The following is a 52,319-nucleotide window of genomic DNA, read 5'->3' on the forward strand; positions in this document are numbered from 1 at the left end:
TTGCACTCCTTTAAAATAAGGTTGAGAGAGGCTCTGACAACTTTGTTTGTGTTTCCAAACAGTGTTATGTATTAAGTCTCCTCTGATCGGAATCAATCCCCCATATCTCTCCCCTAAACATTCAGCCCCTCACACATACTCATAGCATACACTCACCCCGCCCCCCTCTCAAAGTAACCAAACATATCACTTAGGTGTGTAGATCGTTTTGTTGTTTTATTTCTTTTGTTTGCCCATGAGATTTTAATTGTGTTTGTCAAGTGAGCTGTGGTTGGTGTGTTCTTCTGGGGAACAAAACACAGATATGTGGTTAGGCAGGAAATGTTCTTGGATTTTTAACTATGTGATTACTCTGCACTTTTTTCTTGGCATAGCAGGCTACTCGTAGACTACCTGCCTAGAAGTTATCTAGTTGTAAGGGTATGATGTAGCCAGATATAAAGTAGGTATGTTGTGATGTTTTTATGGTGTGAACTGAGAGTCAATGGCAGTAGAGGAATGGGTTCTACAATGCTATTTATGAAGGTTATGGAATGATCACCGACACAGGATGTTGAACATGTTGTCAAAAAAATTAAAGCTTCATCAAATCTGTCCTTAAAATCTTTACATCCTTGTCAGAGCTGAATGCCAGCCGGAGAGGAGGAGATTGTTGAGAGACCTTCAGTTTTTCTTTGTTTTACATTAGGCAGTAGAGAACCTTCTCACAAGGTTCATTATGGTTGAAACAGTGAAGCAAACGTCAAGGCAAATAGTGTGCCTTGATGTTACCATTTTTAAGAATATTGTAACATGTTTAAAGCTTTGTAACTTTTTTATTAAGTTTTCTAGCAGTGTTTGGGCACCTCTGTGATAGTCTAGGACTTTGTCCCAGCCACTCAACTTTCAGTGACTTCATTAGTGATGATTAGGATTTAGCATGTTACGTTTTGAGACTTTGACCAAAAGATAAACCTGGACCAGCATGGATGCATGCTTGTCAAATAACTCTTCTACTAACCTGATGAAAACATTCATTAAGACATTTTCACATGCAAGATACCCCACTGGCAGGATTATAATGGGTCTGGACTTTTCTTATAGGTCAGATTTAACTCTCTTGAGGATTGGGGATTGCCCGTTTCAGATGCTATGCTAATCTGATGCTAATGTTAACGTTTGTATGGTAATTAGGCGAATAGGTGATCACTGACGAAAAGCCAATAGATAGTTACTGTAACAGAATAGAAGATAATTAGCTAGCTTCCAATCATATTAACTCCCTGTTGTTAAATTTATAAACCTCTTCAGAAGTTTTTGTATTTATTTTTGGTAATACCAATTACCCCACTGAAGACACATAGTATACTTGGTCATAAAATACTTTATGTGGTCAAATAAAATTCATAGTATAAAAAGGAAAGTTTTACATCTTCCTAAGTCTGAGGGTGGTTTAACCTTCCAGACTTGGAATTGTATCAACTCACTACCCAAGGATTTTACTTGCGACATATAGTTAAAGCTGCAATATGTCACTTTTTGAGCGACCTGACCAAATTCACATAGAAATGTGTGTTATAGAGCTGCCATTCTCATTGGAAGCAAGACTATGAAGGGGTATATCTGTTTTATGTGCGCTATTTCTCTGCTTCCCGTTAGTTTTTGCTCTTTTACCTTTCGGTTTTGTACACCAGCTTCAAACATATGAAAATTCAATATTTTTGGTTATGGAAAGCGGTTTAGATGGTACAGTGATTCTCTACACTATACTTGCTTGTTTAGTCACATAAACTGAAATTAGGCAAACTATTAGAATTATAGCAACCAGGAAATGGTGGAGCGATTTCTGCATAGGGCATCTTTAAATGCACTAAAGAAGAACAATAGGAACATATTGAAGATGCGGATGCTCATCCCCAAAATATTTTTGTGTCTATTTTCAAAGGATAAAGCTAAGAACATTAACAACTTCGTAGTTACGAACACTGTAACAACATGGCAGGAAATGAAACGTTTTCTACAAAAACCAATGCGACTTCCTAAAAACACAACCCTATGGAACATTCCTTGAATAGCTTTTTCGGAATTCACTGATAAATTGGTCCACATGGAAAACTAAAGGCATAGCAATTGTAAATGACATGGTAACGGGAAATACATTTATTTCCATGTCAGAATTAAAAAGTAATTTTGGACTGACCAATGTAGATAGTATCAAATACATGCAACATAAAAGTTACATATCACAAAATTTGGATTCGAAATGTTTTGGACATCAGAGCAACCTTGAGGGAATCTTATTTGAGTCAGAAACTGATGTTAATTTGATAAGGAAGATAGACAAAACCTTGCAGAGAGCCTATCCAACTGACAATCTCTTAGAAAAAAATATTAACTACTGGAACCAAGACTTCGGGAGAACTGATGTTGGCACAAGATGGAGGGAGAGTTGGAGCTTAGCATAACTAACAAAATTACATTTAACAACAATGTACGCTTAATCCAGTATAAACTAATGTTTATTATACAAGAGACAAAATGCACAAATGCTACAGCACAACGTCAGAGTTATGTCTTAAGTGTAAAACTATTAATGACTCAATAATCCATGCTCTCTGGGAATGCTATAGTGTCCGGAAGTTGTGGGCGGAGCTAGAAAGTTGGTATTACAATGTAAACTTACTTTTAATCCGTCTGTCTGCATATTTCAAGACATGACATATGGAAGTGTAATGAGATACCCAATGGGTTGGATGATGCTCTTCTCATCACTCATCTTGAAACAACGTATACTAAAAACTTGGAAATCAATCCGCCATGAATTAACACATGGGAAAATCGAATTATTTATTATTGAAATATTGAAAGTACGTGGGCTACGGAGAGAAACAAAATGGTGCCGTTTCAGGCCATGTGGCAGCTGGAGATAAGGGAAAGGGGTATACCTAGTCAGTTGTACAACTGAAATGTGTCTTCCGCATTTAACCCAACCCCTCTGAATCAGAGAGGTGCGGGGGGCTGCCTTAATCGACATCCATGTCTTTGCCGCCCGGGGGAACAGTGGGTTAACTGCCTTGCTCAGGGGCAGAATGACAGATTTTTACCTTGTCAGCTCAGGGATTTGAGCCAGCAACCTTTCGGTTACTGGCCCACCGCTCTAACCACTAGGTTATATATAGATTGGGGTGGGTGTGCTAGTGGGTCTGGGCAGGTGTGATGTAATTTATATTGGTTTGATGTTGTTGTTTGTATGTGTATGTTTTGTATTGTCTATAAAAGATTAAATAACATTTTACAAAAAATTAAAAGGATAACTTTAGTATCATCTCTATGGAAAAACAGCTGCTACTTATCATTTCACTCCTCACGAGTTGAATCACAGACTTACACTCTCACTCTGAGGAAACTTTTAAAGCCAGTGTTGAAGAGAAAGGAGAATTTTTGTTTCGTAATTCCAACCGAAACTCTTCTTGCATGCTTGTCAAATAACTCTTCTACTAACCTGATGAAAACATTCATTAAGACATTTTCACATGCAAGATATCCCACTGGCAGGATTAAAATGGGTCTTTGTCTGCTCTGTTTCTTATAGGTCAGATTCAACTGTTTTGAGGGTTGGGGATTGACTGTTTCAGATGTTAATCTGATGCTAATGCTAACCACTTGTATGGTAAGTAGGTGAATAGGTGATCACTGACGAAAGCCAATAGCTGGTTAGTATAACAGAATAGAAAATCATTAGCTAGCTTCTACTCCCATTAACTCCCTGATGCTAACTTCATTGGGTCGTCATTTTAGCATTGTAGTGGTAGAGGGCCACCATCAGCCCCCCATAGTTTACATAGAACTAAGGGGCTTTCCACCCTCGACTAGCGGGACTAAACTGCAGACCATGTTAGGAGCTAGTAACATGAGCATTTCGCTGCACCCGCTATAACATCAGCTAAACTGTGTACGCAACCTTTGATTTGATTTAGTCAGATGGTAGAGGCTAATTGAAATGACTCGGTACCATTAATAAGTTTGGTACAGATGCTAACCTCAGAAGGGGCTTCCCACCCATTTGATATCTTTCTCTTTCGTCTTAGCTTCCTCCTGACTCTGATGTCTAACCCCCGGTAGATTTCCAGAACACCTTGATAGTCTTTCCTTGTTCTTTTTAAGTTACACAACATTTCAGTGGATGAACCTGTGAGTGAACTCAGGTTTTTGCTGACCTGATTGCTTGCTTGGCATTATCAAAACTAACTGCATCGTATCAGATTTCAATCTATTGAAATCTCTCGGAAAAAGGCTTTAATGTAAATAAGGGAGATTTCAGTGCCAAATGCTGACCCCTAATGAAACGTCTCTGTTTACTGTGCAGTTTTTGATAGAAAATCATTCCTGACAGCTGATCTGTTGAGGAGGTATACTGTTGTGTAATGATGAGTCTTGTGATTGAACAATGAAGATAGTGTGGTACAATGGATTAAGTTGGGTTTCAGTGTCAATAGTCAAAATTCACATCTTTTTCCATATTTGCCATATTCAGTGGTTCACTAGTTGGCCTCAACACTACAGTATTAAAAAATAGTTCACTTCCTTCCCAACATGGCTGTGGACTATCAAGTGTGAGGCATGACCTTACAAGTTTTTAACAACCTGCTAACTGAAACCTACTGACCCGTTAGTTAATACAGATTCAAGTCCAAGGTTTTAGGGATAGAGAGTTAGAGAGTTAGAGATCAGTGCCTGGTCTTTCCCCCTGCCTGCTGGTGTCATTTCTAGTATACTGATGTATCTTGCTCCAACCGTATCACTCTCATGGCACGTTCTAGAACACTGTTTCTGGTCCTGGGCATGCTAAACACCTGGACTGAGGTCACTTCTATCACAATTTCTGCCAATTGAGAAGATTCCAAATCTATCTGTCCAGTGTTATTACTGAATTGACTGAAATGTAAATGGTATTATCTCTCTCCTTCTACCTTTATTCAGATCTGGGTAGTTTATTGTATCATAACGGATGTGCAGTAGTTGTACAACTGACCTGTCATATCAATGCTTTGAAAGTGAAGGCTTCAGTCAGTGGTGTTTGAGCTGGCGCACCTATGCCCGCTTGTACACCCACTCAGTATTAACAGGGAACACCTCCTCATTGCTCTGATGAGAGCTTTTGGTAGGGTGGCTGTTATCTTCTCGTTTTACCTGGATGCTCTGTAACACAAAATGAGAGGCCTGTTATTTTTAGCCTAACACTTATTTAGAGGCAAGCACCTGTTTTCTAGCTCAATCCCAACCCATCCCTTCTGCATTAATTACCCTGTACTGTAGTGTACATTGTGAAAAGCAATAGACTTAATTCCTCAACTGTGCCGTCTATAAAAAAGACCATGCTAAGGAAATGCATTTATTGTAAGCTGCTGTTGGCCACGTCTTTGTCAGAAAACAAATTCCTGATGTCAAGGAACTTCATGGTTAGGTAAAGGCTGATTAAAAATACAGGGGAACGTTCCAGATTTTATCACCTTTTTTTCCAAAGGGAGCTTTTATGACATTTTCAAATATGACATTGTAATGTCATCACAGCCAAAGGAGAGAAGGAAATCAATTTACTCATTGCAGCTTTATTGCCAAGTTTTTTGCAATGAATGCAATGTATTGATTTATGCGTCAACACTCTTGACGCTTATCTCTTTGCATTGAATGCAACGTATTGACTTATGTGTCGATACTGTTGATGCATATCTTTTCAAATCAAATCAAAGTTTATTGGTTGGGTACACAGATTTGAAGGTATTATAGCAGGTGCAGTGAAATGCTTATGTTACTAGCGGCAACAGTGTGTCTCCCCAATACAATACAAATACAGAAATCAAAACAAGAAATCAAGATATGACAGAACGAGTCCAATTAACAAAAGTAGATATGTTAGAGTGAGCATGTCTCAGAATCCAGAATATAAATATGTGGTGTGTATAGATAGGATATGATTTGGAAGGAAAATGGTATGTACATTAGGATGAGGATGAGATATGTCAAGAATACAGTACATACATACACAGTGAGTAAACAACAGAAACAGAATATGAGGTGACCAGCATTCAATGAGTCTTTATATATATATGGGGCATTAGTCTCAAGGTGCAGGGCTGAGTACCGGGCAGGTAGCCCGCTACTGATGGCTGTTCAACAGTCTGATCGCATAAAGATAGAAGTTGTTTCTCAGTTTTTCGGTCCCAGCTTTGATGCACCTGTACAGTCTCCGCCTTCTAGATGGTAGCAGTGTGAACAGGCCCTGGCTCGGGTGCCTGAGGTCCTTCATGATCTTCTTGGCCTTGACACGTGGTGCTGTAGATGTCCTGGAGGGCAGGCAGCATGTCCCCTGCGATGCTTTGGGCTGACCGCACCACCCTCTGGAGAGCCATGTTGTTGAGGGTGGTACAGTTTCCGTACCATGTGGTGACGCAGCCCGACAGAATGCTCTCAATGGTACATCTGTAGAAGTTTGTAAGGGTCTTAGGGGCCTTGCCTGATTTCTTCAGCCGCCTGAGGTTGAAGAGGTGCGGTTGCACCTTCTTCACCGTAATGTATTGACTTATGCGTCATGGTCTTTCTTTGTATTAGCAATGATACCATATTGGGAGACTTAGACGTCAGTTCAACGTCTAGTTTTGATTGACATTTTATTCACTTGTCAAACATGAAACAACGTTGAATCAGCCAGTTTGTGCCCAATGGGAAAGGCCATATGTATTTTTCATCACATTTAAAAAGAACATTGTGGCCTATGGAGGATGGAGTTGTTTTTATGGAAAATCATGATGTATTCCTCATGGCTCTTCATTTGGTCATGGCTGATATCAGGAACAAATGATACATGTGCGTATATGTGGGAAGTACAAATCCCTCTTTTTAATTCAAGTCATTTATAGCTAATCCCTCTTTGGAAACAGACTACTTACTTGTGAATGTGCAGCTTCGTAAGGAAAGACTTGTTCCTTTAGCTGACTGCTTGCTTGCCATGCCCTTCAGTAGCCATGCTCTATACAGCTGCAGTTACAACAGGCCTGGACAGAAAACCCGGAAAACAGAGGACAAAGTGAGGTCTCAGGAAACTGGGGTTAAATGATGGATCCAAAAAAAGAGAAAAGTAAATCTTGAAGACATATACCTCTGTTAAAAGATGGAGGCCATTCAGTGAAAGTGCAAGCATGGTAACCAGCCAAACTCTTTCCATTGCTCTGTGTTTCTTCAACTGTTTTATTCACAGTTGGAAGCTGGTGGTATGCATGCAAACTGCTCTTAATGAGAGAGAGAGAGAGAGAGAGAGAGAGAGAAAGAGAGAGAGAGAAAGAGAGAGAGAGAGAGAGAGAGAGAGAGAGAGAGAGAGAGAGAGAGAGAGAGAGCGAGAGAGAGAGAGCGAGAGATTACTCAGAACTTGCTAACCCACAAACCCTGTATATAATTGACAGAATATACAGGCTACAGTTCCCATAATATACTGTACATAGTATTGGTTAACAAGGATCCCACATCTTTCTCTATAGGCCTAACTAATACACTTAGCTGACTAGGTGATGGTGGAGAGCCCACTACTCTACTCCATCTTACCACTGTCTGTGTTGTTGAGTGTCAATAGCAACCGTGTTGGGTGGTTGAAGCATGCCTCCAGCCTGAGAGAAAATAAGGTGCCGGTTTTCTGACTAATGCCCTCCTCTCCTCCCAAGCACTAGGCCTAATTGTACCTACCTCAGTGTCTGTGTTTAATGACGGTGAAGTCACACAGAGAGCAACTGGTTAGCCTATTTATATTTTAAAGTCCTCAGTGAGTGATAGACTTTTCTGAAGTTTGTGTTTGGCCTGGTCTCTAAAAGGCAATCAAACAGTTGTTGTTGTTGTTATGTTGTGTTGCTACCATGCCTTGTTGTCATGTGTTGCTGCCTTGCTATGTTGTTGTCTTAGGTCTCTCTTTATGTAGTGTTGTCTCTCTTGTTGTGATGTGTGTTTTGTCCTATATTTATATTGTATTAATTTTTTTATTTTTAATCCCAGGCCACTGTCCCCGCAGGAGGTCTTTTGCCTTTTGGTAGGCCGTCATTGTAAATAAGAATTTGTTCTTAACTGACTTGCCTAGATAAAGGTTAAACATTTTTTTTTTTAAACAGGCCTAATACAAATAGAAAATCAGATGTATTATGTGTGTGATTATGATTTTAGTTCTTCATCCTTGTTTCATTTGGATTCACTGTGTTTAGTCTTGTGAAACGTAAGCACAACAAACACCGTCTTACTAACGTGAGTGGAAAAAATCACTCTGGTAATATCTCACTTGTCTGCAATCCTTCTCAGGAGCAGCAGGGAGCAGCACTGATGTCACCATCCGATGAACTGTGCACAAGCTCATAGACAGGATGTAACCCTAGCAAAACTTTATAGTAGCCACATCCTTTTCTAAATTCAGTTAAGAATTGGGTCCTTACAAAAACCTGGACAATACAACATGCAGGAGATCGTTCTATGGTCCTGTGTCAGTTTGACATGTGACTGATATTTTAGAGAGCATGTTCACTTGATCCTTTTTCATGTAAGTGATGTGAAAGACTGTTGCTGTGAGCAACCGAGCGTCTTTGTCTTTCTGGCACCTAGTGTCTGTGAGGGAGGCCTTTGAATGACGCAGCACATCAGAGACAACAGACAGACCTTAAACTGCTTTAAAGTGGTTGTGTTCAGAGTCTGTACTGAGTTTAAGTGATGCTGCTGTAACTTTAGCTAGTCAGTTCACCTTTAAAGCCGTTTCAGGACGCAGCCTATCCAAGTCATAGCAAAGATGCGTTCAAAGATACAAAGTACGTTGAATTGTTCCCTATATTGACATTAGGCAGTATATGCTATGTTTGTCGTTAACAACTTTCAAATATTGCAAACCTTTACAACAGTTCATGAAACATTAAAACACAACTAAGAAACACACTGAGGTAGTACAGCATGATTAACATAGAGCTTTCGCCTCACTGAGTTATACCTGCAACAGAGGGCGTTTTGTGGTCGCAGGGAAGTGGGGGGGAACCCAGCAAAGGAAGGTGACACCGGAGACCAGTGAACCATAAAAGGTCGATAGAATCTAGAGGAACTGGACTGAGTGTTGTTTTGTCTTGCCGGTGTGTGGGTGTCACTCTAGATGTCAAACCCCTCACAGAAAATATAAGAGGGAGGATGGAGTGGAGGATTATGGGGAGGGGAGGTAGCCTTAATGCCTCATAGGATAGGCTTGGAGGGTTGAGCTCTATAACCTTCTTGCATGGTGGTGTGGGATTCAGCTGAGAGAGAAAATAGACCCTGGTTGCCTCTCTCTGAGGACGGCTGCCTGGGGCCGGGCCGGATCCAGGGGCTTATCCATCCGATAAGGGCTCTTGCAGGCCCCAGAAGTTGAATGTATCGGGCTGCAGGGGTGTCCAGTAACCTGGTGGGTATCCACTTCAGTGTAAGACTAAGAGGGGTCTGACCATTATGGGGGAATAGAACAGGTAATGCTGTTGTTGTATTGATGGTTCATAACTCTGATGGTTTAATGTGGGGATTGGAAGTGGGACAATATTTGATGTTGTTGAAAAAAACTTTTACACTAGAAGGGACCTTGAGCAGGGTTACCCTCTGTCTGTGCATTCACACAGGTAATGGGGTTACTAAAGTCAAGTATACACTAAGAGGGTAGTTTGGGAAATGTTATTGTGATGTACACTGAGTGTACAAACTTTAGGAACACCTGCTCTTTCCATGACATAGACTGACCAGGTGAATCCAGGTAAAAGCTATGAACCCTTATTGATGTCACTTGTTAAATCCACTTCAATCAGTGTAGATGAAGGTGAGGAGTCAGTTTGTATGCCTTGAGACAGTTGAGACATGGATTGTGTATGATGTGCGCCATTCAGAGCTTGAATGGGCAAGACAAAATATGTAAGTGCCTTTGAATGGGATATGGTAGTAGGTGCCAGGCGAACTGGTTTGAGTGTGTCAAGAACTGCAACACTGCTGGGTTTTTCACGCTCAACAGTTTTCCGTGTGTATCAAGAATGGTCCTCCACCCAAAGGACATCCAGCCAACTTGACACAACTGTGGGAAGCATTGGAGTACACATGGCCCAGCACCCCTGTGGAAAGCTTTTGACACCTTGTAGAGTCCATGTCCCAACAAATTGAGGCTGTTCTGAGGGCAAAAGGGGGTGCAACTCAATATAAGAAAGGTGTTCCTAATGTTTTGTACACTAAGTGTATATTAGGACATACTGTATGTTCTGTCCTTATCCTCCTGAATGTGATGGTTAATTGATATGTGTAATAATCTCTTTGATTTATGATTATGAGCCTTAACAGTTATAATAATGGATTTCATTTGTATATACAGTCCATTAGATTCAAGGTTGCTGGGTTCACGTCAGGGGAACATAGCAGGAGTGAAACTTAGTTGCAACTCCATACTATATGATACACTACAGACAGTTGAAGTCGGAAATTTACATACACCTTAGCCAAATACATTTAAACTCCGTTTTTCACAATTCCTGACATTTTATCTTAGTAAAAATTCTGTGTCTTAGGTCAGTTAGGATCACCACTTTATTTTAAGAATGTGAAATGTCAGAAGAATAGTAGAGAGAATTATTTATTTCAGCTTTTATTTCATCAAATTCCCAGTGTGCCAGAAGCTTACATACACTCAATTAGTATTTGGTAGCATTACCTTTAAATTGTTTAACTTGGGTCAAACGTTTCGGGTAGCCTTCCACAAGTTTCCCACAATAAGTTGGGTGAATTTTGGCCCATTCCTCCTGACAGAGCTGGTGTTACTGAGTCAGGTTTGTAGGCCTCCTTGCTCGCACACGCTTTTCCAGTTCTGCCCACAAATTGTCTATAGGATTGAGGTCAGGGCTTTGTGATGGCCACTCCAATATTTTGACTTTGTTGTCCTTAAGCCATTTTGCCACAACTTTGGAAGTATGCTTGGGGTCATTGTTCATTTGGAAGACCCATTTACGACCAAGCTTTAACTTCCTGACTGATGTCTTGAAATGTTGCGTCAATATATCCACATCAATTTCCAGCCTCATGATGCCATTTATTTTGTGAAGTGCACCAGCCCTCCTGCAGCAAAGCCCCCCCACAACATGATGCTGCCACCCCCGTGCTTCATGGTTGGGATGGTGTTCTTCGGCTTGCAAGCCTCCCCCCTTTTTCCTTCAAACATAACGATGGTCATTATGGCCAAACAGTTCTATTTTTGTTTCATCAGACCAGAAGACATTTCTCCAAAAAGTACAATCTTTGTCCCCATGTGCAGTTGCAAACCGTAGTCTGGCTTTTTTATGGCGGTTTTGGGGCAGTGGCTTCTTCCTTGCTGAGCAGCCTTTCAGGTTAAGTCAATATAGGACTCGTTTTACTGTGGATATACAGTGGGGCAAAAAAGTATTTAGTCAGCCACCAATTGTGCAAGTTCTCCCACTTAAAAAGATGAGAGAGGCCTGTAATTTTCATCATAGGTACACTTCAACTATGACAAACAAAATGAGATAAAACAATCCAGAAAATCACATTGTAGGATTTTTTATGAATTTATTTGCAAATTATGGTGGAAAATAAGTATTTGGTCACCTTACAAACAAGCAAGATTTCTGGCTCTCACAGACCTGTAACTTCTTCTTTAAGAGGCTCCTCTGTCCTCCACTCGTTACCTGTATTAATGGCACCTGTTTGAACTTGTTATCAGTATAAAAGACACCTGTCCACAACCTCAAACAGTCACACTCCAAACTCCACTATGGCCAAGACCAAAGAGCTGTCAAAGGACACCAGAAACAAAATTGTTGACCTGCACCAGGCTGGGAAGACTGAATCTGCAATAGGTAAGCAGCTTGGTCTGAAGAAATCAACTGTGGGAGCAATTATTAGGAAATGGAAGACATACAAGACCACTGATAATCTCCCTCGATCTGGGGCTCCACGCAAGATCTCACCCCGTGGGGTCAAAATGATCACAAGAACGGTGAGCAAAAATCCCAGAACCACACAGGGGGACCTAGTGAATGACCTGCAGAGAGCTGAGACCAAAGTAACAAAGCCTACCATCAGTAACACACTACGCCGCCAGGGACTCAAATCCTGCAGTGCCAGACGTGTCCCCCTGCTTAAGCCAGTACATGTCCAGGCCCGTCTGAAGTTTGCTAGAGAGCATTTGGATGATCCAGAAGAAGATTGGGAGAATGTCATATGGTCAGATGAAACCAAAATAGAACTTTTTGGAAAAAACTCAACTTCATCGTGTTTGGAGGACAAAGAATGCTGAGTTGCATCCAAAGAACACCATACCTACTGTGAAGCATGGGAGTGTAAACATCATGCTTTGGGGCTGTTTTTCTGCAAAGGGACCAGGACGACTGATCCGTGTAAAGGAAAGAATGAATGGGGCCATGTATCGTGAGATTTTGAGTGAAAACCTCCTTCCATCAGCAAGGGCGTTGAAGATGAAACGTGGCTGGGTCTTTCAGCATGACAATGATCCCAAACACACCGCCCGGGCAACGAAGGAGTGGCTTCGTAAGAAGCATTTCAAGGTCCTGGAGTGGCCTAGCCAGTCTCCAGATCTCAACCCCATAGAAAATCTTTAGAGGGAGTTGAAAGTCCGTGTTGCCCAGCAACAGCCCCAAAACATCACTGCTCTCTCTAGAGGAGATCTGCATGGAGGAATGGGCCAAAATACCAGCAACAGTGTGTGAAAACCTTGTGAAGACTTACAGAAAACGTTTGACCTCTGTCATTGCCAACAAAGGGTATTTAACAAAGTATTGAGATAAACTTTTGTTATTGACCAAATACTTATTTTCCAGCATAATTTGCAAATAAAATCATTAAAAATCCTACAATGTGATTTTCTGGATTTTTTTTCTCATTTTGTCTGTCATAGTTGAAGTGTACCTATGATGAAAATTACAGGCCTCTCTCATCTTTTTAAGTGGGAGAACTTGCACAATTGGTGGCTGACTAAATACTTTTTTGTCCCACTGTAGATACTTTTGTACCTGATTCCTCCAGCATCTTCACAAGGTCCTTTGCTGTTGTTCTGGGATTGATTTGCACTTTTCACGCCAAAATATGTTCATCTCTAGGAGACAGAATGCGTCTCCTTCCTAAGCGGAATGACAGCTGCGGGGTCCCATGGTGTTTATACTTGCGTACTATTGTTTGTACAGATGAACGTGGTACATTCAGGCGTTTGGAAATTGCTTCCAAGGATGAACCAGACTTGTGGAGGTCTACAAATTGTTTTCTAAGGTCTTGGCTGATTTATTTCGATTTTTCCATGATGTCAAGCAAAGAGGCACTGAATTTGAATGTAGGCCTTGAAATACATCCACAGGTACACCTCCAATTTACTCAAATGATGTAAATTAGCCTATCAGATGCTTCTAAAGCCATGACCAAATTTGTTTAAATTTGTTTAAAGGCACAGTCAACTTAGTGTATGTAAACTTCTGACCCACTGGAATTGTGATACAGTGAATTATAAGTGAAATAATCTGTCTGTAAACAATTGTTGGAAAAATGACTCATACACAAAGTAGATGTCCTAACCGACTTGCCAAAACGATATTTTGTTAACAAGAATTTGGTGGATTGGTTGAAAAACTAATTTTAATGACTCCAACCTAAGTGTATGTAAACTTCCGACTTCAACTGTATACAAAAGTATGTGGACACCCCTTCAAATTAGTAGATGTGGCTATTTCATTGCTGACAGGTGTATAAAATCGAGCACACAGCGATGCAATCTCCATAGACAAACATTGGCAGTAGAATGGGCATACTGAAGAGCTCATTGACTTTCATCGTGGCACTGTCGTAGGATGCCACCTTCCAACAAGTCCGTTTGTCAAATTTCTGCCCTACTAGAGCTGCACCGGTCAACTGTAAGTGCTGTTATTGTGAAGTGGAAACGTCTAGGAGCAACAACGGCTCAGCCATGAAGTGGTAGGCCACACAAGCTCACAGAACGGGACCGCCGAGTACTGAAACGCGTAGCGCGTAAAAATGTGTCCTCGGTTGCAACACTCACTACCGAGTTCCAAACTGCCTCTGGAAGCAATGTCAGCACAAGAACTGTTCGTCGGGAGCTTCAGGAAATGGGTTCCATGGCCGAACAGCCGCACACAAGCCTAAGATCACCATGCGCAATACCAAGTGTCGGCTGAAGTGATGTAAAGCTCACTGCCATTGGACTCTGAAGCTGTGCAAACTTGTTCTCTGGAGTGATGAATCACGCTTCACCATCTGGCAGTTCGGTGGACGAATCTGGGTTTGGCGGATGTCAGGATAATGCTACCTGCCCAAATGCATAGTACCAACTGTACAGTCTGGTGTAGGAGGAATAATGATCTGGGACTGTTTTTCATGGTTCAGGCTAGGCCCCTTAGTTCCAGTGAAGGGAAATCTTAATGCTACAGTATAAAATTACATTCTAGACGATTCCTTGCTTCCAACTTTGTTGCAACAGTTTGGGGAAGGCCCTTTCCTGTTTCAGCATGACAGTGCCCCCGTGCACAAAGCGAGGTCCATACATAAATGGTTTGTCAAGATCGGTGTGGAAGAACTTGACTGGCCTGCATATAGCCCTGACCTCAACTCCATCGAACGCCTTTGGGATTAATTGGAATGCCAACTGCGAGCCAGGCCTAATTGCCCAACATCAGTGACCAACCTCACTAATGCTCTTGAGGCTGAACGGAAGCAAGTCCCCGCAGCAATGTTTTAACATGTAGTGGAAAGCCTTCCCAGAAGAATGGTGGCTGTTATAACAGCAAAAGGGGACCAACTCAATATTAATACCCATGATTTTGCAATGAGATGTTCGACGAGCAGGTGTCCACATACTTTTACTCATGTAGTGTATGTGGTTATGTTCACGCCAGCGGAACGGAGCAGGAGTTAAAGACTTCAGTGACACTACACATGATTATTGCATTTCCATTTTCATTGGTGTGTTGCACTTGCATTCAGTAGCATCTATGAATCACATGTTTATGCACAGTATTGACGTCAAACGGAAGAACCAAGGACACGGATGGTTCCTGATGTTGTGAGATTCTTTCTGGTGTTTACAGAACAGCTGGTGCTGTGAGATTAGGATATCAGGACCTGCTTAGACAAAGCAACTGTAACAGCAGAGCAAAGGAATTGCAATATATGGGAAAATGAATGGCTGCAGTATTGCTGTTATAATGAGTACATGATGCATGGAATGCTAAGGCATAAATGTATGAAAGTGTGTATTCTTATTAAACATGTATGTAGTTCTGTCCTTTATGCTGTACTTGTCTATTCATGTTATGCATTATGTCATGTTTTATGTTTTGTGTGAACCCCAGGAAGAGTAGCTGCTGCTTTAGCAGTACCTGATGGGGATCCTAATAAAATACCAAATTGTAAAATGTATTCATTAGTGGTTACCATGAAAAAAGTGTGTGCTAGAGGAATACTACGCTGGAGAGAAGCACAAGGCTCATGTTGGCACCAAGACTCCAGGATTGGTATTCAGAACACAGGGAGCTTCAGGTCAGAAACAGAGAGCAGTGTGCACAGCCCCATTGTAAACACCAAAGTACTACTTATTATATATACTAAGATGTTACATGGAAAATGGTAATAACACTAATAACCTATTATTTTCTTTGTACTTATTTTCTTTGTACTTACATCCTCATATTTGCATGTCTAATTTCCAATTCCAGATAACCTTTCTTGAAACAGTTAGAAATGATTTAAAGTAGAACACAGTTATCTAGGTTTTACAAGTTAACCAGAATAATACATTTTGAAATGCCAGCAAATCAAGGCCCTTCATTATAAACAAAAAATAATTTTTGTTATTTAGGAATGTATTGTCAATTCATTATTATTATTATTATTATTAATTTTTAACAATCCGGCATGGTTCAAGGATGGAAAACAGTCAGAAATATCACTTTGCTCAAAGAGGTTTATTTAGAAAGATATAATATAAGAAACAGGTTTACACTTAAACATGTTTTGAAATTGATATTCATCAAACATGTTTCATACATAATGTGTTGAATACTGTGTGTATAAAAATGATGATTAGAAAAAAGAAACAAACACTTTTGATTGAAACACTGGTTTTGTGTTCGAGAGCAGGGTTGTTTTGAAAGATTATGCACTAAAAGATATGCTGACTGAGGACAGTATAACAGTCTTTGGGTAGGCAGCACCAGTCAAAGGTATCCTCATCAACTCTGAGAGAAATTATGGGATTTCTTTAGCCTTTTTCTGTGAAGAATATCTAGTCTTTTCACTTTAGCTAACAACAGTTTGTATTGCTAGTTCGTAACTCCATATTTCCACCAACTGGCTCATGATCAAAATAGCAAGAGTCTCTCTAAAGGCACTGACACACCGGCAGCGTTTGCCAGCCGAGAGTACTTAGCACCTCTGAACAGAGTGCCAGCTGTAATTTGCAAACCGAGTGCAAACCACGCGAAAATGTTGGCAGTCAGACGCCCACCGGCAAGTGGTCCATAAAACACACCACGCCGAACGAACGGCGATCGACATTTGGTGCGGTGTGTGCGCTCATTTAGAAATGGAGGTATTTTCATGGGAGTGAGGTCCTTGCTATTTTGAAACAGGTTGGTGAATTTAGAGCATTTTCAGTGGCTCTTAAGGTCAAGGTCAGTTATGATATTTGGCCTGGTTTTATGTCATCACAATACATTGTTCATTTAATCCTACATTTTATTCACAGAGAAATGCCCATGAGTTTGTATTGAACATACCACTGAGTTTTTTCCACAGACGTTACAGTAAACAATATGTCATGTCTTGCTGACTGTTCTGCTGCTCAAGATACATCAAAGCAGCTTCATCATGTGAGTACGGTTCTGTACACCTTCATATTATGGCATATACAGTAATAGGATACAATATGTTTCTTCTTCTATGCAATTAACTAAAAGTAAATGTTTGCCTCTGTGTGTCTTTTTGGCATTTCACTGTTGACGGCGGGAGGGTCGTGACCTCCTCTTTTGTTGTGGGGCCTTTCTCCGGTTCCCACCTGCTGGCCCAACTAACTTTCCTGAGTTTTGTTGTGGAGCAGGAGCAGGAGTAGGAGGAGGAGGAGGAGGAGGAGGAGGAGGAGGAGGAGGAACATTTATTTTTTTCAGACCTTCATCTGAGCTTTCATCCTCTGAAAGATAAGGAAATGTTAAACTTAATTGTGGAACATGACACACATTTGATTGGTTCAATATTCATCATTTTTGTCCACTTAAAATATCTGGAATGATTCATGTGAGGTATTTATGATTTGTGTTGAAAAGGTGTGTGTGTGAGTGTGTTTCTCGTCCCCACAAGGATAGTAAAACATGGAAAAAGGCTATTTTAGGCTTAGGGGTTAGGTTTAGGGTTATGGGTTAGGGAAATTAGGATTTTGAATGGGAATCAATTGTTTGAGCCCCACAAGGATAGCAAAACAAACATATGTGTGTGTGTGTGTGTGTGTGTGTGTGTGTGTGTGTGTGTGTGTGTGTGTGTGTGTGTGTGTGTGTACGTGTGTGTGTGCGTGTGTGTGTGTGTGTGTGTGTGTGTGTGTGTGTGTGTGTGTGTGTGTGTGTGTGTGTGTGTGTGTGTGTGTGAGAGAGAGTGTCTGCCACCTCTGGTCTTTTGGCCCTCTCACCTCCTCCTCATGCCCAACCCACTAAGACTCACACTTGACTTCTTCCTCGTTACTAGCTCTGACTTTGCTAATAACTACTTTGTTGAGGAAAACTGTACTTCCTATGCCTGTGATACGTGGTTGTGACCACCTAGCTATCTTAAGATGAATGCACTAACTGTAAGTCGCTCTGGATAAGAGCGTCTGCTAAAATACTTAAAATAAACAATTTAAAAAATGTGTGTGTGTGTGTGTGTGTGTGTGTGTGTGTGTGTGTGTGTGTGTGTGTGTGTGTGTGTGTGTGTGTGTGTGTGTGTGTGTGTGTGTGTGTGTGTGTGTGTGTGTGTGTGCGTCCCTGTTTGAATATGGTCTCTTACCCTCCTGGTCCTCAACACTGTTTGCTGCAACACATACAATAAGGAATGAAAGCACATTCATATAAATGTTATTTTTTTCTCCCCCAGGCATACATTTGTGACTAAATGGAACCCATAGGTCTACGGGTTATATTCCTACACATAAAGGATACCTACCAGGTCCAGTGACCCCATTAGGTTTAGGAGCTGTAGTAGGGAGAGAAATTATGAACATATACTTTAGATATCCACACAATTACTTTTATTTGTTCATTCATAATTGTTATTATACCAGTATTCTTTCAATGGTTTTATTGTGAATACAGAATGACATAAACTCATCATCTTGTCTAACCTCTACACTTGTGCTGCTTACATCTAAGATGAGACATGTTGACATGTTACAGAGCAAGGCATACATTTTCTGTCTAAATAATGTTTTGTTTCTTTTAAAGACATCATATTTTATTGTGTTTAATCTTGTGCTTTTTGACAAACTGTAATTATACTGCATCAGATCATTAAAAAAGCCCCTACCAGCAATCCCTCACTGTAATACTGTGGCATATCTATAAAGAAATTGCAGAAAAACTGCATCATAAAAAACAGTATCACCAGCTATATTGTCTCATTTATGGATTCAACATTTATGGATTGCGTTATTGTCTGCCATCAAGCTTCACTATACAGAGGAAATGTTGCAGGATACAAGAAGTACCACTAGATGGCGATGCAGGACAAAAGGTTCCAGGATCTCTCCTGTTTTGGGCGGTTCTAATGAGTCTGGTTAAATTATGGGTTAAAGGTCAGTTTTTGATTTGGGCTAGTTGGTCTGTTTAGCCCTTCCATAGCTCACTTCCAGTGGGAAAATATATATATATATTTGTTCCTGTGACAGTGACTCCAATCTACACCTAGAGACAGTGAAATCTCTATTTTTTTCTCAGGAACACTCCAGAATGTCCATGCACAGAACAGAACCTCAATTTCTCGCAAGAGCAGGCTGTCACAAAGTTGACAGGCAGTATGTTATAGAACTAGTCATTTAACATCACATCTTTGGCATAGATTTGAAGATTAACATTTTAGTTTTTTCAGCTAATTTTAACTTTCAGTGGGCATGGCTTACCTGTTTATGCTAGACACACTCAAGAGTCGACATAGTTACACCACTATTGTAGCTTCCTCCCGCTTTCTTGAGAAAATGTATTTATTTGACTTTCAAATAACCAGTCTCGACACCTGCCTGGGTTTACGAACAAGTGTGCCCAGTCTCATGTCACATAGTAATGGGGGGGTCTGTGATTCAGCAGACAAACAACCATCTGACCTGGGTTAGTCAAGACTACAAGACCCACCTTTATTTAGAGAGGATCAGAGGCTTCGTCCCAGTAATCCACTCTCTTCCTGAAGTGTGCACTCGCACTCTCCCTTCCAGAGTTTGCCCCATGCCTAGACCTTCCCCTCTCCCATAGGTAGGACATCACCCCCCCCCCCCCCCCCCCCCCCCACACACACACACACACTTTCTGCTGTGCTCACCGTTAGGCTGATCCGAGATGGCATTTATGCTCTCTGTGGAAAAAGCAGAGATTACCATTATGAACGGGTATATAGACCACAGATTGATTACCGTTATGAATCGGTATATAGAACACATATAGACCACAGATTATGGATTAGACTACAGGCATATTGAGCACTGGTTGTAAAGAGTTAGCCAATGAGGTTATGATGCTCTTACCAGTTGGAGCTTCCTCCGAGGTTGAGTCCTTATCTGTTTGTGAGAAAAGGGAGTGTGGTTCAGAATCAATTAGCAATGGGCCTTTCTTTAAATAGTCTATTCATAAAATTTAGATTCAGACAACTTTAATGTCCTTAAAGAGGCAATTCATTTTGCAGCAATCACGATACATACAGACAAAGTCACATTTTAAAAACAACAGATCAAAATAGCAATGGATATTTACAAGCAAGTAGGCTGGGTAAGTGCAGTGCAATTTCAATATACAAATGACTGAATAAAAATGATTTTCAAAGTCACATAAAGGTCAACATAGGAGTTAGGCAAAATCAGAACATTTCTCAGAATACCTGTGGACATGGCTTGGGCAGCATGATCTGAAAGTGTCACACAGAGACACACATAAGCACACATTGTAACCACCATTCACAGATACTGTTAGTAACTCATTAATAACAGTTAATAACTACTTTATGCTAATGTTACTGTACATGCTGTTTGATTCAGCATCTGTTTTTCTGTATTCAATCATAATTGCCAACACTTACCGTTGTTAGTATCGAAGTCAGCTTGTACTAGCAGAACTGCCAGAGAGCAGAAGATGAGAAAATTCCTGGAAACAGAAATTCAAAATTGGAATTTAAAAAACAATGCTAATTGCAGACTAGTTAAAGAAGCAATGGCCTCGACACAGCTGCCTTCTCTGTTTCAGGCTCTTTGACTTTATGCCTGTCTCAGTGATTTTATGACCATCTGTTATTCTGAATTCTAATTTCCAATCACACACCAAATCCTTGTAATCAACAGGCTGCTTTGGGAATATTTTAGTTAAGGTGCCAACCGAAGAATCTCTGAAATTATCCACAATTTATTCCCATTGACCTGAGTGGTTCTTTAACCAGTGTATGGCATGGCCATTGTAAAATACCTAAGCCATCCTAATGTGGCATTTTAAATCCACTTTCTATTGAAAACCCTGGAACCAAAAAAAATCTAAATTGTGAAGGTATAGTGGTATCAAAAAGAGGTAAAGTGTGTAAAAAATAAATATATGTATTTTTTATTTAACTAGGCAAGTCAGTTAAGAACAAATTCTTATTTACAATGACCTTTCAGTTACTGGCCCAACCATCTAACCACTAGGCTACCTGCCGCCCCGGTTATGTGATAATCATTCAAATTAAAGATGTAAACTAAAAAAAACAGCACTTAGTCTGCTCAATTCTGATATTTTGCCCAATTATTGATCTTTTGACCAATCAGAACAAATCTTTTGCCAATAATTGGTGAAAATATCATAATTGGGCTGTCTGTGTAAATGCAGCCTTAGGGTCCATGATGACATGTCACATTCTGCATCATACACTTAACCTTATAAAAAAGAATGTTAACGATAATACACTTACCTGGTCAACATGCCTTGAGGTTAGAGTCTGGATCCTGAATCGTACAGTAGAGGCTTCAATATTGCACTTCAACTGGTCCTGACGCAGAGGATGGTGGTGGCGCTTTTATACCTTTCCCAAAGCCCATTGGAGATGGAAGGAGGAGTGGCCTGCTTATTGTGGAAAACCTGTGAAAGAAGAAAAAAACTGTATCATACCTATTAGATTTCATTAGTTGCGTGGCTTAATGTACAGATTCATATGTCTCCTACCGACATGCATTCTCTCAAAGGAATCTTATTCCCCCAAAAGGCACATCTAAATATCACAGAAAACCTTTTGTTATATGAGGGTGTTTCTAACATCATATTTCCCTCTCTTTTCTGTGTGTGTTTTTTTATCTGAAGGAGACGTTGCACTACAGTCGCTGTAAAGTTCAGCCTCTACGCTACAGTGACTGTCTGAGGGGGTGTTGGGAACCTGTGCCAAGAAGCAAGGTTAAGGTGGAAACCAGAATGGGCTTAGGGCCCATAGGGCTCTGGTCAAAAGTATTGCACTAATAGGTAATAGGGTGCCATTTGGGACGTAGCCCTGATGATGGGAAGCTTTGAACAGCCTCTGTCCAGACCAGACTACCTGGCCAGGATTACACACACTGCTTCTCCTGAGAAATGTGTGTATTTCCTGCATTTTAGGCTAGTGGGCGGCAGCATCTCGATAAGGGGAATTCCCTGGTCCCAAATAGGGATCCTAGACTGAAATTTAAGTAAGTAAGTAAGTAATTAAGTAAGGCAAACCCGGACTAGGTGAAGGTCAGGAGGAACAGTCTGATTTTGGTCCAAAAAGTTGGTGAAATAAGGTTACAAGGGTCTGTTTCATTCAAACATAATCCCAAGGACCTAGTTTCTATAGATGGGCTTGATAGACTTAACCAAGATTGTATCAAACTTAACAACAGTCTTAGCTTGGCACAGGCAGATCTTATCCTGTGGTATTCCTCTTCAACCTCTCTACGTACAGTAGCTTATACTACACTCTTAGAAAAAAAGGTGCTATCTAGAACCGAAAAGGGTTCTTCGGCTGCCCCCATAGGAGAACCCTTTTTGGTTCCAGGTAGAAACCTTTTGGTTCCAAGTAGAACCGTTTTGGTTTCTATGTAGAACCCTTTCCACATATAGGTCTACATGGAACCCAAAAGTGTTCTATCTGGAACCAAAAAGGGTTTTACTTGGAACCAAAAAGGGTTCTCCTATGGGACAGCCGAAGAACCCTTTTGGAACCCTTTTTTCTAAGAGTGCACTTTTTAAGTGCAGTGGACGTGGAAGTAGGATCTCGCCTTACAATGCAGACTTCGTGGTCTCAGGGTAGCCTACAGTATATAGTTACTAATGTATGTAGAGTTATGGAGAAGGCCTCAGGCCCTGACTGACCTAAGGATATACTCTTAGAAAAGAAGGTGCTAAGTAGAACCATACAGGGTTCTTTGGTTTATCCTCATAGGGGAATCCTTTTTGGTGCTGGGTAGAACCCTTTGCAGAGGGATCTAGAACCACTATGAGGGTTCTTTAAAACAACTACAGTATATGATTCTACCTAGAACCCTCTACAAAGGGTTCTGTCTATAACCTTCAATGAAGGGTTCTGTCTAGAATCTTCAATGAAGGGTTCCACTGAGAACCATTTTATCATCTAAAGGTTCTTCCTAGAATCCTCTATGAACGGTTCGACTAGCCTTATTAGCCTTTAAAATGTAATTATTTATGACAATACATTGCATGTATCATAAGGCCTAGTTATACCCTAACACATTGGTGTCAGACAGGCCACATCAGTTTTGTAGTTTTGTAGAAAAACACGTTATGGAACAGCAGGGACTGTGAAGAGACACACACAAAGGTACAGACATACTCATACACATACATTGTAATATTGTTGTATGGTGGTATTATACATTTTGTATTGTAGATATGTAGTGGTGTAATAATGTTATATGATACTGTTTTATCTTTTGTTTTATATGTAATGTAAGTGCTTTAATGTGTTTGGACCCCAGGAAGAGTAGCTGCTGCCTTGGCAACAGCTAATGGGGATCCATAATAAATACAAATACAAAATCAGGCCTGCAAGTCACATTATGCTGGGTTGCAAAGTGATGCGTGATTTCTTTTGGAATCCAGCTAAAGTTAGGATATCCAACATGTAGAATTGTTAATCATCTGCATCCTGCCTTTAGTCAGAATGACTGCCAGGGTAAGGAAGCTGAAATACTGAGACTACCTCAATCATCTAAACTGGAACAACTATCTCAGTCATGGGTGCAATAAATCCAATTACTATCAGATTGGATTAGTTTAGATGGTATGTATCTTTGTGTAGCATAAAATGAATCAACCAACCAATGTGCATGTACAAACACATATATTACAGTAAAACAAACAATCCTGAAATGCCCCTGCAATAGAGCATGCTGGGAAATATTGTATATGATTCTATGTAGAACCCTTCTTGCCTTCCAAAGAATCATCAAAGAACCCTTAATTCCAAAAACAGTTCTTAGGATGTTAAAGGTTCTAGGTAGAACCCTTTGACTTACAAAGAACCCATCTTTTGATCAAAACATTGTATATGATTCTATGTAGAACCCTTCTGCCTTCCAAAGAATCATCAAAGAACCCTTAATTCCAAAAACAGTTCTTAGGATGTTAAAGGTTCTAGGTAGAACCCTTTGACTTACAAAGAACCCATCTTTTGATCAAAACAGCTATTGGTAGAACTCTATCCCTCTTTCAAGAACCCTTTTGGAACCCTTTTTTCTAAGAGTGTAGTATATGCAGGCCTTTAATACACGAATGCCAAATCCAATGTTGTGTGAAAATATTATGGAACTTATTTCAACAAAACCAGCTATTAATGAATGAAAACTGTCTCCAACAGATAGCAATTTCATAAGTATAGAATAAGAGTAATTAGAGTACAGAAGCTGCGTGTGAACTCATTACCCCAGTCTGAATACAATGGCAACACTGACATTGCTCTCTGGAGAATGAAAGGCAAATTTGAGCCCCAGACTGTGGTAAAGTTTGCCCCATGTGCATCCAAAATAACCTGAAAAAGATGAGAAAGAAATCCAGCACTACCTGCGCGGACATGGTCAATTTCACAAGCTCATGCAGCTAAGACTAATGCCCTTGTAAGCCCCCCCCCCCCCCCCCCCATTCGCATCTCGTCCACCGCCGTCATCCGATCTGCGGGGTTATTTGCTTTTTATCAGACGGAACAAATGCCAATGGAAATGAATTGGCCGTCCTCAGACAAGACAGGAAGTCTAACCATCTGGGTTTTACCTTTCCTGGCTTTCTATGGGGGAGCCGACGCAAAAAGGAAGGCTCCTCTCCAGAGCAGAACAGAGGTTAGAGCACTGATAATGGGAGAAAGTAGTCCCCCTGTAGTACAGTTACATCTCACACGTCCCCTTGCTTTGGTATTTAGGCCTGCTCTGGCCCAGGTATCAAAGGAGTCCTCTGTCTGCTCTCACTAAAAGGATTTCTCTCTTTAAGTGTAAAAGGATAATTAGCTGTTTCTCTCTCTCTCTCACATTATGGATCCCCTGATCAGGCCAATGGGAGCTGTCTTTTCAAGGCAAACATTGGCCTGGAAAGCCTTTTGAAAGTTGGTAAGGTCAGATTTACATGTGCATAGGGAGGAGGAAGCCCATGAGTGCAATGGACTACTAGGGTTCCATCCCAAGCACTGAAAGGACTGGGACCCAACTTCACTTTTAATTAGGGATCGTCATACAGTAAGAAAATAAGAAGACTACAGTACTGCATATCAATGACAGTGGCAGTGACCCCTCTTAGGGAAAGTTCATGAGATTGTAAACACATTATGCGGAACTCATTGACCTTCACTATTTTTGATGTATTGTTTATTAAACAACATACAAATCCTTGAGTATGGACCTTATACACTGGCCTCTACTAAGGTCTCACCTCACAAAAAAATGGGGGGAAAGAAATTACGATATTCTTGATATTAATTACAAACCACAATATTATTTTTCAAGACAACATATTGATTTACTCGACTTTTACTGTAAAAATCTGTTTTGAAGACAATGTGATGACAGAAGACAAGAGCACAACACTCTCGGGTCTCCAGTGTCCTCTCAAATACTATTAAATAAGATCGTTCGGTGCCAACTTTAGAAATTGCCTATAAGAATTCAGCCGCAATTTTCAGAGCTCTCCATCACCATGAAAAATTAGACCCTTCGACCAGCACATACCAGACAGGATTTATTCAACTGGGAATGGTATTGAATATCTAAAGTGTCACACATAGGCCTAGAATTAACCTGAATCATGATGCATTGTCTTTATTGTGATGTGGAATAATCTTTGGACTCTATAATCTGTGGACTCACCAACTCTAATGAGCAGTATTGAGACTTACCTGTCTTTTGGGTTGTGCTGAGTGACATGTTCAACACCCATTTATGAAGGTAACACCTATAACATATGATATCTCCAGACTAGTTAAGAATTTCTATCTATATAGATTATCTAAAAAGTACTCATGTTCCCTTTATGGTACAAACAGAGAACACTTAGTTTTTGGTAAATTGTGTTGCACAACAGCACTGGATTTACAGTACCAGTCAAAGTTTGTACACACCTACGCATTCAAGAGTTTTTCTTTACTTGTAGTATTTTCTACATTGTAGAATAATAGTGAAGACATCAAAACTATGAAATAACACATATGGAATCATATAGTAACCAAAAAAGTGTTAAACAAATCAAAATATATGTTATATTTGAGATTCTTCAAAGTAGCCAACCTTTGCCTTGATGACAGCTTTGCACACTCTTGGAAATCTCTCAACCAGCTTCATGAGGTAGTCACTTGGAATGTGTTTCAATTAACAGGTGTGCCTTGTTAAAAGTTAATTTGTGGAATTTCTTTCCTTCTAAATGTTTTTCAGCCAATCAGTTGTGTTGTGACAAGATAGGGGTGGTATACAGAAGATATCCCTATTTGGTAAAAGACCAAGTCCATATTATGGCAAGAACAGCTCAAATAACACAAATGACAGTCCATCATTACTTTAAGACGTGTAGGTCAGTCAATCCAGAAAATTTCAAGAACTTTGAAAGTTACTTCAAGAAGTGCAGTCGCAAAAACCAAAAACCAAACTGACTCTCTTGAGGACCGTCACAGGAAAGGAAGACCCAGAGTTACCTCTGATGTAGAGGATAAGTTCATTAGAGTTAACTGCACCTCAGAAATTGCAACCCAAATAAATGCTGATAAATAAATACAGAGTTCAAGTAATAGACACATCTCAACATCAACTGTTCAGAGGAGACTGTGTGAATTGCTGCAAAGAAACCACTACTTAAGGACACCAATAAGATGAAGAGACTCGCTTGGGTCAAGAAACACGAGCAATGGACATTAGACCGGTGGAAATGTGTCTTTCGGTCTTGATGGTCCAAATTGTAAATTTTTGGTTACAACCGTTGTGTCTTTATGAGATGCAGAGTAGGCGAATGGATGATCTCCACATGTGTGGTTACCACCGTGAAGCATGGAGGAGGAGGTGTGATGGTGTGGGGGTGCTTTGCTGGTGACACTGTCTGTGATTTATTTAGAATTCAAGGCACATTTAACCAGCAACAATTACAGTGTGGGGCTTGTTGTGATGTTGCTTTGTCCCTAGCTCTATTCTGACCTGCTTGTATACTTCTAGCCCACTTGTCTATCAGGGTTTCCCAAACTCGGTTCTGGGGCACTCCCTGGGTGCACGTTTAGTTTTTTGCCCTAGCACTACACAGCTGATTCAAGTAACTCATTATCAAGCTTTGAATTATTTGAATCAGCTGTGCAGTGCTAGGGCCAAAAACGTTCACCCATGGGGGGCCCCAGGATCGTGTTTGGGAAACCCCGAATAGTGCCCATCAAATGAAATGCAGACAAGCGCCACCCCGAGGAGTGGAAGTCTTGAGGAACTGCCTTCCTTTATCGCAAACTGGTTGCCGGAGTTCGGTGTCGCCATATTTTCAATCCGAAGCTCTGAGAGGTAATATACTGTATATTTGAATCTAGTTTACCCACGTTTAATTGCCCCGTTTTGCGTAGAAAAAATATGAATGTTTAGATTGTAGTGTAGCTTTCAACACTTGTTCTGTCGCGCGCATGTTATCATCTCGTGGAATGAATGCGGTACTATAGCTTGCTAACTACTGGGAGTTTTTCCCCCGGCCACGGCTTGCTGGTGAGCGGCTAATGTTAGCAAGCTACTATAGCTAACTATCTCTTATGGTTGTGTGGCAAGGCGTAAACCAAGGCACCGGGATAGAAATATGACATTGTACTCAGGTAAAAATATTGAAGTAGCTAATACACACACTAGCTTTAACATGAATAAAATCTCAAAATGTGGACATTTTTTTACTATTCTGAACCACCGGTTTTAGCTAGCTTCGTCGATTAGTCCCAGACCCAGACTTTATTTAGCGAGGAAAACACCATGCTTGCGGCCTGATGGCCGTGTGATAATCAATGCAATTTGCTTTTTCGTAACAAGTATAACTACCAATGTTGATGGGGCTAGTGATAGCTCTAAATGGGTTTGAACCTATAGTGATAGTGATAGCTCTAAATGGGTTTGAACTATAGATACTACTGGAACTAGCAAAGCGTTAGTGAATATCCAGCTAACTGTTAGTTAGCTAGATATTTAACGTTAGCTAGCCGGTTAGATGATGAATATATCAATAGCTAGCTAGCTAACGTTAGCTATAATTCTAGCCAAGATTAGTTGGAAAGCTATCTTTAGGGGTCTATTGAATTACCTTTTTTATTGTGTGTTATATCTTGTACAGGTGTTTGACCAACTCGTCTAGATAGTTGGGTTTACATTTTGACAGCTGACATTCTGATGTTGAGTGTGAAGCTAAAGAGGACATTTTGTTGGAAGACAAGTTATCTAGCTAGCCAGCTACCTAGCTAATTTGTGCAATGTCTCTCGTCTGACTAATATTCAATTAAAATAATACAACTTGTTTCTATCGAGAAGCAATTAATTAATATGATTAACAGCTCATCAATTCCTTGAATGATCACAAGCCTGACTCAAGCTCTGGCTATGTGTAGCCTATTACAGGGTAGCTGACTAAACTCAAATCCATGGTGAAAGAAGTTTCTAATGGAGTTGAGTTTAGTCAGCTAATTACAGGGGAATTCTAGCAAGGTAGCTAGCTATCTTTTGCCGTTGTTTCCTTCCTGTGTTCATTTAGGTCCAGCACTATACAGACAGTAACTTCTGATAGGGAAATTAAGGAAGTGGAACCAGAGTTCACAAAAATAGTAGCTAATATGTTGGTATGACTCATGTAGCCACATTTTAAAAATGTCTGTGTCCCAGACCCCATCACATTTTTGGGCCATGTATCACATCTTGGTTTGCAATGGTAGCTCCTCTACCTACCATTCAAGGTGAAACCATGTTACCTGGGCATCTATATTTATCAGGTGCAATATAGGCTAGGTGTACTCTCAGGGATCATGTCTCCCATGATCATTCTGCTAATGCCCCTCTGCCCTTGTTATTGTTGAAAGCCAGCTGCTATCTTATCTAGGCCTATGCAAGAATTTGATATTAATTGAGACAGTCTTTCAATGAAAATCTAATGTAGCCTATGCTTGATCTAGTCTAGGTCTCATATGGTGCAGTCCCAAATACTGTGATCAAGATCCCTTTGCATAGTTGTTTTTTTACGTAGAATGTCTCTGGTATTTTAGATTCGACTCCCTATTTTTATATTTTCCCCTTTTTTTATCTATGAGGGGAACAAAGATCTGCCTTAAGTGCTGGCACAGGCCTTGTGACTGGCTCTAACTTTGAGACGAGCATGTGATCTGAAGTTAGTTTAGCTATGGTACTGTTTAACAAAACAGCTCACTTTAAGGTAGTGTGTTGGAAAGGGGGGCCTTGGAGTCTCTGGAACGGTATTTTAACCAAAAAGTTATGCTGCAAAACACAATAGCTGTTGTTTCTGGTTCACCTCATACAATGCACAAGTGTCTGTTACATTTTTATTATGCGCGGTGGCTTTGGTGTTTTGGTTTGACCCGGAATGAGTCTAGTTTCAAGTTTTGGTATGTGAAGCCATTGTGATACTATGTGTCATTGTCATGTTATGGGTTTGTGGGTTTGTGTGATTTGAGTGTTTTGCTTTGTTGCAGTAACGACAGGTTAAATGACAATGGAACAGTTCTGAATAATATATTGTTATTATAAAGATCTAGCCTAACCTACGCTTCCTTAATTTTTTTCTGTAGCATACTACTAGTCACTTTTGTTATCGACGTGTTAATCAATTATGTTTGTGATGCTTCATCTTTAGCTTGTATAGGCCTACAGGGTGAAATAAGGGTCAGCAACATTCACTGAAGGAAAGGACAGAAGGGTCTGTTCTTTAGTGGTGGGGGAATCTGTGAAGTTGAATATTGCAATATTATTTGAAGAGATTATAAATATATTTATTTCTGGGTTGCACTTGTCTTCTGTACCTACGTCAACTCCTCTGTAAATAGTGAACTAACTTGTTTTCATAACTTTTATTTATATGACTGATCAAAACAAATTTTGTTTCTCTGCAGCTGACATAGGCCTATAGTGAGCAGAATGCTTTGGAAAATCGAATCGCGACACCGAATCACACTGCATATCGTAACGGCACCTAAGTGTCCTGATAATATTGTATTGTGAGGTCCCTGACAATTCCCAATCCTACAGTTCTTATATTGTGCTGCAGATATTATACCGTTAGGTCTGCTGCACAGAATTCATTCTTCACACAGGACAGGAGGGGTGTCTTGTGTTTTTGTGAAGTTAGGCAGTGATACTCCCCTCCCATGCTGTTGCTGTTTTTAAAATGGCAGTGGCACACAGTTACCATATACCTTTTACAGACAGACTTTACCGTATGTTGCCTGAATAAAATAAAAAATTGCGCACAATTCATACTGTCCCATTTGTACCACATTATTGCTTAGATAAGCCTTTTATCTTCTGTGCATATGCTGGCAACTTTAGGAGTGAGAGTAGATGTGGGTGGATGTTTATTTTAATAAGTCCATTGTATGTGTGTATATATATCTCATCATAAATAAATAATTATTAAATGGTTATGGGCAGGTCCTAAGAAATATAAAACTAATAATGTATTTTCAAAATAATAGAAAGGCATATTTTGAGTTTAATTATGTTACTGGTCTGTGCAGTCTATATGCTACGTGGCTGTGCCATGCACAGGAACTCGGTAGTTATTTTGGTCATTAAACAGACAAGACACACTTAGGCTACCCTGATCATAGTCAATACATATTTTATAGTAGGCTAAGAATAATATGAAATATAACAGAATCAAATATAAAGGACATTTTTCCCACAACTTGCGTCATGGCAACGTGTGGAGCCATTGTCGTAAAAAAAAAAGGCATGCCCATACTTTATTGATCCAGGTTTCATATTTTTCTTACCCGCCCTCTGGTTTGTTAAGAAGCGTAGGGTCTTACGTTGAGTAACTTCATCATGATACATTGAAAATATAGATTGATATTATTTTCTAAAGCATGTGTTCATATTTCACAACCTATGCATGCTTTTGGATGGAGCCAGATACCTGCCAAAATGTTAAACGTACGTATCGTTAGGATCGTAAGAAAATCCTTGCGTGAAACATGACTGTGAAATTTTCTGTCAACATAAAAACACCATGTTACGATTACAGACAAAATATATAGTAACAGTCAGTATCTGGTGTGGCCACCAGCTGCATTAAGTACTGCAGTGCATCTCCTCCTCATGGACTGCACCAGATCTTGCTGTGAGATGTTACCCCACTCTTCCACCAAGGCACCTGCAAGTTTCCAGACATTTCTGGGGGGAATGGCCCTAGCCCTCACCCTCCGATCCAACAGGTCCCAGACGTACTCAATGGGATTGAGATCCGGGCTCTTTGCTGGCCATGGCAGAACACTGACATTCCTGTCTTGCAGGAAATCACGCACAGAACGAGCAGTATGGCTGGTGACATTGTCATGCTGGAAGGTCATGTCAGGATGAGCCTGCAGGAAGGGTACTACATGAGGGAGGAGGATGTCTCCCCTGTAACGCACAGCTTTGAGATTGCCTGCAATGATAACAAGCTCAGTCTGATGATGCTGTGACACACCGCCCCAGACCGTGACCCTCCACCTCCAAATCGATCCTGCTGCGACTGCGACTCGTTAGTGAAGAGCAGTTTTTGCCAGTCCTGTCTGGTCCAGCGATGGTGGGTTTGTGCCCATAGGCGACGTTGTTGCTGGTGATGTCTGGTGAGGATCTGCCTTACAACAGGCCTACAAGCCCTCAGTCCAGCCTGTTGCGGACAGTCTGAGCACTGATGGAGGGATTGTGTGTTCCTGGTGTAACTCGGGCAGTTGTTGTTGCCATCCTGTACCTGTCCCGCAAGTGTGATGTTCGGATGTACTGATCCTGTGCACGTGTTGTTACACCTGGTCTGCCACTGCGAGGACGATCAGCTGTCTGTCCTGTCTCCCTGTAGTGATGTCTTAGGCGTCTCACAGTACGGACATTGCAATTTATTGCCCTGGCCACATCTGCAGTCTTCATGCCTCCTTGCTGCATGCCTAAGGCACATTCACGCAGATGAGCAGGGACCCTTGGCATCTTTCTTTTGGTGTTTTTCAGAGTCAGTAGAAAGGCCTCTTCAGTGTCCTAAGTTTTCAGAACTGTGACCTTAATTGCCTACCGTCTGTAAGCTGTTAGTCTCTTAATTAGGGATAGGGGGCAGCATTTTCACTTTGTGAGACCATATGCTGACACATGCACATTTGTGGCCTGCTGGAGGTCATTTTGCAGGGCTCTGGCAGTGCTCCTCCTGCTCAAAGGCGGAGGTAGCGGTCCTGCTGCTGGGTTGTTGCCCTCCTACGGCCTCCTCCACGTCTCCTGATGTACTGGCCTGTCTCCTGGTAGCGCCTCCATGCTCTGGACACTACGCTGACAGACACAGCAAACCTTCTTGCCACAGCTCGCATTGATGTGCCATCCTGGATGAGCTGCACTACCTGAGCCACTTGTGTGGGTTGTAGACTCCGTCTCATGCTACCACTAGAGTGAGAGCACCGCCAGCATTCAAAAGTGACCAAAACATCAGCCAGGAAGCATAGGAACTGAGAAGTGGTCTGTGGTCACCACCTGCAGAATCACTCCTTTATTGGGGGTGTCTTGCTAATTGCCTATAATTTCCACCTTTTGTCTATTCCATTTGCACAACAGCATGTGAAATTTATTGTCAATCAGTGTTGCTTCCTAAGTGGACAGTTTGATTTCACAGAAGTGTTATTGACTTGGAGTTACATTGTGTTGTTTAAGTGTTCCCTTTATTTTTTTGAGCAGTGTATATGATAACAACATCCTGAAGATTGATTCTCTACTTAGTTTGACCAGTTTATTCGACCTGTAATATAACTTTTTGAAGTTTTTTCGTCCGAGTTCGCCTGGACCGGCGCCAGCGTTTGGACATGTGAACTAAACGTGCTAAAAGCAAAAGTAGCTACTTGGACATAAATATTTGACATTATCGAACAAAACAATTTATTGTGGAACTAGGATTCCTGGGAGTGCATTCTGATGAAGATCATCAAAGGTAAGGGAATATTTATCATGTAATTTCGTATTTCTGTTGACTCCAACATGGCGGAGAAATGTTGTGTATATCTGAGCGCTGTCTCAGATTATTGCATGGTGTGCTTTTCCCGTAAAGTTTTTTTGAAATCTAACACAGCGGTTGCATTAAGAACAAGTGTATCTTTAATTCTAAGTAAAACATGTATCTTTCATCAAAGTTTATGATGAGTATTTCCCGTTATTTGATGTGGCTCTCTGCAATTTCTCTGGATATTTTGGAGTCATTTCTGAACATGGCGCCAATGTAAACTGAGATTTTTGGATATAAATATGCACATTATCAACAAAACATACATGTATTGTGTAACAGGATGTCCTTTGAGTGTCATCTGATGAAGATCATCAAAGGTTAGTGATTAATTTTATCTCTATTTCTGCTTTTTGTGACTCCTCTCTTTGGCTGGGAAAAATGGCTGTGTGTTTTCTGGACTTGGTGGTGATCTAACATAAATATATGTTGTGTTTTCGCTGTAAAACATTTTTTAAATCGGACACGATGGGTAGATTAACAAGATGTTTATCTTTCATTTGCTGTATTGGACTTGTTCATGTGTGAAAGTTACATATTTAAAAAATATATTTTTGAATTTCCCGTGCTGCCTTTTCAGCGGAATGTTGTGGGGGGGGTTCCGCTAGCGGAACGTGTGTCCTAGAAAGGTTAACGACCGTTCCACAGGTGCATGTTCATTAATTGTTTATGGTTCATTGAACAAGCATGGGAAACAGTGTTTAAACCCTTTACAATGACGATCTGTGAAGTTATTTGGATTTTTACGAATTATCTTTTAAAGATAGCGTCCTGAAAAAGGGACGTTTCTTTTTTTGCTGAGTTATTTAATTTATATATATACAGTGGGGAGAACAAGTATTTGACACACTGCCGATTTTGCAGGTTTTCCTACTTACAAAGCATGTAGAGGTCTGTCATTTTTATCATAGGTACACTTCAACTGTAAGAGACGGAATCTAAAACAAAAATCCAGAAAATCACATTTGTATGATTTTTAAGTAATTAATTTGCATTTTATTGCATGACATAAGTATTTGATCACCTACCAACCAGTACGAATTTCGGCTCTCACAGACCTGTTCGTTTTTCTTTAAGAAGCCCTCCTGTTCTCCACTCGTTACCTGTATAAAAGACACCTGTCCACACACTCAATCAAACAGACTCTAACCTCTCCACAATGGCCAAGACCAGAGAGCTGTGTAAGGACATCAGGGATAAAATTGTAGACCTGCACAAGGCTGGGATGGGCTACAGGACAATAGGCAAGCAGCTTCGTGAGAAGGCAACAACTGTTGGCGCAATTATTAGAAAATGGAAGAAGTTCAAGATGACGGTCAATCACCCTCTGTCTGGGGCTCCATGCAAGATCTCACCTCGTGGGGCATCAATGATCATGAGGAAGGTGAGGGATCAGCCCAGAACTACACGGCAGGACCTGGTCAATGACCTGAAGAGAGCTGGGACCACAGTCTCAAAGAAAACCATTAGTAACACACTACGCCGTCATGGATTAAAATCCTGCAGCGCACGCAAGGTCCCCCTGCTCAAGCCAGCGCATGTCCAGGCCCGTCTGAAGTTTGCCAATGACCATCTGGATGATCCAGAGGAGGAATGGGAGAAGGTCATGTGGTCTGATGAGACAGAAATAGAGCTTTTTGGTCTAAACTCCACTCGCCGTGTTTGGAGGAAGAAGAAGGATGAGTACAACCCCAAGAACACCATCCCAACCGTTAAGCATGGAGGTGGAAACGTCATTCTTTGGGGATGCTTTTCTGCAAAGGGGACATGACGACTGCACCGTATTGAGGCTAGGATGGATGGGGCCATGTATTGCGAGATCTTGGCCAACAACCTCCTTCCCTCAGTAAGAGCATTGAAGATGGGTCGTGGCTGGGTCTTCCAGCATGACAACGACCCGAAACACACAGCCAGGGCAACTAAGGAGTGGCTCCGTAAGAAGCATCTCAAGGTCCTGGAGTGGCCTAGCCAGTCTCCAGACCTGAACCCAATAGAAAATCTTTGGAGGGAGCTGAAAGTCCGTATTGCTCAGCGACAGCCCCGAAACCTGAAGGATCTGGAGAAGGTCTGTATGGAGGAGTGGGCCAAAATCCCTGCTGCAGTGTTTGCCAACCTGGTCAAGAACTACAGGAAACGTATGATCTCTGTAATTGCAAACAAAGGTTTCTGTACCAAATATTAAGTTCTGCTTTTCTGATGTATCAAATACTTATGTCATGCAATAAAATGAAAATTAATTACTTAAAAATCATACAATGTGATTTCCTGGATTTTTGTTTTAGATTCCGTCTCTCACAGTTGAAGTGTACCTATGATAAAAATTACAGACCTCTACATGCTTTGTAAGTAGGAAAACCTGCAAAATCGGCAGTGTATCAAATACTTGTTCTCCCCACTGTATATATATGGAAACTGGAATGAGTTATTCTGCATGTTTTCAAGTTAAGTCTCAATTACTCAGTTGAGTTGACTTCACATTTAGGTGGCTAATGTCATGGATTTGTTTGCCAGCCCAAGTCTAGACTGCATTAGCTGTGTTATGCCTACAACAGTGAAGTTTCAGTCCTCTAGGTGTACCTCTACAGCATGGGCATATCTCTGGGTGACGTGGACATCGCCATTCATGCACCTTATCAAAATATGACTAATTCAATATTGCACCATCCCATTCTCTGGGCTCTGTCTGCAATCACAACCAGCCGTATCTACCAGGAATAATTAAACAGAATAATAGATGTTTGGTGAATCTATGAAATATGTATGACCACTCAATATTTTGATTATTTAATCTCTCATTCTTGCCAAACATATTCTGTAGGAAGGGTTAATATGAATTTGAAATAATTTGACATGATTTATATGAATTGGGTCATGAACATATGTACTGTGTGAACAAATGAACAATGTAGAGGTTAAATCTGTTATAAGCTTATTCCCACACTTTACAATATATCTGTTGCAGTGGTCTTAGGTAGTCTCCGTATAGGCTATTCTCTCCATCGCGACACTGCTGCCTAATTGAAGAGCTTGTGATCTCCATGCAGCGCCTTGGGAAAAGCACACCTCGGCCTCAGAAGATGCCCTTCTGGAGGAATGAAACCATAGTCATTATACCCGACTGTAGGTCTATTTGCCTACTAGCCAAATTAAGTGGAGGGCATGCATGATGCGTGCAACATATTTGAACATTTTAATTAATCCTTCATTCAGTTGTCATTATGTCATTCATTGTCATTTGTCTGAGTTGCAATAGGAACTAAATCAAAGAGAATAGAACTGTTTTGTCTCATTTATTTACATGGCTATAGCCTCTGCGGGATGGGGTTGTGCAACGCAAATGGCTATCACATTAAGACGAGTCACAGGCTTTTTGGTTGTGAATAGGCCTAGGCTACTGAGCGACTGCGAGTGAAGAGTAAAATAATCCACTTGTTAAACTACATAACATGCTGACAAAATGTCAGTCCTAATAAATGAGCCAACTGGACAAGATCATCATGAGCAGCACTCACGTCAAATTAAAAATACTTTTTTATTCGATTTTTTTAACCCCCCTTTTTCTCCCCAATTTCATGGTATCCAATTGGTAGTTACAGACCTGTCCTATCACTGCAACTCCCGTACGTACTCTGGAGAGGCGAAGGTCGAGAGCTGTGCGTCCCCCGAAACACAACCCAGCCAAGCCGCACTGCTTCTTGACACAGCGCCCGCTTAACCCGGAAGCCAGCCACACCGATGTGTCGGAGGAAACACTGTACTCCTGGCGACTGAGTCAGCGTGCGTTATGCTCGGCCCGCCACAGGAGTTGCTAGTGCTCGATGGTACAGGAACATCCCTGCCGGCCAAACCCTCGCGTAACCTGGACGACACTGGGCCAATTGTGCGCCGCTCCATGGGTCTCCCGGTCGCGGCCGGCTGCGACAGAGCCTGGACTCGAACTATGTTCTCTAGTGGCACAGCTACTTAGACCACTGCGCCACTCTGGTGACCCCACTCAGGTCAATTTAACTAACATTTCCAGAGCCTAGTTGTAAACTAACCAATATGTCGATTCAGTGAGAAAAATCGGACATGAATTGATTTTTATCAAGACCCCACACTTCTCTCAAAGCAGCGCGAAACGGTGCTGAAATAGTTGACCACACGTGGGTAGGCTAGTGTTTTTAAATGTTCTATAACAATTGGATGACTGGGAGTTTCAGTAAGCAACAAGTTGATGCCTTCATTGCATTGGTCTACTTTATTCCAATATTTTAGTAATTTGGTTATTATTTATTCCCACAGTAATTCGTTATGCATTTGTCCAGTTGTGGTTAAGAAAATTGTGCATGTGGTTGGCTATGCGAAGAGATGGGTGAAGTGACATGGCTCGCAAAGTTTAGAACTTCCAGGAGGATAGTAGTAACGGGTGCTGCTTAGCAACCATCAAGGGCTTAAGAAAGTAGTGCTGCCAATACCACCACGCGAACTTTACAGCATAGGTTGGTAGCCGGAAATAAAAGTAGAGGCTTTGTCGCTGGCAATACCTTTCATATATAAAGAAAAGTTGGTGAAATGCTAAAGTTGGCGGAAAAACGTCTTGAATTAACCAAACTTGTAGTGTGGTCTTTATTTTGCCTATTTACATGTAGCTAGAGGCCATGTTTTTCCCTGTTCATTGATTCAGTAGCAGAAATCCAATTTGCACAAATATTAATGAAGTTATCCTGCTAAATTTAACAAAAATCAGCGACCACATGATGACCATTTGGAATGGATAGGCTAAGATTCTACGATGGGCCGAGATGACAAAAACACCCGTTTCATATTGCTCCACACTATAGCTCAACCTATAGTTGATATTGGTGTCTGGACTCAAAGTAGGCCATAGGATTCAAAATACAGCGACGTGTTTGAAGCCATCAACATCACAAACAACGAGAAAGTAGTAGTCAAAATACTCAAGGTACTGGCTCTGGACTTCTATTTCACTCCATTGAACAGTTACTGAGACCCAGTGTTTCTTTCAAATGGGGCGGCAGGTAGCCTAGTGGTTAGAGCATTGGACTAGTAACCGAAAGGTTGCAAGATCGAATCCCCAAGCTGACAAGATAAAGATCTGTCATTCTGCCCCTGAACAAGGCAGTTCCTAGGTCGTCATTGAAAACAAGAATTTGTTCTTAACTGACTTGCCTAGTTAAATAAAGGTAAAATAAAAAATGACTTTAGCCATGTCGATGCAGCCAGTGAAATGCATCATGGGAGCGCAGCGGCTTCACAGCTCTGGTCCGTGTGTGTGTTTCTCTCTGTTTAATGCATTTCTATGGTCTTCTCTGCCCTGACCCGCAGGTCCTGAGGAGACAGTCTTTACGTCCACCTGAACATGTCTGGCCCGGTCACCAGTCGATCCCGGGTTTACCCCGACGTGAACACACAGAGACCCCGGGAGTACTGGGACTACGAGTCACACGTTGTGGAGTGGGGGTGAGCTGAGCTAGCCATCAAGCCATGTGATTGTCCACGGCACCCTTACCCAATTCAGTGTCAGACATACTGACGTACTACTCGCATCCTCTCTTCCTTCTCAAAACCTATTGGAGGAGGTCAGAGGGAAGGGACCTCTGGCTTTCTCATCCAATGGGTTTTGAGAAAGAGGATAGGAGAAAGGACGTGAGGAGTATGCAATTTAGATTCTCCCTAGGGGAGCATGCCATAGCTAAATCCCATATCTGGGCCATGTTCAGCAGAGCACGGCACAACAGTGTGGAAATGGAGTGTTCACATAGAAATATATGAAGTAGAACAAACATGCCTTATTTAGAGTAAGGACTCGCATCAGCTCTATTCATCACATTCCACCTACAACATGGCCCTGGTGCGTTGCAGTTCATATTGAGAACTTGGAATGTGCCAGCTTTATCATCCCGTATCAGTGTTAACTCTGTTGGTGGAATCGTGGGCTTATCCGTCTTAACATTGTTGTGAATATTACTCATTGTTTTATTCTGTCTGACCCTCAGGAATCAAGATGACTACCAGCTGGTGCGAAAGCTCGGCCGGGGCAAATACAGCGAAGTGTTTGAAGCCATCAACATCACAAACAACGAAAAAGTAGTAGTCAAAATACTCAAGGTACTGGCTCTGGACTTCTATTTCACTCCATTGAACAGTTACTGAGACCAGTGTTTTTTCCAAATATATATGTAAGCTCAGCAAAAAAAGAAACGTCCCTTTTTCAGGACCCTGTCTTTCAAAGATAATTTGTAAAAATCCAAATAACTTCACAGATCGTCATTGTAAAGGGTTTAAACACCGTTTCCCATGCTTGTTCAATGAACCATAAACAATTATTGAACATGCACCTGTGGAACGGCCATTAAGACACTAACAGCTTACAGACGGTAGGCAATTAAGGTCACAGTTCTGAAAACTTAGGACACTGAAGAGGCCTTTCTACTGCCCAGGGTCCCTGCTCATCTGCGTGAACGTGCCTTAGGCATGCTGCAAGGAGGCATGAGGACTGCAGATGTGGCCAGGGCAATAAACTTTAATGTCTGTACTGTGAGACGCCTAAGACGGCGGTACAGGGAGACAGGATGGACAGCTGATCGTCCTCGCAGTGTCAGACCACGTGTAACAACACCTGCACTGGAACATCCGAACATCACACCTGTGGGACAGGTACAGGATGGCAACAACAACTGCCCGAGTTACACCAGGAACGCACAATCTGTCCATCAGTACTCAGACTGTCTGCAATAGGCTGAGAAAGGCTGGACTGAGGGCTTGTAGTCCTATAGGCCTCAACAACGTCACCTATGGGCACAAACCCACCGTCGCTGGACCAGATAGGACTGGCAAAAAGTGCTTTTCACTAACGAGTCGCGCTTTTGTCTCACCAGGGGTGATGGTCGGATTAGCATTTATCGTTGAAGGAATGAGCGTTACACCGAGGCCTGTACTCTGGAGCAGGTTCAATTTGGAGGTGGAGGGTCTGTCATGGTCTGGGGCGGTGTGTCACAGCACCATCGCACTGAGCTTGTTATCATTGCAGGCAATCTCAACGCTGTGCGTTAAAGGGGAGACATCCTGCTCCCTCATGTGGTACCCTTCCTGCAGGCTCATCCTGACATGACCCTCCAGCATGACAATGCCACCAGCCATACTGCTCGTTCTGTGCGTGATTTCCTGCAAGACAGGAATGTCAGTGTTCTGCCATGGCCAGCGAAGAGCCTGGATCTCAAGGTGAGGGCTAGGGCCACCCCCCCACAGAAATGTCTGGGAACTTGCAGGTGCCTTGGTGGAAGAGGGGGCAACATCTCACAGCAGGAACTGTCAAATCTGATGCAGTCCATGAGGAGGAGATGCACTGCAGTACTTAATGCAACTGGTGGCCACATCAGATACTGACTTACTTTTGATTTTGATCCCCCCCTTTTGTTCAGGGACACATTACTCCATTTCTGTTAGTCACATGTCTGTGGAACTTGTTCAGTTTGTCTCAGTTGTTGAATCTTATGTTCATACAAATATTTACGCATGTTAAATTTGCTGAAAATAAACGCAGTTGACAGTGAGAGGATGTTTCTTTTTTTGCTGAGTTTATTTTCATGTTATTTAGACAGTTGGAAACAGTAGGAGACAGGCAAGCGGGAATAACAGTAGGAACGGTGGAGACTGGGATTGAACGAGCGAGACATGATACCACTAGACTACGGACTCTGCACCTCAATCCCAAAGTTTCTCACGCTGTGGATGGGCTTCAGTAAGGGCCTGGCAGCTAGCCTTTTGTTTATAATTTGGACTATAGACTGTACAATGGGCTCCCGAGTGGCGCAGCGGCCTATTGCACTGCATCTCAGTGCTAGAGGTGTCACTACAGACCCTGGTTCGATTCCAGGCTGTATCACAGCCGGCCGTGATTGGGAGTCCCATAGGGCGGCACATAATTGGCCCAGCATCGTTAGGTTTTGGCCGGGGTAGGCCGTCGTTGTAAATAAGAATTTGTTCTTAACTGACTTACCCAATTAAATAAAAAATTAAGTACATATTCTGGGTAAGGCTTTCTAGATAGGCTTTCTAGATACTGCTCACAGCATGGTATTTCACAGAAGCACTGTCAAACTTTATTTTCCTTCCAATCTCCTGCATGTTCTTCTCTTGTGCCTAACAGCCAGTAAAGAAGAAGAAAATCAAGCGAGAAATCAAGATTCTAGAAAACCTGCGAGGCGGCCCCAACATCATCACACTTCTAGACATCGTCAAGGATCCAGTGGTCAGTTTCTCCACCTACTAATGCCATCATGCTGCTCGGTACATATCATATGACATTTTGGGCACCACTCTCGCTGAAAATCCAGCCGACTGGTATGCATCCGCTATGTAATGATTTTACTAAACATATTTGGTCTGTGTTTATGAACATTTAAAAAATGCATTTTGTCTTATGATTGCAGTCCCGGACTCCAGCCCTGGTTTTTGAACACGTTAACAACACAGACTTCAAGGTAAGTCGCATCACTCATTTGTTTCCATTCAGAATGGAAGCCTTCGCTTTAACTGCACGTGTCATTCTAGTGAACTGTTTTTCTTTTTCTTTTCTTGTAGCAATTATATCAAACGCTATCAGACTACGACATACGGTTCTACATGTACGAGATCTTAAAGGTAAGACCTAATTATGGGGGGGTAGACAGCAAATGGCTGTCCATTTAAAAGTGTCTATATATACACTACCGTTCAAAAGTTTGGTCACTTAGAAATGTCCTTGTTTTTGAAAGAGAAGCACATTTTTTGTCCATTTAAAATAACATCAAATTGATCAGAAATACAGTGTAGAAATTGTTAATGTTGTAAATGACTAATGCAGCTGGAAATGGCTGACTTTTAATGGAATATCTACATAGGCGTACAGAGGCACATTATCAGCAAACATCACTCCTGTGTTCCAGTGGCACGTTGTTAGCTAATCCAAGTTTACCATTTTAAAAGGCTAATGGATCATTAGAAAACCCTTTTGCAATTATCTTAACACAGCTGAAAACTGTTGTACTGATTAAAGAAGCAATAAACCTGGCCTTTAGACTAGTTTAGTATCTGGAGCATCAGCATTTGTGGGTTCGATTACAGGCTCAAAATGACCTTCTGAAATTCGTCAGTCTGTTCTTGTTCTGAGAAATGAAGGCTATTCTATGTGAGAAATTGCCAAGTAACTGAAGATCTTGTACAATGCAGTGTACTACTCCCTTCACAGAACAGCGCAAACTGGCTCTAACCAGAATAGAAAGAGTGGGAGGCCCCAGTGCACAACTGAGCAAGAGGAGAAGCACATTAGAATGTCTAGTTTGAGAAAGACGCCTCACAAGTCCTCAACTAGCAGCTTCATTAAATAGTACATGCAAAACACCAGTTTCAATGTCAACAGTGAAGAGGCGACCCCGGGATGCTGGCCTTCTAGGCAGAGCTGCAATGAAAAAGCCATATCTCAGACTGGCCAATAAAAAGAGAAGATTAAGATGGGCAGAACACACACTGGACAGAGGAACTCTGCCTAGAAGGCCAGCATTCCAGAGTCGCCTCTTCACTGTTGATGTTGAGACTGGTGTTTTGCGTGGCAAACTGTGGCACTGTGTTGTTACACAACTGCACATTTTAGTGGCCTTATATTGTCCCCAGCACAAGGTGGCCCTGTGTAATGATCATGCTGTTTAATCAGCTTCCTGTCAAGTGGATGGATTATGGAAAGGAGAAATGCTTGGGAAAGGAGAAATGCTCACTAACAGGGATGTAAACGTCACCTGCCACTTACATTAAATGTCACAAGCATATTATCCACCTGGTACTGGACTGTTATGTTAGAGTGGAGTCAGACTGCATCAATGACATTATGTCCTGATATCGGTAGGGTATAGGCCAGTAACTTGCATTCACCTATGAGATTAGCCTACATTCTGATGCACGGTTCCTGTACTGTATTTAAGACATGTTATAGAGCTTTAGGGAGGACTAGGGTGGGGAGCATCTAGTCAGTCTCTCTCCCACTGGAGAGGGGATTTAGCCTAGCTGCTACAGTGTTCATTTTGGCAGCTGTGTTTGTTTTAGTCTTGGTCACGTTTTAGCAATTTTATCCTTCATCAGTTATCAGTCGACTAAAACGCTGGACAATTTGTCTAGTTTTAGTCACAGTGCATTTTCTTTCCATTTTAAATAATTAACATTTGCCCTTAACGTTCATCATTGGCACAATCAGATAGCCTTGTCCAACTTGGCCTACTGTCCACTCTTATGCCTTAACTGGCAACATTGATATTGTGGCAGATTGTAACCAATGCCAGCCATAATAACATTACATTACATTAGTCATTTAGCAGACGCTCTTATCCAGAGCGACTTACAGTAGAGTGCATACATTTTATTACATTTTTACATACTGAGACAAGGATATCCCTACCGGCTAAACCCTCCCTAACCCGGACGACGCTATGCCAATTGTGCGTCGCCCCACGGACCTCCCGGTTGCGGCCGGCTGCGACAGAGCCTGGGCGCGAACCCAGCCCAGCCTGGGCGCGAACCCAGAGACTCTGGTGGCGCAGCTAGCACTGCGATGCAGTGCCCTAGACCACTGCGCCACCCGGGAATAACCATACAGGCTATAAAGCCTTGGCTACAGCCTAAACAATTTACATAACTGTTGGAGGGGGGGTAAAAAACAGTGATTTCATTAAAGTGTAGAATCTGACCTTTCCAACAATGCTAGAAGTATTACTGTACTCTTAAAATTCAGCAAATAGCATTTTGTTTTTCCAATCGGATTAAAGGAACCACAACTCTTATTTGCAGACCTCGAGAGTGGCAAAACAGATGAATAACGGCGCATGTGGCAAAATAGATCTTCTCATGTGATCAGAGCAAAAATTGCCTATACGAAAGCAAAGATTATCAAAGACATTGTTTCTAGTTGAGGGAAGTTGCAATTGAAGTGTCCTGGCTACGCGGCAGTTCAAGAGGCGAGTGATTGAATGACCTCCCTGGAACTGTGTGTGTGGAAGAGCCTACTAAAGAAGTTATCAGCCATTGAGAGGATTGCATTAAATATTCTGAGAAGCCATGCATGCTTATGATTGGACAAAACAGTTGAAAAGGAGATTTGTGGCGTTTTCGTGAACTAAAATGAAAAGTAATTTTAAATAGTCATTTAGTAATTGTTTTTTCCCCAGGGCGTCTTGTTATAGTCATTCGTTTTTGTCAGGATAAATAGGTAGTTGACAAGTGTTTGTCGTTGTGGTTCTTGACGAAATTAACTGAGCCGCCGCCACTGCTGAGGGCTTCTCTTCACTGTGGCGAGCAGAAACTCTGAGCAGGGCAGGCGAGGAAGAGGCAACCCATATGTAGGAGACGTGTTAAAAACATGAGGATTTATGCGTGGACAGGCCTGACACATTGTGTCTCTCTGTACTCCCAGCCCAACCCCTGCTCAGCTAGGAGTATTTATACCACAGCTGCTCCTCACGCTGGTGCTACAGGAAAACTACTATGCCTGAGACTTCATCAGTTTATTATGTATCCTGTATGGATGGATGGATGAAAACCTGCTGGTTTTATATTTATTTTAATAAAAATTAATCATATACCAAATTTGACTGAGGACAATGGGAAGATACTGTACTTTTGTCTTCATCTTTTTCTCTATAAATGGCTGGTGGTGGATTACAGTACTATGGTCTGTCACAGGGTTCACCATGGTTTGCTGCTCTGTCTCAGTGGTAGCAGCCTTGTTGATACGTGCTGCCAAGCTAAGGTGTGCTAAGCTGGATCACGGAAAGCTCTCCCCAGCCCACAAGCACGGAAAAGCATCTGCTCCGGTCCTTATCCCACAGACTTGGCCTTCTCGCATATCTGATGCTCTCTCACTGGTGCTGGTGAAACATCAGCTAAAGTAGCTGTCAGAGATCCGGAATTAAGGATATGAATCCCAATCCATGGTTGTTAGCCTATAGAATAGTAGTGATCTCAGATCATGGGACAAAAACCTTCAGCTCTCCGGGAGAAGGGTTGATGAGGATCAGTGGCCTATAGTGTCATCTGTGCTTTTCAGTAGGATTATTGTATTTAAAATGGACTTATTAAGTCAGTTTAAGTGCTGTTTAGGGCTATATGCTGACAGTGGGAAAGCAAATTAATCATTACACCATCATCACCGATGATACTCAATGGGTGTTGGCCAAGTATTTTCCATTATGTTTACATCAGTAGGACTTAATGCAGCCATAAAGATGACTGACAGGGCCATTGTCCCTGCTTAATTGGCTGGAATACGTGAGCGGGACCTGTTATTCGCCTGAACACCGTGGCATTTTTGTTTTCCGTTGCACAACTTTCTGTGTCCTAGTTCACCTGAGCCAGTTCCCAGCTGTTTCTGCTCTCATCTCTCCTCTCTGTTCCCACCCACAGGCCCTGGACTACTGTCACAGTATGGGCATCATGCACAGAGACGTCAAGCCACACAACGTCATGATTGACCACGAACACAGAAAGGTACTGGCCTATTTCTCCCTTTTCCCTCCCTTCTTTCCCTGATTGGCTAACTTACTCCACCAAAGACCAACGAATGGGTGGAGTATTGCCCTACAGTGTGCGACTTGTTTAGTTGGTTCACGAAGCACCCGGTCTCATCTGTGATTGGTCCAGTTGTGACATACAAGGCATTTAGCCAATTGTTGATCAAGGCACTTAACCCTAATTTGCTCCAGAGGTGCCGTACTACTATGCCTGACCCTGTAAAACAACCCGTCACTGCACCTATCTGGTGTGTGACAATACACCATCTTTTTTTTTTTTTTTTTTTTTTTACCTTTTCATTCAGTTGGTAGGATATTTCATGTTGCCTCCTGAGGTAAGACACATTTCAGAGATAGTCTTTGGTTTATTTTTCTAATATATAATTTTTATTTAAGGTTTTGTCCTCCATTGTGACTTGAAAGTATAGAAATCTAATTAATTGATAATCTGATTCTATATACACAAATAACCATTCATGTATTCCACCCACATGCTAAGTTTCAGACAAAATGTCCTGAGTGTTGGTTTGATCTTTCTCTGACTATAAAGTCCTGGCTGTTTGGTTCTGTAGTCGCTGTTGATTGGTTGTTTCTAGCTTCGCCTTATAGACTGGGGTTTGGCAGAGTTCTACCACCCTGCTCAGGAGTACAACGTACGAGTGGCGTCCCGATACTTCAAGGGTCCAGAGCTGCTAGTTGACTACCAGGTCAGGCAGTTCTCTGGCTTTTTAGAACATTTGTTGTCTGTGCCCCGGTGCCGTTGACTGTGCCCTGATGCTGTTCCTTGTTGACTGTGCCCCTGTATAGATGTACGACTACAGTTTAGACATGTGGAGCTTGGGCTGCATGCTGGCCAGTATGATCTTCAGGAAGGAGCCTTTCTTCCACGGACACGACAACTACGACCAGGTGAGAGCTCAGCCACCGTATCAAATCAACCAAACTATATATCAATCAATTACATTGTATCTGTATAGTGCTTTTAACTAAAATGTCAGTGTTTTAATAGTAACCTGGCCTTAACCCCCAAAGAGAAGATAGAATATTGCTTTATTGTCCTGTTCATGTGTGTACTGCTTTATCCTAACCCCTCTATACATCTAGTGATGTTCAGACAGCAGGTGCTGCCCCCCAGTGTTTAATGCATGTCAGTCTCGTTTGTTTTGCAGCTTGTACGAATCGCAAAAGTCCTGGGCACAGAAGACCTTTATGACTACATCGATAAGTACAACATCGAGCTAGACCCACGGTTCAACGACATTCTGGGCAGGTAGGTTGATCTCAAATCTTGGTGTTGCGTCTATCTGTCAGCGTGTTTGAAGGTGTCAGTTTGAGCAAGACGAGGCATAGAATCACATGAGTAGTTATGTGGGATGCAAGGTGATTTGTAGATCAGCGATTCAGCACATACCCAACTGCAACACACTAACACTTACCGTGTGACCATTTATGCTCTGTCAAGTGGTGGGAGAGGTTTGAGGAGAGGCTGTGTCCATGTTGTATTGTTGCTGGTCGTTTAGTCTCTTTTTGTTACCCAGACATTCCCGTAAACGGTGGGAGAGGTTTGTGCATAGTGAGAACCAGCACCTGGTGAGCACCGAGGCTCTGGACTTCCTGGACAAGCTGCTGCGCTACGACCACAACGCCCGCCTCACAGCCCGGGAGGCCATGGACCAGCCCTACTTCTGTGAGCTGCACCTCATTATCCATCTCTCTCACACCCACTCACCATGAACCAGCCCTACTTCTGTTCTGTGAGCTGCACCTCATTATCCATCTCTCTCACACCCACTCACCATGAACCAGCCCTACTTCTGTTCTGTGAGCTGCACCTCATTATCCATCTCTCTCACACCCACTCACCATGAACCAGCCCTACTTCTGTTCTGTGAGCTGCACCTCATTATCCATCTCTCTCACACCCACTCACCATGAACCAGCCCTACTTCTGTTCTGTGAGCTGCACCTCATTATCCATCTCTCTCACACCCACTCACCATGAACCAGCCCTACTTCTGTTCTGTGAGCTGCACCTCATTATCCATCTCTCTCACACCCACTCACCATGAACCAGCCCTACTTCTGTTCTGTGAGCTGCACCTCATTATCCATCTCTCACACCCACTCACCATGGACCAGCCCTACTTCTGTGAGCTGCACCTCATTATCCGTCTCTCACACCCACTCACCGTGGACTAGCCCTACTTCTGTTCTGTGAGCTGCACCTCATTATCCGTCTCTCACACCCACTCACCGTGGACTAGCCCTACTTCTGTTCTGTGACCTGCACCTCATTATCCGTCTCTCACACCCACTCACCGTGGACTAGCCCTACTTCTGTGAGCTTTAACGTTACCTCCCTGTTATCCATAGTTTCCGTGTCAGTTTTTCCACAGTCTACACTGGAATATATTGGACTGTCATGCATCTCTGCATTCAATGACGTGCTATGTTTGCTTGTGTGATTGTCATTGAGTTTGTCTCTCTGTCAGACCCCATTGTGAAAGACCAGGCGAGGATGGGCTCTACATCGGGACTGTCGACTGGTTCTACCCCAGTCAGCTCCTCCAGTATGATGACAGGTAACACACACTAGGTCTGATGATATGTATGCAAAGGAGGATGGTTATTTGGTTATTGATAAAAAACAATCAGTTCTTGTGTGATAATTTGCTAATGGAGGAAGTCCCCAGCCACTTCCTCTGATGCGGTTTCTTCATCTTTTAATTTCTCTTCTCCAGGCATCACCTCCATGTCCTCGTCGCAGCCCCTGGCTAATGTGGCGGGCTCTCCTGTGATCTCCTCCCCCAGTGCACTGGCCACTCAGGTCCCAGCCGCTGCCGGGGCCCAGCCCTGAACGGTGCCCTCAGCCTGGGGCCTGGGATGGACCCTCTGTCTGTCCTGGCCTACCCAGCCAACAACCATTTTTATGTTGAGTATAACAGAGAAGGAAAAGATATTAGGTTCCCCCCCCTTTTTTTCATACAATAATTATATATTGAGATCCGGGGGAGAGAGAAGAGAACAAACATTACTTGCGTCTGTCTGGATAAAAACTGTAGCTGCGTTCTTTCATGATGACGGTGTCTAGAAATGCAACTATGTAGAAAGTAAGCAAAATGGATAATAAAAATGATTTTATATGTCCCTAAAGTACATGTTTGTTTGAGGTTGTTGATTTTCTAGTTCTTTTGCTTGTTTTACCAACCGATGGTGGTCACATCAAATGACTCATGGGCTGCTTGTAACACTTTGTTAAATACGTTTTCTGTTGGTCATATTTTCCTCATTGAATTTCTCTCAATAGAACGGCACCCCCGATTTAGTTATTCCAGTGTCATCCCTAATGTTTTTATCACGAGGCAGTTTCACAATGATTATGCTTGTTATTTGGGTGTGGCTATTTCAGGCTCATTGAACAAACTTTTTGTACAGGAGTTACGGTGACATATGACTGTGTTTATAAAATGTATTCAATAAGCCCATGTTGTTTTTACTACATCCAGTGCACAGTGTGTAGTTCCCTCTAGTTTAAGAGACTACACTGACCCATTTGTTTTGTTGACTTGTGTTTGAAGCTGAGATAAAGTGGGGACCATGGAGAAAGTTCAGTTGGCTTGATTAGAGTCTTTTCTCTAAATCTGCTTGCTGAGTTGCTTACCTTACAGAAAACAACCCAGAAGGAATAATTCATCTATTTTTTTGTACAATTAAATAATTAAACAACCATGTAAGTAGATACATCAATGAGACCAGGAATGGAATCTCTAACTCTGTAGCTAAAGGGGTATTCTGAGATTCAATTTGGTTTAATAGATTCAGAACCGGGTGAGTTAGGGATCTATTAAATCTGTTAGTGTGATTATGACATTTTAAAGGCAATCTTCCTGAGATTGAATATATCGTCTCAATCGGAAATGACCATTTATATTGTTGACACTTCAGCGATCCAAGTTGAATAAAGCCCTTACTGTAAACAATGGCCTGAAAGGCTGCAGCTCAGTGTTCAGTATCTGTCAGGTAGGACTAGGAGTGAACACACCCCCAGGGTTGTGTTCAGAAGGGAATAAACCATTTGAAACTGGAAGGTACTGAACTGGTACAGTATGAACACAATTTTTTTTGTTTTCCGTTGCAAAAGAATGTGCTTGTGTGCCCTACTGAACATTAGAGGTGGACACTTATGAGAACCTGTAGATTTGGTAATGTCAAGTGGAAAAGACCCGGCCCTCATGCAATGCAGTCTCCCTAACAGTGGGTACATTCAACAGCAGTACATCTTATCTATTAGATTGAGTACTGCTGAGGGGGTTTTCCCTGCTGTGAGTCACAAGGAGGATAGTGTTACAAAGTCAGTCCTCTGGTTAATTTGATTCAGGCAACCTTTACTGGATGAGGAGCAGAGCACCCACCTAGATCTCATTGAGTCCTGGGTCAGTGCTGGGTCCACGGGTACCTGTGGCCTAATTACCTATATAGTGTTCTACATTTGACCAGGGCCTATAGGGGGGATCAAGTTGGCATTTGGGACACAGCCTGGCAATCTAAACCCAACGTAGTCTTCCCATGCTAGCCCAGAGGCTCCCTACTATCTGAGGAAGGTTAGGAAGGGAAACACAGTACAGGAACCATGGGGCCCTGGACCTGCCTGCTGAGGTGAAGAAATGGAGAGCTGAAATATGTGTGGGCCACTACATAGACAAGTGAGACAGTATTTTGGGGGGACTTGTGAGTTGACTTATGAGGGTTGACCTGAGGTAACGGGCTTTCAAGAACTCTGTTTATACCTGGTGCTAACGTCTCATCTTTCCATGTTCTGATTGCCCACATTGAGTAAAATAACTGATGAATTTCCACTAGATAGCATAGCCACAAAATCAATTGGCCATCGTAAAATTTCTAACAACTTAAGAGGGTTAGGCATATGTTTACCAGTGTGGATAAAAATCTGATTTTAAGAAATTGTAGAAATAGGCTGGATTTGACTTTGTGGCTGTGGTAACTAGTGACGACACAGCCAGAGGAAGTGGGGGATGAATTGATTGATTGGGTGAAAGGTCTGTGGGAGCAGTTTACAGGACGTCACCTGTGCAACTAGAGGTGGAAAAAAAACTTTAGATAACCTTTACTCCACACACTCATACAAAGCTCGCCCTCCATTTTGGCGAATCTGACTGTAATTCTATCCTGATTCCTGCTTACAATCAAACAGGAAATACCAGTGACGCACTCAATAGGGAAGTGGTCTGATGACTCGGATGCTACATACTGGACCGTTTCGCTAGCACAGACTTGAATATGTTCTGGGACTCATGCGATGGCGATGTCGTCCCCACAGTACGGTACGTACATATCCCTACCAGAAGCCATGGATTACAGGCAACATCAGCACTGAGCTATAGGCTAGGGCTGCCGCTTTCAAGGAGCGGGACACCAACCCGGACGCTTATAAAAAAATCGCACTTCCTGCCAACCAGGAACTCTATACCAGGCGGTGTCAAAGGAAGGCCCTAAAAATTGTCACACTCCAGCCACCCAAGTCATGCTACTGCACGGCAAGCAGTACCGATGCAGCAAGTCTGGAACCAACAGGACACTGAACAGCTTCTACCCCGAAGCCATAAGACTGCTTATGACTTTCATAACAAGACTATTTTGTCATACTGATTTATTAATAATATAAAAATATTTTGGATTGAGTCCATCAAGAACAGTTTGAAATTCACACTCTGCGTCCAGCCGGTGGTAGCATTGCTTCAAGAGGGAGTAATGATAGTGAGTCACTAAAACACAGTGGATGGCTGCTACTGGTGGGCCTCATTCACACTCTTACACAATACTCCCACTCAGCTCTACTCATCACACCAGACAGCACCAGGAATGGACAGTGGATGACTGAAATATTTTATTATTTCTATACAACTGAAGGTGGTTTCTTCAAAGGCTGACAGAAGAAGGCGACATCAATGCGGAGAACAGAGACAAGGCTGTGTGTCTGTCTGGTGAGGTGTAAACTAACTACACCTGTACAAGAGTTGACCTGATATCAGAGAAACTGGGCTAGTAACTATAAAACAACAATTCATTTTGCGTAGGCCTAACCAGCTATGCAGATGGGAGCGGGTGGGTTAAATCACAGGGCCCTCGACAGGCCACTGACCATAAACTTTATCAACGGCATTTTACTCCATGTGGGTAGATTCAGCGTACAGCCTCCATGTAACAAAAAGCATGGTGCAGAGAGAGAAAGAGAGGGCCACGTTTCAGTACAGGATATGCACATAGAGCCACCCAAGTGTGCTCCACTCACAGTGTATGTCCTATACGCTCTGGGGTGGTGTCCCTTAGGTACAGATCTGGGATCAGCTTACCCTCAACCAATCCTAACCTTAACCATTAGTGGGGAAAATGCTAAACTGACCCAAGATCAGCATCTAGGGGCAACTTCGTCCCATACACCCATTTGCCACATGAGCCAGTGTAACTGAATAGTCCTACCTGTCCTAACATCAATTACATAGTGTAGGTACAGTACAAATAAACCTGTTGGTTATCATCCAAGTGCACCCCACCTTATTCCTATAACCTTCCCACCTGTTCTCATCTGCAAGACCACTGAATATTAAAGCTAGAAAGTAGCATCATGACAAAAATATATTACAGTAAACACATTATCAGGGCATTGGAACAAGGGTCTTTGCTATCCGGTATCCTTGGAACGTCCAACTTCAACGTCACCCCATAGAGCTCGCCAGGTTGTAGTCCTAAAAAACGGAAATAGGCTACCTTAGGTTCGTTCAGCCATAGCCTATGTGGAAAATTA

The 52,319-nt window shown here is 42.0% G+C and overlaps 1 protein-coding gene across 6 annotated transcripts; it reads left to right on the plus strand.

Annotated features, from left to right (window-relative positions):
- The first annotated feature begins 27,182 nt into the window (after positions 1–27,182).
- On the plus strand, positions 27,183–48,652 carry zgc:86598 (STKc_CK2_alpha domain-containing protein). 6 transcript variants are annotated; one of them, XM_038971809.1, is made up of 13 exons: positions 27,183–27,253; positions 38,289–38,423; positions 38,960–39,071; positions 41,113–41,214; positions 41,396–41,446; positions 41,547–41,606; positions 45,390–45,473; positions 46,093–46,203; positions 46,304–46,405; positions 46,666–46,766; positions 47,035–47,183; positions 47,989–48,078; positions 48,238–48,652. In XM_038971809.1, exons 2-13 carry the CDS (start codon positions 38,323–38,325, stop codon positions 48,351–48,353), a joined length of 1,179 nt encoding a protein of 392 aa, XP_038827737.1. In that variant the 5' UTR covers positions 27,183–27,253; positions 38,289–38,322; the 3' UTR covers positions 48,354–48,652. The 6 variants fall into 6 exon arrangements, with proteins under 6 accessions (XP_038827737.1, XP_038827740.1, XP_038827741.1 ...); XM_038971810.1 differs by lacking the exon at positions 27,183–27,253 and adding an exon at positions 27,280–27,552; XM_038971812.1 differs by lacking the exons at positions 38,289–38,423; positions 38,960–39,071 and having other exon boundaries at positions 27,194–27,253; positions 41,113–41,306.
- Positions 48,653–52,319: the final 3,667 nt, after the last annotated feature.

This window comes from Salvelinus namaycush, chromosome 32 (assembly GCF_016432855.1).
Source record: "Salvelinus namaycush isolate Seneca chromosome 32, SaNama_1.0, whole genome shotgun sequence".
NCBI lineage: Eukaryota > Metazoa > Chordata > Actinopteri > Salmoniformes > Salmonidae > Salvelinus > Salvelinus namaycush.

What these genes read in the sequence shown, in the direction of transcription:
- zgc:86598 (XM_038971809.1), top strand. Translation starts at nt 38,323, where the DNA reads ATGTCTGGCCCGGTCACCAGTCGATCCCGGGTTTACCCCGACGTGAAC. An exon ending in ACATCGTCAAGGATCCAGTG is followed by an intron (nt 41,215 to 41,395) that starts GTCAGTTTCTCC and finishes TTATGATTGCAG; the next exon opens with TCCCGGACTCCAGCCCTGGT. An exon ending in TTAACAACACAGACTTCAAG is followed by an intron (nt 41,447 to 41,546) that starts GTAAGTCGCATC and finishes CTTTTCTTGTAG; the next exon opens with CAATTATATCAAACGCTATC.